This window comes from Etheostoma spectabile, unplaced genomic scaffold (genome assembly GCF_008692095.1).
Source record: "Etheostoma spectabile isolate EspeVRDwgs_2016 unplaced genomic scaffold, UIUC_Espe_1.0 scaffold00018782, whole genome shotgun sequence".
Taxonomy (NCBI): domain Eukaryota; kingdom Metazoa; phylum Chordata; class Actinopteri; order Perciformes; family Percidae; genus Etheostoma; species Etheostoma spectabile.
Window position 1 is genome coordinate 1 of NW_022604461.1, and position 62,404 is coordinate 62,404.

The window sequence follows — 62,404 nt, forward strand, 5'->3', positions numbered from 1 at the left end:
AATCAATATATATTTAAGTTCAGACACTTTTTATTATTTTCATTTTGATCTACTTCTTAAAATAAGTATTATCAACTTATTAAAAATGTATCGTAACAATTCAATTTTTTATGCTAAAAATGCTCAAATTTAAGCTTTACCTACTGATCCCATTAATTATTTTTTAGAGTGTAAGACTGTTATTCTACTGGCAGAATTCTAGAAATTTATTTGGAAAAACTCATTTAGAAATTATTTGTCCTGTATGATTTTTTTGTTCTGTTGAGTTGGGCAGATTTCATCAGGTATTGTCTGTATCTTATTTTCTTGTAAGAATTTTTCCATGATTCCCAAAGGTGCAATAGTAATTTGTAGTAGCACTATATTAATCATAGCACGTTAAGGTATACATTTTCAGGACGCAGAGCAGTCTTTTAGTTATGTCTTTATTTTTAGCTTTGCAGACTAAACTTTTAACTGTGGTTCAGCCGCAGGTAACCAGTGTCCTGAGGATATCGACATCCTCATAAACCACGAGGCTATGTTGCTTAAACATCTCATTTATGTAGGAAGGTGTTGTTAGAATCCAATTTTGGACTCTCTCACGCTTTCATTATTTCTATCTGTCTTTTATAATACAGAAGCAACAACAGTCCAAGATGCAACAGTGCAATGCAGAGGCAGCCGATAGTCTCAGCATTATAGGTACCTTAAGACATGTGTCCAGCCTGCAGGAGAAGCTTACTTTAAACTAGATGTGGAAGTTGAAAGGTTGTTTTCTTTCACTTATACTGTGGCTTAAAACACATTCCACCAGATTTTGAACTCAGATCACTGGATTCAGAGTCCAGAGTGCTAACCATCACACCATGGAACCTTTAAAAGTGTTGCAAGTGTTTTACTTGACATTTTCTTTTTTATAATAATATAATATTGATATGATATGATATTGAAGGCACCAACAATCACAATGAAGATGAAAAGAACACATTATTGCCCACTTAAGTCATTTAGTTAGCTAAGCGTTCAGAGGATGTGGGAAAAGGCAAGTCAAGACAGTTGTTTCCAAAAGTAGAATGGGAACCAGAGCGTTCCTCTCCTGTGGAACCAGGTTCCGTTTGGGTTCAGGAGGCAGACACCGTCTCCCACACATTTAAGAGTAGGCTTAAGACTTTCCTCTTTGATAAATCCTATAGGTAGGGCTGGCTTGGGTTAGTCCTGAACCATCCCTTAGTTGTGCTGCTATAGGCCTAGACTGCCGGGACTTCCCATGATGCACTAGGTACCCTCTCTCCCTCCTCCTTCTCTCCATCTGTATGCAACCTCATATGCCTTTGAGATACAAGAACTTCTTCACTTGCGTAAATGGCCTGTTTGTGCATACAAAAGGTGGATACAGATGATCTTGGTGTAGTGGGGGGTTTTGGTGATTTTTTACCCCTAAAGTGTCTGCCGTGCTTAGCTTATTACCCCACACATCAAACCCTCTGAGCTAAACGGCCTGCTTTTTAAGTGTTTGAAAAAGAAAGATTTCCGGAAACAAACCAGGCAAAATCAAGCAAAATTGGCCAGTTCTGGATGGGTTACCGGGTTTTGAATGGTTTGTAGGGACTGCATATGTTTTCGGCCTTGCAAAAAGACATGGAAAGCATAGCTATAGAGTCCAAACCAAGATGCTACATGCTCCCATTCTGTTTCTGGAGGTAGCCAGAGCTTCTATCCACCCGAAGGACTGAAACCCTCAATCTTCTATCCAAGAAAGTCAGACCTTGTCCATTAGGCACGTTTGCAAGAAAAGGTAATATTTCCAAATCCAATTGCCATGGTTTATCTGAAATTCAGGAGCGAGGTAACATTTTAAAAAAAGGCAGACTAATTAGGTGGCCAGTTTAACTTTTGTTGAAGGAAATAGATTGAATGCTAGGCACATCATTACCTGTGACTCATATTGCACTACTGATCAGACAACCTTACAACTGTTGTGGCCTTGCTACAAAAGACATGGAAGCAAGCTATAGAGATTGAGACTTGTTTTTGCGTTAATGGCCGATTTGTGCAAACAAAAGGTGGATACAGATTATTTTGTGGCGTAGTTTTGGCGATTTTAGTACCCCTAAAGTGTCTGCCGGTGCTTAGCATTTTAGCACCACACTCAAACAATCTGAGCTAACCGCCTGCTTTTTAAACTGTTAAAAAGAACAGATGTCCAGAAACAATTAAGGCCAAATTGAGCAAAATTGGCCGAGTTCTGGATGAGCTGGATGATTGTACACTTTGGCAATTCTGAACACTTTCAACACTGTTGTCTCATGTAAGTAACATGCACAAGTCTTCAAAAAGAAATGTGGTTGTTTTTTCAGCAGTTTGCATCATAACAATGCGGGTGCTATCTCTAAATGAACAATGGGCAACCTACATCCATCTTGTTAGCACCAAATCTCTGTGCTGATCTCCCTGCTTGGATGGCAAGTCATCTGGTGGATTTTCCCGGTCAAGAGGAAGCGGATCAAGAGGGAGTGTTGTTTTATTGTACCCACTAGCAATAAAGTTTATTTGTCTAGAGCCGTAAAATTGCATTAGGTTATCATCGTTTTAGAAAAAAAGAATACCACAGCTCAAGTCCCTGGTAAGGCAACAACTTGATTGTGTGATATGTATGAAGTGCTCGCTATCGTGATCTGTCATGCAGGTTTGCAGATGTTCACAGTCTGCTAGTGGCCAATGATTGTGACTTTGAGCTTTTTAACCGTTTTGGCCAATTTTGCCAATTTTCAACAACGTTTGTGCAATAACAATTGGTGTTCTCAGCATTGTGCAAATCGTGGTATACCCTCCTGCTGTCTAGAAGACAGTGATCATGGCAACAGTTTAATGGTCTTCATTTACTTAAACTTCAATCTGTAGTTCAGGAGATTTTTTTTTCCACAGCCAGTAGTTTTAGAAGCCTCGTAGCTCAGTCGGTAGAGCATCAGACTTTTAATCTGAGGGTCCAGGGTTCAAGTCCCTGTTCAGGGGTAGAGTTGAAGTTCTTGAACACTTCAGATACTGCCATGTTTTTGTGTTCCATCCATAAGTCTTTAAAAAGCATTGTGGCTGTTTTTCAAGCAGGTTTGCATCATAACAATGTTGCTGGTAAGTCTAATGTACAATAGGCAACCTATTCCATCTTGCTAGCACCCAAATCTCTGTACTCATCTCCCTGCTGTGATAGAAGGTCATCGGCTGCATTTTTCCTGTCACGAGGGCTAAGTGTTGTGGTCTGGTGCATTCCCCAACCTTGTTGTTGTGTCCTCCCTTTCTTCTGTGGTCTTGTCTGTCTTGCCGTGAGGGCGTTCCAGGGGATCTAAGTCGTGTGCTTTCCATCTACGTTCCGTCATCCACTCAGCTTTCCTCATCACTCATCACCCACTGCAATACATAAACCCGGGCTCTCCGCCTCTTCAACGCCAGATCATTACATGCACTATTGTGGTAACTGGGCTCCTAGTCATTTGCGCCTGTGTTGTTGTTTGGTGTTGTATTCTAGTACTAACTCTGCCCTCTCCTTGTAGATCCATCCGTTGTCCCTCCGAGCGCCTTCCTCCCCTCACGCCGACCAGCCACCTGTCTACACCAGTGTTTGAACCCCTCCGCGCTCATTAAACGTGACTTTTGTATCTCTATGGTTCTGGGTCTTACTAACCGTAACACTAAGAGTATAGAAGTGGAACAAGAGGGAAGTTGTTTTTTTGCACCCACCAGCAATAAAGTTTACTTGTCTGAAGCTGTGTTGTTTGAATTAGGTTATCAATGTTTTGAGTGAAAAGAATACCACAGCTCAAGTCCTCGGTAAGGCGACAGCTTTATTGTGAGATATGTATGAAGTGCTGATCGCCATGCTTGGATAGCAAGTCATCTGGTGGATTTTTCCTTCCATGGCAACAGTTAATCTTCTTCATTTACTTGAACCTCAATTTGTAGTTCAGGAGATTGTTTTTTCCACAGACCTCTGTTTTCAATGTTGGTGGTACGTCTAAATGAACAATGGGCAACCTACATCCATCTTGCTAGCACCCACATCTCTGTGCTGATCTCCCTGCTTGGATGGCAAGTCATCTGGTGGATTTTTCCCGTCAAGAGGAAGCTGATCAAGAGGGAGAGTTGTTTTATTGTACCCACTAGCAATAAAGTTTATTTGTCTAGAGCCGTAAAATTGCATTAGGTTATCAACGTTTTGAGCGAAAAAGAATACCACAGCTCAAGTCCCTGGTAAGGCAACAGCTTGATTGTGTGATATGTATGAAGTGCTCGCTATCGTGATCTGTCATGCGGTTTGCAGGATGTTCAGAGTCTGCTAGTGGCCATGATGAGTTGTGACTTTGAGCTTTTTAACCGTTTTGGCCAATTTTGCCAATTTTCAACAGTTTGTGCAATAACAATTGGTGTTCTCAGGCATTGTGCAAATCGTGGTCTACCCTCCTGCTGTCTAGAAGACAGTGATCATGGCAACAGTTTAATGGTCTTCATTTACTTTAATTTGTAGTTCAGCAGATTGTTTTTTCCACAGCCAATAGCTTTAGAAGCCTGGTAGTTCAGTTGGTAGAGCATCAGTCTTTTAATCTGAGGGTCCAGGGTTCAAGTCCCTGTTCATGTGTAGAGTTGCACATTCTGCTAGGTGAGTTGTCCATTTGACATGCCTGAACACTTCAGACACTGCCATATCATTTGTGTTCCATGCACAAGTCTTTAAACAGAATTGTCGCTGTTTTTCAAGCAGGTTTGTATCATAACAATGTTGCTGGTAAGTCTAAATGAACAATGGGCAACCTACATCCATCTTGCTTGCACCCAAATCTCTGTACTCATCTCCCTGCTTGGATAGTATGTCTAAGGACATAACACATATGTTCTATAACCCTTTTCATTGGTTTGCTACCACTCTTAAAAAATCCTTTTATTGTATCAATCTCAGAAATAACCAAAGACTGACAAATTCCATTCATGTTCTAGTACCAGTGTTCAACCACCTGAATGTCACTGTTTCCGCATGAGTTGTGTTTTCGTTTTTTAAACACCTGCCCCGTGTGAGGGTTGAACTCACGACCTTCAGATTATGAGACTGACGCGCTGCCTACTGTGCCAACGAGGCCTTTAAAGCTATTGCAATGGTTGGGAAAATTTCAGAAAAACTAACAATTTGGTCTTTAATCTCAATAAAAACAATGTTTCTGGAAACCTATGTACTCACACAAAGGCTAAAATTGACCCTAGATACTTTGTCATGACCCCATGAAAAGGCCAGGACAAAAGACCGTGTGCAAAGGTTGAAGGAAATGCGAGAATATGACCACAACAAAAGAAATGATAATTCAATGATGGTGGTAGTCAGTTTAGTCAGTGGTGAATGTATATGCATGGATGAGTGTGAGGTATGGTGTCAGTGATTTATGCTGGACAGTGTAAACTAACAAAGATGAGCGGGAGAGGTGCTGGACTGAGAGCACCTCTAGGGCAATCACAGATGCACAACCAATAATAAAACACTACTGAGTGAATGCGTTCAGAAAATGAAGACCATTGTTCAGAAAGCTTAATGAAGCTTCATTTGACCATAACTATTAACCACCTGAACCTGGTAAAAGGTATGAGGTACTCCTGCATAGCTGGCTAGTGATTTACCTTCTGAAGATGGTGGTCGGCGTGCCAATGAGGCTTGAAAATTTGCAGTTGGTGATTCAGAGGAGATGTAACAGTTTTAAGTGTAAAATAACTTAATTTTCTAAATTGTCTACCTACAGTGCCAACGAGAGCTCTACTTTAATATTACCGGTACGCAATAGCTATTCAATTTAGATGGTATTGTTGATCTCAGAAACAACGATAGACAGCACCATCTTATCACAATGCCCATGTATGTGTTTCTTCAAAGTTTGCAAAAACATTCACATGAACTCGCAAATCAATTGATGAGATTTTGGAGGTCAAAGGTTCAATGTCAAGGTGACTGTGTCCTCATGTCTGTCCATCCAATTCTTGTGAATGCAATATCCCTGAACGCCTAGAGGGAAGCACTTCGAAATCTAGAGGTCAAGGTTACTGTTTCATTATGTCTCCAGAACTGTATATGTATTTCTCCTGAACTGTTGAGATTAGGTGACGTAAAGCCCCAGTGGCCTAATGGATAAGGCACTGGCCTCCTAAGCCAGGGATTGTGGGTTCAAGTCCCATCTGGGGTGGTTTTAAGCAGAGTGGCGCAGCGGAAGAGTGCTGGGCCCACAACCTAGAGGTTGATGGTTCAAAACCATCCTCTGCTAGCTCTATTTTGCTGGTGACACAATGGTAGACACTCTGAAGGGAGATGAATCAAGAGATTATGATTTCCATGGTGAGATGAATCATGTTATAACTGCTGGAAAAGTTTTTGACAGCCCATGACAAGTAGCAAATCGCGTTCTGGCAGTTTCTGTCCATTTTAAAAATTGACATCCACTACCCTGTCAGGACCCTGTAGTAATGCTGTCTTTCCAGTGATGTGATTGGTAAGTGGTTGGGCTGTATACAGGTTTTAATCATATCCATCGGTTGCATGGACGGGACATCAATACCCTGGTTCTACCGCCTGATCGCTGTCTTGTCTTTGTCGTTCAACAACTATTTGGGCTCACACCTAAACGCACCCGAAGCATCTCAGCCGAAAATCACGCTGCACCTCAAAAGTGCTCTCAAGCACTCCCAGCTGTGCTTTTGCAGAGGAGTGCCTTGTTTTCTTTTAGCTTAGAAAAGGCTTTAGCTTGACAAGGTAAACAAATTGATCCATAGTGCTACTCATTAGTGTTACCACTTCAGTTATGTATTGAAGCACATCCTTAGAGCTGATGGCCCTCATTTATTAACCTAATGTAGAAATCCTCTTACGACAGGCTTTACGTGAGATTCATGAAACGTTGTATCACACCAATCAGAGCGTAAGAATGATCGTACATTGATAAATGCAGCAGCTGGAAACGATCATAATTAAAATTATCACACCCCATTATATTCTCGGTTTTGAGGCATCGCCGCTACTATTTACGACATGGACAGACGTAATCCGGCTAAGAAGAGGCATTTTTCAGAGGTGGAGATTGCAAACCCTGACATCTCAGGTGTTCTGGTGCAGCCGGCTACCACCAGGACCAGGAGCAGCCGGCTACCACCAGGCCCAGGAGAATATGCCACCTAAGAAAAATGCAATCCTACCCGATGAGGTTGAGGGCAGTTAAAGAAATCTCTGGACTTCTGGTCGGCGGAGATTTCTTTTGTTGCAGTGCAGTGCAACAGAAAAAAATCATAGATCTGATGAGTAAAATACAAACGCTAAACGGGCAAAACGTGGAGAAGATTGCTTTTCTGAAACTTGAGTTGCTGACCTCGAGCAATGCAATGTGATTATCAGCGGCCTGAGAACCAAACAACGGAACTATGCCAGGGTGGCCGCAGACGCTGGATACACCACTGCTAGGCTGAGGGAAGCTCTCGAGGAGGAGAAGGAGACGCTGGAACAACAGGTGATTTGCTTTTTGGACAGCAAAGGCATTTATGTTGATAGCAGGGACATTGAGGATTGTCATACTCTTCCGAGCAAAAACAAACGGCCACTCCATTGGTAATAATCCGGTTCACCAACAGAAAGAAAAAGTCCGCACTTCTCAGACAAGGAAGGAAATTAAAAGGCATCCAAGTTTACATCAACAAACACCTCACCAAGAAAAATGCTGATATTGCCAAGAAAGCACTCATACTCAGAAAACAAAACAAGATCCAGGCAACATGGGCAAGAAATTGTAAAATATACATCAAACTTCACGGGTTGACGCCTGAGGCAGCAAAAGAGATTGAAGTGATTCTCATCAGGGACATCACCGAGCTGGATAAGTTGAAGAAGGAATGAATCAAGAGCAACATAGGCCTACATAAGGTAACTGCATACAAACTGAATTGGACGTATCAAACACAATGATCATGGCAAACTTGGACAGAAACTTCTCTGTTACATATAATCAACTGAAGTTTCAAACTTTCAAATACACAGAACATAAACCACAAGACATTGAAAACAACATTGACCAAGATAATAATTTCTACAGTGGTTCTCACTGCCAGTGTGAATATTACACAGTTAAACCTGTAAGCTTACTGTAAACTAGATGTGGAAAGTTGAAAGGTTGATCTATTTTACCTGTGGTGTGGCTTAAAAACCAGGTTCCACTGAGATTTGAACTCAGATCGCTGGATTCAAAGTCCAGACTGGTACTCACTGCCCGTGCTCAAGTAGAAGAAGAGATAATTGTGTTAACAAATACTCTGGTAAAAGTAGAAGTACTGATTTAACTTCTTTACTCAAGTAAAAGTACCAAAGTACAGGCTTAGCAATATAATTAAAATATAAAAGTAAAAGTAGCCTTATGAATGACAAAGCTACCTGGACCAGACACATGTTACTAGAGAGCACACTGAGAAACTACAGTGGACATGGAGAAAAGACTCTTTATTCTTTATTCTTTATATGCCATTGCCTACATTTTAAATGGCCGTCTGCCAATAGGCCTAAAACATATATAAACATATAACCTATTTATATTAACAGAGACTGGGACTCCAGGTTAATAAGATTCTGACCGAGTAGCAAGATATGAATTCAAGTGTGATTTTGTGAGAAGTCTGTGTATGTTCCAATTTAATTAGATTAAATTTTGTAATGGTAACTCCAGGGAAATTATTTGAAATTTAGTGAGGACTAGATTAGAACTGTATTTAAAGCTGATTCTGGTTTCCAACTTCGACCCAGGTGTGTTAAAACACAGACGGAGACAACTCTCTGTTACTGCTTTATTACAATCAATCATCAGTATAAACATGGGGGGGGGGGCAGCACTGCTATGAATGTGTGTGTGGTAATAAAAGAAATAAATAACATTGTAAAGGCTATCATACACAATGCATAGGAAGATTACAGTGAGGAAAATAAGTATTTGAACACCCTGCTATTTTGCAAGTGCAGCTTAGGCATTATATGGTGTGTTGAGGTGCTACATGAACATTTCTGCAAACAGTCATAGCATGGCTTATCACATTGTTGTGGCCGAGTGGTTAAGGCGATGGACTAGAAATCCATTGGGGTCTCCCTTTGTAAGTACAAATCCTGCCGACAATGAGCAGTGTTTCTTAAGAGAGGTAGAAAACCAATGACACATCAGAGTATACCAAACCTCAGATGTGCTTTCATAAACAATATTGTGTTATCTCATAGGTACTGGAAGCAACCAGTCTCCACCAATGTATTTCTTATCAATCTGTGTTACAAGATTTGCAGTGAACGTTGTATTGTCCAGCAGAAAGGCAACAGGTGTGTTACTTTTCAACTATGATTTATATCGTAGCAGTGCAAGCATTTTGCCCAGGTTTGATTTCCAGCCACCGCAGTTGCATGTACAGGTTTTGAAGCCATATACAACAATAACATTACATGTTTTACCCAGGTTTCTTCTTTTCAGTGATATTTCAATTTCCTTGCGGGAGTCATCCCAAAAGGATTAATAAAGATAAGTCTAAGTCTATCTCAGAAAAAAGTTTTAAAAAATCTAAAAATCTTCAGGGGATGTAGCTCAGTGGTAGAGCTCATGCTTTACATGTATGAGGACCTGGCATCTCCAGCAGGTATTATGGTAGAGTCTTTAAAAGAGCTGCAACAGATATTACCTCCTGTGGTAATCTGACTGGTAGGGTTATAGAACGTAGTGGTAGACTAAGACCTCCTGTGACAAAAACTAAGCGGTATGCTCTCTCTTTTATACCTCAGACTATCAGACAGCACAACAAGCACTTTAAATGTAAATGTTTTACAGTCTCTATTTTACTGTAGTGTAGTATATTTATTGTAGTACACTCCAGTTTTTATGGGTGTTACGGCAGAAATGAGCACTGTAGTTTCCATTTTTATAGATTAAACAAACTTAACATGCCATTAAGTTTACTCTTCAGCAGGTGGAGACATTTCAGATCAGACACTTGCAACATCAGATGCTTTGTTAGACATCAACAGACTTGATGCTTATACAAAGTGTAGGGAATTAGCAGAGGGGGGTTATGGGCCCAGCACGCTTCCGCTGCGCCACTCTGCTCTGCTGTTCAGTTTGTGGGGCTGGAAAATCTTTAATATACATACATATTGAGGGGAGGTTTGGGAACCTGTGGTAACCAGGGTTCCAACAGCTTATAGGTTGTAAAGTTAAACATTTGGTAGACCTTGCAACTATCTTTTATGTGAGCTTCCTGAATACAGAGGAGATGTAACAGTTTAAAGTGTAAAGTAACTTAATTTTCTAAATTGTCCACCAAATTCATCACGATTTTACTATCACTTTTTACTGACAAAATCAAGTCTGTATTTTGGTAAAAAATTTTGTATCAAATGTTTTCTGTTGTCAAATGAGATCAGAAAGCTGAATCGGGCCGTGGAGCCATGAAAGCATCCCATGACAATCTACTAGACTTATGTAGCTTTTAAGTGGCTCGTTGGTCTAGTGGCATGATTCTCGCTTCGGGTGTGAGAGGTCCCGGGTTCAACTCCCGGACGAGCCCTGATGGCAGAATCTGTTACTGTTACTGGACGTAACAGCTGTTTAACACAGATAAGGATATGTTGGCAACTTTTCATATCCTGCTTCAACTGCACGCAATAGAAAAAACTGGGTAAAAATGTGAGGAACAAATGACAATGCCACGGGTCCTAGGGATCCAAAGGACAATGCCACAGGTCCTTGGGACCCGAAGGACAACGTCATGGGTCCCTGGGACCCAAAAAGGAACGTCAAGGGTCCCCAGGACCCAAACGACAACGTTGTGGGTCCCAGGGACCCAAAGGACCACGTCAAGGGTCCCCGGGACCCAAAGAACAATGCTACGGCTCCCTGGAACCCAAAGTACAACACCACGGGTCCTGGCGACCCGAAGGACAACACAAGGGTTAAGAGGTGCCTGGCTAGCTCAGTCGGTAGAGCATGAGACTCTTAATCTCAGGGTTGTGGGTTCGAGCCCCACGGTGGGCAGGGGTGTTTTAGAGAGTGGGAACCCCTGAGTTCTGCCCAGTATCCGATTAGCAGTTCCATCCCAGTGTAAAAACCAGACAAAAATGTGCCTGCATTCTACAATCATGCATTAATCAAAAAGAAAGTTGATGTGTATATGCATTAATCAAGAAGAAAGTTGATGTGTATATTCATTAGTAAGTAGACCTTGTGGCGCAACGACAGACTGTCAGTAGAAATAAACCTTGGTTGTAAGAAAACTTGTTTAATTTGTTATGAATCTTTTTTGTAATTTTACATATGTTTAAAAATATCTGAAAACATATCGTTATTGCAGTATTCATAATTAATATTGCAATATCACATTTTGTCAATATCGTGCAGCCCTAGTGTGTGTTTTCCACTCAAATGAAAGGAAAGTAAAGGAAAATAATGTGTTAATTGGCATTTACAACCCAAGATATAACACTTCACATGCTGCAGCGAGAGTTATGATCAGCAAAGAAGAATAGACTTTCCATAGAACTGGCACCTAGTGACAGAGGTATGGAGAGCCTATAGTGTGTGCACTGAGCTCTTGTCCTGACGTTAAATAATAGGCATAATGGCTCTTCAACATTAGTCAGAGCCCAGTGTTCAGTGGCAGCCATGTTCTAACCCCCGCCCCCTCCTTCTTGGACACAGGTGACTTGTCACCCAATAGAAGAGTCTAATGACAGAAGAGAACTGATGGACACGGATCCAACACCCAACTCTCTCTCCAACACCCCCCCTCAAAACCATCCCTCCTCCTCTCAATCCTTCCCACATTGATCTTGCTTTGATCATTTATTCAGTTAAGCGCCTGGTTTATTAGATCTCTCTATCGCCCCCCTGCATTATCAAGGTTTCATGTTATCTTTTACCTGCAGAGTTGCGTACGTTGTTCCACCTCATGCCGATGTTCTGGCTGAGACTCTGGCACAAAGTGATGGCCTACATTCCCATACTGGAACAAATACCCATTGGAAAACTTTATTTTGAGATGGGGACAACGTTAATATACAATGCTATAGTTAACTTGGGCTGCACCAAACATGATGTACTTAAAACCAGGATTAAAGTAATGATAATGATAAAATAAGGGCTACAGCCAGCAGCAAGTTTAGCTTAGCATAGAGACTGGAAGCAGGGCTCTGTCAAAACGGTGACAATAGCCTTAAAAGTTGTTAAGTCTGTACAAAAACAAAAGTGTAAAAACAGCATAAGTAAAGAAGTTAAATCAGTACTTCTACTTTTACCAGAGTATTTGTTAACACAATTATCTGTTCTTCTACTTGAGCACGGGCAGTGAGTACTTTTGCCATCTCTGACGGCCTCTGTATTGTTCTGTTTAGAGTATGTATATATTGTGTGTATAGACTAGTGTGTATATTTTTTTGTTTTGGTTGTTTTGTGTTTTGTGTGTAAGCACAGTGTGAGCAACAATGCTCCAAAGAAAAAATCCTCGTATGTGTCCTCATACCTGGCGAATAAAGCTGATTCTGATTCTGATTCTGATTCTGGTATGCAGGTCACTTGATGTAATCCAAGCAAATACATAAGGCCCCCCCCCAACAGTTTTGTGATACATGGCGTGTAACTGTATGTCAATGATCAAGCTTGTTACTGTGACCAAGAAACCACCAGCACAATGACTGATACATCATCAGTTCCCAAATTGTCTTGGATGCCAAAATATTTTAATTCAAAGTCAGAATCCAATTGACATGTAAGAACAAGACAATGCACGTCCAGCTTCTACATTTCCGCATGAGTCAGCTTCCTCAATTTCTGAGTAACAGGAAAATAGCCTGATAAGCATACATGTGCAGCGCAACCTCAAAAAGCTATAAAGCAAATGCTTGTGGCTTAAAGATCGAGCTCCCGCTCATAAAACATCAGACATATGCAGTCTCTGTGGCGCAATAGGTCAGCGCAGTCGGCTGTCCACCGAAAGGATGGTGGTTCAAGTCCACCCAGGGACCTTTGTTGCTTAAATAATCTGGAGAGAGCCAACTCTAGGGTTTATCATTCTGCAGGTGAATATAGAGCAGCCCAAAGATAACCCAAGTGGCCTTACCTTTATCTGAAGGTACAGTTCTGAAAACCATGTACTGTACATATTAATCTTTACGGTCATTGGTATGCAGGTCACTTGATGTAATACAAGCAAATACATAAGGCCAGACAGAGACAAAAAGTGAGAGAAAAGAAAAAGAGACTAGCTGTCTAAAGGATAACCAGTTGAGATTGTGTGCGTCTTTGAGAACTGTAAGTCATATAACTGATGCTGTCAGTTCATTTAAACTAATGAGGAAGAATTTGACAAATCAAAATCAAGTCCAGGAACTTATTCTTTCAAACATCACACCTGAGTCTCCCAAGTCTTGACCATTCCCTGACCGGGAATTGAACCCGGGCCGCGGCGGTGAGAGCACCGAATCCTAGCCACTAGACCATCAGGGAGTTACATCTTTCAAATTTATCTTTGTAGATGTGAGTTTTCTTTTCACTTACTGGAATGACTTATATTGTTTTAGGCGAGGAATGGCGCCTGGCTAGAGCTTCAGAAGGCAGGACATGACAGATTAGACATCTGTCACATAGTCAGTTTGTATTCTTAAATACCAAGTCTCTTGCTGTTCCTTGACTAGTTGGCCACCCCTGCTTTGCATCGCTCCAGGTATGTAGAAAAAAAATCTGTTATGCACCTTTGCATTGCGCTAAAATGTCAAAATTTGGACCTGAATCCAACAATAACATTACTTGACACTCACATACATTGGTTTTCAGTTAAAAATGTTGGTTAGGGGTTTAGTTACTGCTTGAAAAAATGAAAAGAATTGTTATTGAGATGGAGGCAGATGAAGTGTTTATGACCCATCAATGATGACAAAAGGATACATCCGCTGTCGGGGTCTGATTTAAAGGAAATGGTACTCTTTAAAACGTTAAACTAATGAGGAAGAATTTGACAAATCAACCAAAAACTTACTCTTTTAAATCTGTATCTGTCAAGTCCTGACCATTCCCTGACTGGGAATTGAACCCCGGCCGCAGCGGTGAGGGCGCCAAATCCTAGCCATTAGACCATCAGGGAGTTACATCTATCAAATTTAATTTAACATATTGTTGGTTATATTGTTTTAGGCAAGAAATGGCGCATGGCTAGAGATTTAGAAGGCAGTGGTGCAAAATGCAAAACTGTCTGTTTTGATTTAATTACATGGTAATAATACAAAAACAGAGGTGTAGTGATTACTTGGAAATGCTTCTGGTAGTTTCTGAAAATAAAAACCATGAATCAGTGGTAGAAAATGAAAAACTACCTGTTTCTATTTTATGACGTAGTAAGACAGAGGTGTAGTGATTACCTGGAAATGCTTCTGGTAGTTACTGTCAAACAACCATTAATCATTGGTGGAAAATGCAAAACTGCCTGTTTCAATTTATTACATGGTAATATTAGAATAACAGAGGTGCAGAGATTAGAGGTGCAGAGATCACCTGGAAATACTTACCATGAAATATGTCTTGTCCTTCACGTACGTAACGCTGTGCAATCTGACCAGCAGCTAAACACCTTCCACCATCAAGCACTGGTGACCGGGATCCTTGTAACACGTTTATTTGAGTAACAAAGGGTGAAACTGGGAGAAAACACAATGACCAGTTACTTAGATAGTAATGAGTCACAGATATTAAACAAAGATAATTGTAAAAACAATATAACTACACAACAGGCTAGCAAAAATGTAAGATGAAATAAAGAAACACGTAATGTATTGTTATACAGTGTACGTAGTATAACCTATGTTGGATATCTAAATAAACTAAGATATACTTACATGTGGCATTACCCAAGATAAAAGTGGTAAACTAGCTTACTGAAGCATACCGTCAGTTAGGGCTGAACAATATTGTGTTTTAGCATCGACATCGCGATGTGCGCATGCGCGAAAGTCACATTGCAGGACGTTACGATGTTGACGCTAATACTTTTTTGCTGCTTGATAGAAAAGTAACCTTTCACCGTTTCCCCTTTACATGATTATTACCATCCGACCGTTCCCCTTTAAGACAGGTAGCCATGTGGGCAACGTGCAGAGGTGGGTAGAGTAGCCAAAAATTGTACTCAAGTAAAAGTACTGTGACTTTAGAATAACATGACTCAAGTAAAAGTAAAAGTAGTCATCCAAATAATTACTTGAGTAAGAGTAAAAAAGAAAGAAAGAAAAACTTGATGAAAAAACTACTCAAGTAGTGAGTAACTGTTGAGTAACGTCTGATTTATTTCTTAACACAAGCATCAGTCAGACAGACAAAAATACAAAATAATCATATTTAGGCAAACTACTGTTCATCCAATCAATAAAATAAATTACAATTAATTTATTAATTACAAAATAGCTTCAGTGAGAGACTTGTCACATTAAATTTGGATGGATACTGCATGTGCAAAACATACTGTATGTAACCTAAAAGACAAAGATCCACCTCTCCACAGCAAAAACTAAAACTACCGCTACGTCTCCTCAGGTTAGAGGTTGAGTTGTTGAACGCTCACATGTCCGTTTGTTTTGGTCGACACAGAAGACGCCGCATAACGTAGCTGCTGTGTCGCACTTTTCCTAAAAGGTAACCATGCTTTCACTATGAGGCCGGGGGGTTCCTCCACGTCTGTGTTGCCTTGGCAACGGTCAATTCTTTGTTTTGCTACGACTGTAAGGTAACACGTCCCGCCCATAGATATATCCAGTATATGGTCCCGCCGCTGAGAACGAGTATGGTCACGTGACTGCACAACGCTGTTTGATTGGCGGAACACAGTCACGTGGTAGAGCCTTAAGCGGAAGACTCTCTCTCTGTCAAAATAAAACATTAAAAGGAGACGTACGCTGGGGTAAAAACAATGACGAGTAGAATACCAAAGAGGTAAAAGTACAGGTTCTTCTTCACTAATCTACTCAAGTTGTTGTGGGTTGGGGTTTTTGTTTGGGGTTATTTTCCCGTTTGGCCTTCCCTGTGTTTTCGTCCCGGTTTTCTCCCTAGTCTGGTGTCATGGATTCTGTCTTATGTTTCCCTGTGTGTGTTTGTTATGCTTTCTGCTTTATTTTGGTAGTCAGCTTCCTGTCTTGTCTTGTCTCGTTTAGTCTAGCTTTACTTTGTTTGTCTGATTGTCCTGCCCCGCCCTAATGTGATCCACCTGACGTCTCACCTGTTCCCCATTACCTCGTTACCTCTTGTATTTAACCCCTGTGTTTCCTTTGTCTCTTGTCGGATCATTCTGGTTGTTCCCCTGTCTTTACGTCACCTTGTTGCAGTGTTCCTGATTTCGTTCCTGATCCTGGTTATTGTTTGTTTTTGTATCTTTTGGGGTATTTTCCTTTTCCTCCTTGGATTTTGGATGTTCGTTCCATCGAGGCTTACGTTGTGTTTTGGACAATAAAAACTGTTTGTGTTCCTACTCCTGCCTGCCTCCTCTTCACTGCATTTGGGTCCGATCCTCATACCCCCCGTAACACAAGTACAAGTAAAAGTATAGTGATTTAAAACTACTCCTAGAAGTACATTTTTTTCAAAAACTTACTCAAGTAAATGTAACGGAGTAAATGTAACTCGTTACTACCCACCTCTGGTAATGATAATTACAATTGAATTACACAAAAAATTTTAATTAAAAAAATCAAAATAGCTTTTTTTTAAGCAGCACAAAAATTGCGTTTGTTAGTATCAGAACACTGACAATATCGATGATGTCACTGGCATGGTAGGACCTGCGAATGTATATAGACAACGGCTGCAGCACATAATATACACACAAAAAAAAGTTGTTTTAATGGCACGGGTTACGCATTTGAGCCTGTGAGGGACAGGCCTGTAGTGTCTGACTACCAACTCATGGAGGATGATCAGTTTCAGGATCCACCTTCAGTACAGGATCGTTTGGGGGGGAGTGACAGTGACCGGTGCGTGTGTGTATCTGTGTGTGTGTGTGGGCGCAGCTTACTGTCATGCACTCTCCTTTATTGTATCCAAGCACATTTTGCATTTTAGGAAATAGACTGCTTATGTATCGTGTTAATATTAATATTGGTACTTAACATGGTTAAGGTCCTGTTCTTTTACGAAAATAGAGGCTAAAAAATGGAAAATGTAACTGGACGCATTAATCCAATGGGATCGCTTGTTAGCTGAATGTAAGAGAGTTACCCCAGTTTGACCATAGATGCACGGAGGAGTCACGGGTTTTGCCGTTTACTTTAGGCTAGTGCAGAGTTGGCAGATTTTTACTATGAAACTAGCAGCTTGCAGATTCTGCATCAGCAATGTGCCCTGAGACGGTGAACATCAGCTAGCTTCAGGGTCAGTAGAGAGGGACGTTGGATTCTGTGGTTTAGTCAGCTGCTAGTAAACGCATTATTATCGATCTGTGATATCGTTTATTTATACAGTCTATGGTCGGAGTGCTAGCTTGTGGAGTTTGTCATAAGAGTGCTTCAGATGTATTTAGTTGCTAGTCCGTTCCCTTGGTTCGATCGTTTGGTATCTAGCTTGGTGTTGTGTCTCAATTTCAAGTAATGCCCAGTGTGTCAGTCTCCGTTTTGTTGAACAGCCTACACGTTGGGCTTTATTTTTGTAAGTGAATATGTTTCGTGTATGTGAACACAACATTACATCCTGCCCTTTGCCTAGTAGACTTGATAGTATGCTGGATAACAGGTAAACATAGCTGCTTCTCTGTCCTCTGCCTGCCGTGAGTGTTTCAGCGCCGTCTGCAGCAGGTAGCATCAGTGGTGTTACTTGCTGGTGGTCTATCGGTCTGCTCTGTACTGAAGCCTGAAGGCCTCAGGTTTCAGTCTGTTGGACTTAACCCTCCCTCTAAATAGTGTGTCGCTAAAAAATACATTTTTCTGTACCTTGCTAGTACTTTAACTACCTTCACCTTGGAATCAAGGAGTTGATTTGCTTTTTGCTCTTTTTTGCACTATAATTAACACTTCTGAATTTTCAAGAGTTCTTTGATTTGTTTTGTTCCACATTGATTCATTTATTTAGCCTGTTGGTACACTTATAAATGCTTTCATGTATTTCCAAGTTTCTATTTTTCATTACTGTAATTAATTCTCAATTTTCTTACCTCTGTCTTTACTTAGACTTGGGTGACTTGTCGTCTTCCAGAACATATTATTTATTTATGATGTGGTCAAACTGCAAGTATTTTGAACTCCTACTTGAATTGTTGAACACTGTGAGATTGTTTATTTTAATTCTAAATAAGAATGGTGCTTCAAAAAAAAAAAAAGATACGTCCTCTATACAGTTTCCTTGTCACCTCTGCGTCCAGCAAAGAAGTCAAAGCGCCTTATGCTAATGAAAAAGGTTACAGCACCAGGTATTCCCAGGCGGTCTCCCATCCAAGTACTAAGCCGGCCCAACCCTTCTTGGCTTCCGATATCAGACGAGAGCGGGCGCTTTCAGGGTGGTGTGGCCGGAAGCAAGTGCAGTGGGTGAAATCCAGCTATTTCTAGACGTGAAAACCTGAAGGTTTTCAAAACTGTTGAATAAACAGCTTGGGGTTGAGGAATACTGAACTACATGTAATCACACTAATAGTTCACGTACACATTTTTCCGTAGCTTGCTAGTAGTTAGGGAGTTAGGGTTAGGGGGTTAGGGTTAGGGTTAGGGTAGGGTTAGGGTTGGGGGGGTTAGGGTTAGGGGGTTAGGGGGTTAGGGTTAGGGTTGGGGTTGAGGAATACTGAACTACATTTAATCACACTAATAGTTCACGTACACATTTTTCCGTATGTGCTAGTAGTTCAACTACCTTCACCTTGGAATCAAGGATTTGACTTGCTTTTTGCTCTTTTTTGCTTGTTTATTTTAATTCTAAATAAGAATGGTGCCTCAAAAAAAAAAAAGTTACGTCCTCTATACAGTTTCCTTGTCAGCTCTGCGTCCAGCAAAGAAGTCACAGCGCCTTATGCTAATAAAAAAAAGCTTACAGCACACTTAAGTTTTATCTGAGGAACAGGAGATCAGCACAGGCCATGATCGAAGAATGCAGGCACATTTTAGTCTGGTAAATTTCAGGGATTTTTACACTGGTAAGGAACTACTAATCTTGCGATTGACGGACTATCAGCAACAATACAGCCACATTATACGGTGCAGAACTCAGGCATTCCCACTCTCTGAAACACCATCACCCAACGTGGGGCTAAAACCCATGACCCTGAGATTAAGAGTCTCATGCTCTACCGACTGAGCTAGCCAGGCACTTGTCAAGATTGGAGTTGCGGTCCAAAAATTTCACTTAAAACTTCTGAAATGTTACAGTTCTAGAATGTTACTTGGCAGTTCTAGAATGTTAGGTTGAAGTTCTAGAATGTTAAGCTGCCATTCTACAATGTTAGCTTTACATTCTAGAATGTTAAGCTACAGTTCTAGAATGTTAGGTTGAAGTTCTAGAATGTAAAGATGCAGTTCTAGAAAGTTAAGCTTTCATTCTAGAAATCTGAGTTGCAATTCAAGAACAATAGGTTGAAGTTTTACTTGGCAGTTCTAGAATGTTAGGTTGAAGTTCTAGAATGTTAAGCTGCCATTCTACAATGTTAGCTTTAAATTCTAGAATGTTAGGTTAAAGTTCTAGAATGTAAAGATGCAGTTCTAGAAAGTTAAGCTTTCATTTAGAAATCTAAGTTGCAATAGGTTGAAGTTTTAGAATTGTTATAAGTTGCGTTCCCAAAAGATTGCTCATAGTCCTAAAAGGTTACATTGTAGTTCTAGAATGGTAAGCTGCAGTTCTAGAATGTTAGGTTTAAGTTCAAGAATGTTAAGCTGCAGTTCTGGAATGTTAAGTTGCAGTTCTAGAACAATAAGATGTAGTTTTTGAATTGTAAGAGTTATGGTCCGAAAATCTTACTTACAGTTCTACAATGTTGTAGTTCTAGAATGTTAGGTTTGACTTCTAGAATGTTAATATTCCGTTCTAGAATGTTAGGTTTCAACTTCAAGAATGTTAACCTGCAGTTAACCAGACTTTAGTTTGATCAGAGGAACAGGAGGTCAGCACAGGCCAAGATTGTAGAATGCAGACACGTTTTAGTCTGGTAAATTTCAGGGATTTTTACACTGGGATGGAATTGCTAATCTTGCGATTGACAGATGATCAACACAGACCCAACACAGCCACAGTATACAGTGCAGAACCTAGGCATTCCAACTGTCTAAAACACCACCGCCCAACATGGGGCTCGAACCCACGACCCTGAGACTAAGAGTCTCATGCTCTACCGACTGAGCTAGCCAGGCACTTCTTACGATATGAGTTGCGGTCCAAAAATTTCACTTAAAACTTCTGAAATGTTACAGTTCTAGAATGTTACTTGGCAGTTCTAGAATGTTAGGTTGAAGTTCTAGAATGTTAAGCTGCCATTCTACAATGTTAGCTTTAAATTCTAGAATGTTAAGCTACAGTTCTAGAATGTTAAGTTGAAGTTCTAGAATGTAAAGATGCAGTTCTAGAAAGTTAAGCTTTCATTCTAGAAATCTGAGTTGCAATTCAAGAACAATAGGTTGAAGTTCTAGAATGTTAAGCTGCCATTCTACAATGTTAGCTTTAAATTCTAGAATGTTAAGCTACAGTTCTAGAATGTTAGGTTAAAGTTCTAGAATGTAAAGATGCAGTTCTAGAAAGTTAAGCTTTCATCTAGAAATCTGAGTTGCAATAGGTTGAAGTTTTAGAATTGTTATAAGTTGCGTTCCCAAAAGGTTGCTCATAGTCCTAAAAGGTTACATTGTAGTTCTAGAATGGTAAGCTGCAGTTCTAGAATGTTAGGTTTAAGTTCAAGAATGTTAAGCTGCAGTTCTGGAATGTTAAGTTGCAGTTCTAGAACAATAAGATGTAGTTTTTGAATTTTAAGAGTTATGGTCCGAAAATCTTACTTACAGTTCTACAATGCTATGTTGTAGTTCTAGAATGTTAGGTTTGAGTTCTAGAATGTTAATATTCAGTTCTAGAATGTTAGGTTTAACTTCGAGAATGTTAACCTGCAGTTCTGGAATGTTAAGTTGCAGTTCTGGAAAATTTGGTTGAAGTTGTAGAATTTTAAGAGTTGCGGTCCTAAACTGTTAATTACAGTTCTAAAATGTTACATGGTAGTTCTAGAATGTTGAGTTGCAGTTCTAGAACAATAGGTTGAAGTTTTAGAATTTGAACATGCATTGTCACCAGACTTTAGTTTGATCAGAGGAACAGGAGGTCAGCACAGGCCAAGATTGTAGAATGCAGGCACGTTTTAGTCTGGTACATTTCTGGGATTTTTGCACTGGGATGGAATTGCTAATCTTGCGATTGACAGATGATCTGCCCCAACACAGCCACAGTATACAGTGCAGAACCTAGGCATTCCAACTGTCTAAAACCCCACCGCCCAACGTGGGGCTCGAACCCACGAACTTGAGACTAAGAGTCTCATGCTCTACCGACTGCGCTAGCCAGGCACTTCTCACGACATGAGTTGCGGTCCAAAAATTTCACTTAAAACTTCTGAAACGTTACAGTTCTAGAATGTTACTTGGCAGTTCTAGAATGTTAGGTTGAAGTTCTAGAATGTTAAGCTGCCATTCTACAATGTTAGCTTTAAATTCTAGAATGTTAAGCTACAGTTCTAGAATGTGAAGTTGAAGTTCTAGAATGTAAAGATGCAGTTCTAGAAAGTTAAGCTTTCATTCTAGAAATCTGAGTTGCAATTCAAGAACAATAGGTTGAAGTTTTACTTGGCAGTTCTAGAATGTTAGGTTGAAGTTCTAGAATGTTAAGCTGCCATTCTACAATGTTAGCTTTAAATTCTAGAATGTTAGGTTAAAGTTCTAGAATGTAAAGATGCAGTTCTAGAAAGTTAAGCTTTCATTTAGAAATCTAAGTTGCAATAGGTTGAAGTTTTAGAATTGTTATAAGTTGCGTTCCCAAAAGATTGCTCATAGTCCTAAAAGGTTACATTGTAGTTCTAGAATGGTAAGCTGCAGTTCTAGAATGTTAGGTTTAAGTTCAAGAATGTTAAGCTGCAGTTCTGGAATGTTAAGTTGCAGTTCTAGAACAATAAGATGTAGTTTTTGAATTGTAAGAGTTATGGTCCGAAAATCTTACTTACAGTTCTACAATGTTGTAGTTCTAGAATGTTAGGTTTGACTTCTAGAATGTTAATATTCCGTTCTAGAATGTTAGGTTTCAACTTCAAGAATGTTAACCTGCAGTTAACCAGACTTTAGTTTGATCAGAGGAACAGGAGGTCAGCACAGGCCAAGATTGTAGAATGCAGGCACGTTTTAGTCTGGTTAATTTCAGGGATTTTTACACTGGGATGGAATTGCTAATCTTGCGATTGACAGATGATCTGACCCAACAGACCTTAGAGCAGCCCAAAGATAACCCAAGTGGCCTTATGTCTATCAGAAGGTACAGTTTTCCAAACCATGGACATATTACTCTTTACGGTCATCAGAGATAGGAATTAACGAAGTACAAATACTTCATTACTGTACTCAAGTTCATTTTTCAGATATTTTTTACTTTACTATTTATTTTTGTGGCAACTTTTTACTTTTACTCCGTACATTTTAACATAAACATAGGTACTTTCTTCTCCTTAAATTTTACAAAACTGGCTTGTTACTTTAGTTTTGTACTAAAGGTTGTATATCAGGAGTGATTGTGAGAAGAATAGCGCTGACACGCGCCTCACACCACGAGCGGGCGCATATGCCACACAAAGATAAAAGTGAGAGAATAAAAAAAGAGACAAGCTGTCCGGAGGATAATTAGCTGAGATCGTGTGCGTCCTTCAGAACTGTAAGTTGTATAACTGATGTTGTCAGTTCATGTAAGCCTGTTGTTGTATTGAGTTTTGTGAGTTTGGAGAGAGGATGTGTGATGAAAGTGAGGGCTCTGACACAGAAAGGGATATTACAGAGGGTGAGGAGGATGACGAAGAAGATTAGGAGGATGACAAAGCGGGTGAAGAGCATGAAGAAGAGATTGAGGAAGAAGAAAACATAAATGGGACAGAGAGAGGAACAGCCAGAGGGACAGCAAGTGGATCCATGTGGATCAAGTACTGCACCGTCAGGTTTGTGATGAAGAAGGTTCTTACTATTTTCAAAGCAGTGCAATTACAATTTCATTGAAGATCTACTGTGTGTCCTTAAAATGGGGCTTTCTGCTGACAAATTCTTTTTTTGTGTCAATACGGCTCTGTTTCTTTTTTTAAGTACATACTTGGCCTACATTTTGAAATGCATGCAGGTATACATGCGTACAGTGGTATGCATGCGTTTAGGAACCCATGCTGATGTTGACTAAAAAGAGGAATTTAAAAAGTCATCTTTTATAAATTGATCTTAATTGCATAATTTAACAAAAGAGAAAAATCCAACTTTTCAGGACACCACCTTTATTGCCTAGCCGAATTAGCTGTTAGCTAAACTAACCTTGTTAGCTTTCCGGTGGAGGCTAACAGCAGACCGCCACTGTGGAACAGATCGTGCAGTGCCGTACATCCCTGGTAAGTCCTCGTACATCATGATCATCATCTGCGCGTGCACAAACAAATTGCACATGCGCAGAACGGATCATGGAGGCAGGACGGATCGTGTACCGACATACGTATTTCTACTGAACTGGTGAACTTGGGTAATGTAAAGCCCCAGTGGCCTAATGGATAAGGCACTGGCCTCCTAAGCCAGGGATTGTGGATTCAAGTCCCACCTGGTGTGATTTTCCACAGAGTGGCGCAGCTGAAGAATGCCGGTCCCATAACCCAGAGGTTGATGGATCGAAACCATCCTCTGCTTTTCTCTTTTGCTGGTGACACAATTGTAGACACTCTGAAAGTGAGATGCATCAAGAGATTATGACTATACTGTTCTCCTTATGTGACATGCACTTCCAGTACGTTGACACAGTTTAACAGAAAGCCAAACTCAAATTCACGAGCCAGGACAACGAGCGTCTTGCTCCTTTTATTATCTTCAGGCAGGTGAAATTGACGAGTAAGAACTAAACAGAAAGAAAAAGACGGAAGCTTCGTCTCTTCTACTGCAAATAGCTATAGCATACTAAGCTATCTTTAACTATACAACACATGAACAATGTGCTAACTACCCATTAACACACATAGCGCTAGCAGAAACATCAGAGTAAAGCTAATAGCGTCACGTACATTCACACACATAGCGCTAGCATGAACATCAAGATAGCATTGCTAGCAGAGAAACGCAAAAAACAATGTGAATTCAATGATTAATGAATGAAAGGTTTACTAACTTTTCAGCTACAAGAACAATGCAAGTAGTACCGACAGAAATAAATAGTAAACTTACAGCCAATGTTGTCGTGGGAAAATCAATAAAGAGTCCAACTCGGATACCACGATTCCTCCGGCATAGTTCTTCTTCTACTATGTAAAACATGTAGCTTGTCATGCGTTTCAAAATAAAGGTCCCTGCTAACTATTCCTGCGTATACTTTACTACATATAGTACGACAATTCTAATTGACTTACATAGAACATTTTAAAATTAAAATAATTCTTAATAAATCTGAGGACAAAACACTACACAATGATATGATGTTAACACGTAACTTCATCCATCTTTGCTGTTGCATTGCAATAACAAATAGCTACATTTGTGTAAAGTAATCGACAGGCTTTATGTCCGTGTTGAGTAGGGAGGGAAATGTAGACGAGTAGAAAGTAGAAAGAAGTAAAAAGTTGCCCAAAAAATAAATAGTAAAGTAAAAATACCTGAAAATTCAACTGGAGTACAGTAATGAAGTATTTGTGTTTTGTTACTTCCCATCTCTGATGACCGTAAAGATTAACATTCACATGGTTTGCAGAACTGTATCTTCTAATAGAGGTAAGGCCACTTGGGTTATCTTTGGGCTGCTCTATAGTCTCCTGCAGAAGGATAAGTCCCAGAGTTGGCTCAGTACAGATTTTTTGAGCAACAAACATCCCTGGGTGGACTTGAACCACCATGCTTTCAGTTAACAGCTGACTGCGCTGACCTATTGCGCCACAGAGACTGCGCCAGTCTGATGTTTTATGAATGGGAGTTCGATCTTTAAGCCACAAGCATTTGCTTTATGGCTTTTTGAGGTTGAGCTGCACATGTATGCTTATCAGGGTATTTTCCTGTTACTCAGAAATTGGGGAAGCTGACTCATGCGGAAATGTAGAAGCTGGACGTGCATTGTATTGTTCTTACATGTCAATTGGATTCTGACTTTGAATTCAAATATTTGGCATCCAAGGAAATTCTGGAACTGATGCTGTATCAGTCATTTTGCTGGTGGTTTCTTGGTCACAGCAACAAGCTTGATCATTGACATACAGTTGCACGCCACCTATCACTAAACTGTGGGGTGGGGCCTTATGTATTTGCTTGTATTACATAAAGTGACCTGCATACCAATGACTGCAAAGATTAATATGTACATGGTTTGCAGAACTGTACCTTCTAATTTAAGGCCATTTGGGTTATCTTTGAGCTCATAGATCCTAGAGTTGGCTAACTCCAGGTTATTTAAGCAACAATCGTCTCTGGGTGGACTTGAACCACCATCCTTTCAGTTAACAGCCGACTGCGCTGACCTATTGCGCCACAGAGACTGCGCCTAGCTGATGTTTTATGAGCGCCAGCTTGATCTTTAAGCCACAAGCATTTAATTTATGGCTTTTTGAGGTTGAGCGGCACATGTATGCTTATCAGGCTATTTTCCTGTTACTCAGAAATTGGGGAAGCTGCCTCTATGGTCTTCTGCAGAAGGATAAATTCCAGAGTTGGCTCACTCCAGGGAGCTCGATCTTTAAGCCACAAGCATTTGCTTTATGTGAGCTTTGCTAACTGTGAGAAACTGTCACAAACGCAGATGCGAGGTGATGCAGCGGCGTCTAGAAGCTGAGGAGACAGGCTTAATTGCGGGTGGTGGAACATGTCTATGTCTGTGGATCCTCATGGAGGCAGCTTGATTGATTGTTATGTTCCCTTATTTGTGCGATATAACAGAGATCTAATGTTTTATCAAACCGGGTTGGGAGAGTAACCTTTCTGGTTACTTCTTGACAAATAAAGCAAGTAACGTCACTCAAAGAAAGTTACTGGCTGGGAACCAAAGCCATATCAACTGCAACACATCTGGGCATTGAGAATGAAAGTAAATGCTCAGAGATGCATCAGTGGCTTCCAGTAACTATTTGATATTATAGTATTGTCCATGAAGGCACATCTGCCATTTGTTATAATGAGATGTGTGACCACAATTAAAGAACGCCTCTCGTTGTTGGCAGGATTCGAACCTGCGAGGGGAGACCCCAATGAATTTCAAGTCCATCGCCTTAACCACTCGGCCACAACAACCTGAAAAACAGCGTAATACTGATTTGCACTAATATATACACTGACTCACGAAAAAAACACGAGAAAAATTAAAAAACACTGCATAAACTTTGCTACCGTGTGTTTATTTAAATATGGGTAAACTTTACATGTAGGTGTATACTTTACTGCAAATTAAACTGAGATGTCAGGGTTTCAATCTCCACCTCTGAAAAGTGCCGCTTCTTAGCCGGATTACGTCTGGCCATGTTGTAAATAGTAGGGGCGAGGACTCAAAACCGAGAATATATTGGGGCGTGATATTTTAATCGTTGTGATTGTTGTGTGCCTTTAATATCACACATGTGGATATAATGAAAGAAACTGCCTAGCAAACTCTTTTGAAGCTTCCATGGTGTAATGGTTAGCACTCTGGACTCTGAATCCAGGGATCTGAGTTCAAATCTTGGTGGAACCTGGTTTTAAGCCACAGCACAGGCGAAAACATTCAACCTTTCAACTTTCCACATCTAGTTTAACCCGTTTGTGCCGGATGCTTCGCGTCGACACATCTACCGCCGCTTACTGCGTTGCACAACTCTGAACCTCCCGCCGGCTGCTGCGTGGCGCAGCATTTTGTATTCGTCGGTCTTGTCCAGCAGAGAACGCCTTGTCATTGGTTCAAAATACACATGAGGCGGGTCTTGTTGGCTATTTAAAGCCATGTGACCACCAAAATGTACCGTAGTTTGCTGAAAATCATGTCAATCAACCAGACAAACATGTGCGTTTGTTTATGAAGTTTTGAGAGACGAGCAAGAAAACTGCTCCGACAGAGGAAGTGGTAGATTATGATGAAGACCTCCTCCCTCCCAAACTCCTCACTATCTTCCACCTCAACGTCACTGCGCTCGCTGTCTAACTCCTCCTCTGATTGCCTCGGAGCCGTTTTCTCCCTCGTCTCTCAAACATTCATAAACAAACGCACATGTACGTCTGGTTGATTGACGCGATTTTCAGCAAACTACGGTACATTTTGGTGGTACATTTTGGTGGTCAACAATTTGAACTTATTTTATTGAAGGCAAACAACAATCAGAAAGAAGATTTGATGAAAATGCAGCGATTGGTGGCTAACTTAATTCATTTAGTGAGCTAAGCGTTCACACAGGATGTGGAAAAATGCAAGTCAAGAAAAGGTTTTAAAGGACTTGCCACAAACAATGAATACAGCAGTAGATAGGTCTACTGTGTACACATGGAAAGTTTACGTGGGTTGATAATGCAGATGGTCACAAAAGGTGTGGCTGTACTTGCAATTCAGTATCTTGCGCAAATTCATGTCCACTAAAATTTAAAGAACTGCTAAGTTCTTTTTTCCATATATCATTCCTGAGACATTAGCTCCAGATGGAAAAACTTAATGTCGGAAGTGGAATTCAAACCTACACCTCCAGTGGAGACTGCGATCTGAACGCAGCACCTTGGACCGCTTAGCCATCCTGACTGAATGATCCAACATTTAGTAGGATCTCTCACAGAAATAGTACGCAGGTGCTGCAACAACAAGGTGCTGCTGGGATTTGAACCCAGGATCTCGTGTTTACTAGACAGGCACTTTAACCAACTAAGCCACAGCCCCTCTATTAGCAAGTGTAATGTTAATTCTCAATTTCTCTTTTACCTTGAATAAGCTAAACATGCAGTGTACTGATTGGCAGTATTGGGAGTAACGCGTTACAAAAGTACCGCAAATAAAGTAATGTATTCCTTTTTGCTTTAACACAGTAATATAACTCATTACTAATTACATTTCAGTAATATTACACTTGTTAAAACAACAAGAAACACAAACATTAAAGTGGAGCCAGTGAAGCTCGGTCCACCAGGTGGACCAGTCACCATTTGAACCAGACTGGGGAGGACTCTTCATGGCCCAGCACGAATCGTGGAGCAACAGCTACGGCCGCAACAGTGCCTTCTGACCTGGCCTGGGAACGCCTAAGGATCCCCCAGTTGCCCAGAAAAGGGAAGTTCGGGGTCCCCTGCTGGAGTTGCTTGACAAAGATGGATGGATGGTTGGAACCCTGGTCACTAACTCATTGTAATCTTGCATGACACACAAACCGGTAGGAGGCACTGTAGGTTAGTGGTTAAAGCACCTGTCTTGTAAACAAGAGATCCTCAGTCAATAATCAGAGATTATCAGTCAATATTTATGTTATCAGCACTAGAAAGAGTGTGTATATATATATATATATATATATATATATGTTGCTATAGTGCCTAACAAGCATTATTTAATTTTGCCCAGTTGTGGCCAGTCGAGGGGCAATAAAGTGAAATGGATTGGACCCATTTTTTAATGCTTGTGTTGTTGGGGCTGAACGTGGCCCAGGTGTACACCAGGACCCTGTGACATCACTGTCGGGTGGGGTTTTAGGTGCATGTGATGCTGACTGAGGTCAGACGTGAAATAAACACGAACTTTACCGGCCAAGGCACTTGGGGCACTGACTGCCTGATTTCAGTATACAACACTGAATTCTTATTTATTCTGTAATTGGAAATCGCTGTGAGCAGGGTTTGAACCTGCGCATTGGATTTCAAGTCCAACGCCTTAACCACTCGGCCATCACAGCTGTAAAATACATTCTGTTTTTACAGCAGAGGGGTTCTCTGCTGAGGCCTGACAGACTCCATTACAGTTGGTACCATCAATCAGACAAAAAAGAGCCTATTTCACAAGTACCTTGGGCAGTTTTGAATGACTGATGGGGATTCCTAAGCATTTCAGTCCCATGTGTACAGACAAGATTAGCAGCAACATCGCCACGTCAGAAAAGTTTCTGGTTGCAAAGACCAAGAAAATGCCACGCTCACGCCACACAGGAGGCCTTACCCCTGACTTCCACCAGCTGCAGATCCACTCCGCTTCGTGTCTGCTCCGTGATCCGCAGTCCATCAACACCCACCAGGTCCGGATTTGTTAAAGGCCATGACGGACCACTAAAGTCACAAGGACCCACAGGATTTTGCAAATTAATGTAGGATCACGCGATATAACAGGATGTAGTTTCTATAAACAGAACCACAAAACCAGATGAATGAACTAGCATTGTTCTGAATTTAAAGTGTTTTAATGTATCTTCTTAAGCCTGTATTAATGTAGTGTTTCTGTGTAAATGCAACATGCCTTTCTCATTTGCTACCAGGGCTTAATGAGTGGCATGGGAAAGACATGATGATGGGATGCAAACAGAGGTAATCGCTGCAACAACAATGTGCTGCTGGGATTTGAACCCATGATCACCTGTTTACCAAACAGGCAGTTTAACCAACTAAGCCACAGCACCCCCTTGAGTACTACTCACGAACAAACAACAAACTTACCAAATTGCAGCTCAAATTTCTAGAATGAAAGCTTAACTTTCTAGAACTGCATCATTACATTCTAGAACTTCAACCTAACATTCTAGAACTGCCAAGTAACATTCTAGAACTGTAACATTTCAGAAGTTTTAAGTAAAAGTTTTGGACCGCAACTTAAAACTTGTGAAGTGCCTGGCTAGCTCAGTCGGTAGAGCATGAGACTCTTAATCTCAGGGTCGTGGGTTCGAGCCCCACGTTGGGCGGTGGTGGAGAATGGGAATGCCTGACTTCTGCACCGTATGATGTGGCTGTATTGGGGTCGACCGTCTGTCAATCGCAAGATTAGCAGGTCCATCCCAGTGTAAAAATCCCTGAAATTTACCAGACTGCATTCTACGATCATGGCCTGTGCTGACCTCCTGTTCCTCAGATCAAACTAAAGTCTGGTGACAATGCATGTTTAAATTCTAAAACTTCAACGTTTTGTTCTAGAACTGCAACTTAACATTCCAGAACTGCAGCTTAAAAGAAAGTTGATGTGTATTTGCATTAATCCAAAATAAAGTTGATGTGTATAGGCATTAATCAAAAAGAAAGTTGATGAGTATATGCATTAGTAAGTAGACCTTGTGGCGCAACGGCAGACTGTCAGTAGAAATAAACCTTTTGTTGTAAGAAAACTTGTTTAATTTGTTATGAATCTTTTTTGTAATTTTACATATGTTTAAAAATATCAGAAAACATATCAATATTGCAGTATTCATAATCAATATTGCAATATCACATTTTGTCAATATCGTGCAGCCCTAGTGTGTGTGTGCGTGTGTGTGTCTGTGTGTTAAGTTGCAGTTCTAGACATATTACTAGACCGATTGGAAAACTGGGTAGGACTTTCTGGCTTAGTACTAAACTGGTTTAAATCCTACCTAAAGAATAGGGATTACTTTGTGTCAATAGGTAATTATACATCTGAGCGTACAAATATGACGTGCGGCGTTCCGCAAGGCTCCATTCTGGGGCCTCTTCTGTTTAACATCTACATGCTTCCACTGGCTCAGATTATGGAGAAAAACAAAATAAGTTACCATAGTTATGCGGATGACACACAAATTTACATAACCTTATCGCCAGGGGACTATAGTCAAATACAAAAACTGACTAACTGCATCAAACAAATTAACGACTGGATGTGCCAGAACTTTCTGAAATTAAATGAAGGAAAAACTGAGGTAGTTGTTTTTGGAAAAAAAGAAGAACGATTAAAAGTCTGCGCTCAGCTTCAAACAACAATGTTAAAAACAACAGACAAAGCCAGAAATCTTGGTGTAGTCATGGACTCAGACCTGAACTTTAACAGCCACATTAAGACAATAACAAAGTCAGCCTACTATCACCTAAAGAACATATCAAGGGTTAAAGGACTTATGTGTAAACAGGACTTGGAAAAACTGGTCCATGCCTTCATTTTCAGTAGACTTGACTACTGTAACGGGGTCTTTACAGGTCTCCCTAAAAAATCAATCAGACAGCTGCAGCTGATTCAGAACGCTGCTGCTCGAGTCCTCACTAAGACCAAGAGACTGGATCACATCACTCCAGTTCTGAAGTCTTTACACTGGCTTCCTGTGTCTCAAAGAATTGATTTCAAAGTACTCTTGCTAGTTTATAAATCCCTTAACGGTTTAGGTCCAAAATACATTTCTGATCTGCTACTACACTATGACCCCCCCAGACCTCTCAGGTCATCTGGGACAGGTCTACTTTCTGTCCCCAGAGTCAGAACTAAACAGGGTGAAGCAGCTTTCAGTTTCTATGCTCCTCATATCTGGAATAAACTCCCAGAAACCTGTAGATCCGCTGCTACTCTCAGTTCTTTTAAATCAAGGCTGAAGACCTTTCTTTTTGATGCTGCCTTTCTTTAAATTAATGCTCATTTCTTTCTTATGCTGCACTGTAACTTTTATTCTTGTGTTTTATGTGTCCTAATGTTTCTATTTTGTTTTTAACTGTCTATTCATGTGTCTTATTGATTTTTAATGCTTATGACTTTTAACTGTTTGTACTTGTGTTTTATCTGTTTAACTGATTTTGTGTAAAGCACTTTGAATTGCCCTGTTGCTGAAATGTGCTCTACAAATAAAGCTGCCTTGCCTTGTGTGTGTTGGGAGTGGGGCTGCTAAATGTCAAGAGCTGGGAGGAGATGGATGCAGAACAACGTGGTAGTACAGTGTGTGTGTGTGTGTGTGTGTGTGTGTGGGTGTGTGAGTGAGAGAGAGAGAGAGAGAGAGACAATATAAAAAACTTCAAGTAGACTCTAATAATATAATCATATTGTTTCTTCTACTTATTAAATTATCTGACTTTACTGCCACTATCTGTTTCTGCTTCTCTACCATATTTATAGTGTGTGATTTGCATAATACCAATCATAGCCTACATCACATAAAAAACTACCTCTGTCCCTGTTCTGTTTTTAAAGACACAACATTAGGTTTTTCAATCAGATTGATAGTCAAACTGGAAATGTCCCCGTGTTTCTCCGTTTTCAGGGATTATGTTCCCAGTTTTGATCTCAGACGTCTAGTGACTTTATATCATATCAGAATATTCTATTACTGTTAAGCCCACTATGAATATTAAAATACGCCTAACCATGTTTCCTGTATCATAGTTACATGTATGACCTTTGCAGCAAAAGAACTTGTGAAAATCAGTTCGGTATTCAGTTGATTGGTTGTTTAGAGGCTAAAAACAGGTTTAAAACTGTCCCTGTTTAAGTTTGTTGGGTGCTAACTCTAGCAGGAGGAAAACACTGACACCGTCACCGTCACCGTCATTCTCCTTTAACAAGCCACAAACACACACACACACACACACACACACAAAGAGGTAAGTCCCACTTTACAGCAGAGCTAAAACTACTTTTACTGAACTGTTTCTGTTTAGTAGAGCTGGATTGTGATGGGGAAGGAGTACATTCACTTCTCTCACATTGTTCTGTCAAATGAATAACTTTTTTATCAGTTATGTTCCAAATATCAGTAAAGTAAGATGTGCTGTGTTCAGGAGATGCATACACACTTTTTCTTTAGGCGCTCTACCAAATTTGGTGAAGATTGGCCCTTAGGGGGCGCTATAATCCACATTTATTGTTTTTTTGTAAAAACTCAATGCATTTCAATGGGAAAAATGCAATATGTCTGCCACAGTAAATGCTATAAACATGAAACCTGTGATAATTGTTTGTCATGTCTCTCTGAGGCAGTTATGACCATAGACATATAAAGAGCAGATGCCGCATCGACCGCTACTGCCTGCTGGCGCTGACGAGCAGAGGTAGTTTTTTATGTGATGTAGGCTATGATTGGTATTATGCAAATCACACACTATAAACATGGTAGAGAAGCAGAAACAGATAGTGGCAATAAAGTCAGATAATTTAATAAGTGGAAGAAACAATATGATTATATTATTAGAGTCTACTTGAAGCTTTTTATATTTGTCTCTCTCTCACTCACTCACACACACACACACACAAACACACACTGTACTACCACGTTGTTCTGCATCCATCTCCTCCCAGCCTTTGACATTTAGCAGCCCCACTCCCAACACACACATACACACACACACACACACACACACACACACTAGGGCAGCAAGATATTGACAAAATGTGATATTGCAATATTGATTATGAATACTGCAATATCAATATGTTTTCTGATATTTTTGCCGTTGCGCCACAAGGTCTACTTACTAATGCATATACACATCAACTTTCTTTTAGATTAATGCATATACACATCAACTTTCTTTTAGATTAATGCATATACACATCAACTTTCTTTTAGATTAATGCATATACACATCAACTTTCTTTTGGATTAATGCAAATACACATCAACTTTCTTTTAAGATGCAGTTCTGGAATGTTAAGTTGCAGTTCTAGAACGATAGGTTGAAGTTTTAGAACTTGAACATGCATTGTCACCAGACTTTAGTTTGATCTGAGGAACAGGAGGTCAGCACAGGCCATGATCGTAGAATGCAGGCACATTTTAGTCTGGTAGATTTCATGGATTTTTTGACTGGAATGGAACTGCTAATCTTGCAATTGACAGATGATCTGCCCCAATACAGCCAGATTATATGGTGCAGAACTCAGGCATTCCCACTCTCTAAAACACCACCGCCCAACGTGGGGCTCGAACCCACGACCCTGAGATTAAGAGTCTCATGCTCTACCGACTGAGCTAGCCAGGCACTTCTCAAGTTTAGAGTTGCAGTCCAAAAATTTTACTTAAAGGTTCTGAAATGTTACAGTTCTAGAATTTTACTTGGCAGGTCTAGAATGTTAGGTTGAAGTTCTAGAATGTAAAGATGCAGTTCTAGAATGTTAGGTTGAAGTTCTAGAATGTAAAGATGCAGTTCTAGAAAGTTAAGCTTTCATTCTAGAAATTTGAGTTGCAATTCAAGAACAATAGGTTGAAGTTTTAGAATTTTTATAAGTTGCGTTCCCAAAAGGTTGCTCATAGTCCTAAAAGGTTATATTGTAGTTCTAGATTGGTAAGCTGCAGTTCTAGAATGTTATGTTGAAATTCTACAATGTTTAAATGCAGTTCTGGAATGTTAAGTTGCAGTTCTAGAACAATAAGACGTAGTTTTTGAATATTAAGAGTTATGGTCCTAAAATGTTACTTCCAGTTTTACAATGCTATGTTGTAGTTCTAGAATGTTAGGTTTGAGTTCTAGAATGGTAAGCTGCAGTTTTAGAATGTTAGGTTTAAATTCAAGAATGTTAAGCTGCAGTTCTGGAATGTTAAGTTGCAGTTCTAGAACAATAGGTTGTAGTTTTAGAATTTTAAGAGTCATGGTCCTACAATGTTACTTACAGTTCAACAATGTTATGTTGTAGTTCTAGAATGTTAAGCTGCCATTATAAAATGTAAAGTTGCAATTCAAGAACAATAGGTTGAAGTTTTAGAATATTTGTAAGTTGCGGTCCCAAAATGTTACTTACAGTTCTAAAAGGTTACATCTTAGTTCTAGAATGGTAAGTTGCAGTTCTAGAATGTTAGGTTTGAGTTCTAGAATGTTAATATTCAGTTCTAGAATGTTAGGTTTAAGTTCTAGAACAATAGGTTGTAGTTTTAGAATTTTAAGAGTTATGCTCCTAAAATGTTACTTACAGTTCTACAATGTTGTGTTGTAGTTTTAGAATGTTAGGTTTAATTTCTAGAATGTTAAGCTGTCAATCTAGAATGTTAGTTCAAAGTTCAAGAATGTAAACCTGCAGTTCTGGAGTGTTAAGTTGCAGTTCTGGAACAATAGGCGGAAGTTGTAGGATTTTAAGAGTTGCGGTCCTAAAATGTTAATTGCAGTTCTAAAATGTTACATTGCAGTTCTAGAATGTTAAGCTGCAGTTCTGGAATGTTAAGTTGCAGTTCTAGAACAAAAGGTTGAAGTTTTAGAATTTGAACATGCATTGTCACCAGACTTTAGTTTGATCTGAGGAACAGGAGGTCAGCACAAGCCATGATCTTAGAACGCAAGCACATTTTAGTCTGGTAAATTACAGGGATTTTTACACTGGGATGGAACTGCTAATCTTGCGATTGACTGCCGATCCACCACAATACAGCCACATTATACTGTGCAGAACTCAGGCATTCCCACTCTCTAAAACACAACCGCCCAACGTGGGGCTTGAAACCCACGACCCTGAGATTAAGAGTCTCATGCTCTACCAACTCAGCTAGCCAGGCACTTCTTAACCCTTCTGTTGTGCTTCGGGTCCTGGGGACCCATGCAGTTTTACCCATAGTGTTGTCCTTCGGGTCCCCGGGGACCCGTGGCGTTGTACTTTGGGTTCCAGGGAGCCGTAGCATTGTCCTTTGAGTCCCTGGGACCCACAACGTTGTCGTTTGGGTCCTGGGGACCGTTGACGTTCCTTTTCGGGTCCTAGGAACCCTTGACATTGTCCTACGGGTCCCGGGGACCCATGACGTTGTCATTTGGGTCCCGGGGACCCATGAAGTTGTCCTTTGGGTCCCAAGGACCTGTGTCATTGTCCTTTGGGTCCTGGGGACCCTTGACATTGTCCTTCGGGTTCCAGGGACCTGTGGCATTGGCCTTATGGGTCCTTGGGACCCGTGGCATTGTCCTTCAGGTCACAGGGACCCTTGACATTGTCCTTTGGGTCCCAGGGACCCGTGGTACACTCAATCGGTCGTATTAGTTCTGCTACCCTCGTATCGTCCTGCCTTTGAGTCCCTGGGGACCCTAGATGTTGTCCTTCGGGTTCCAGGGACCCGTGGCAATTGCCTTATGGGTCCTTGGGACCCGTGGCATTGTCCTTTCGGGTCACGTGGACCCGTGACATTGTCCTTCGGGTCCCAGGGACCCGTGGCATTGTCATTCAGGTCACAGGGACCTTTGACATTGGTGGTACACTCAATCGGTCGTATTAGTTCTGCTACCCTCGTATCGTCCTGCCTTTGAGTCCCTGGGGACCCTTGATGTTGTCCTTTGGGTTCCAGGGACCCGTGGCAATTGCCTTATGGGTCCTTGGGACCCGTGGCATTGTCCTTTCGGGTCACGTGGACCCGTGGCCTTGTCCTTCGGGTCCCTAGGACCCGCGACATTGTCCTTCGGGTCCCAGGGACCCGTGGCATTGTCCTTCAGGTCACAGGGACCCTTGGCATTGGTGGTACACTCAATCGGTCGTATTAGTTCTGCTACCCTCGCATCGTCCTGCCTTTGAGTCCCTGGGATTCTGGCCAGTGGCTTGTAGTTGTAGTAAAAACAGGAAAGGCAAAGGCGAGTGGAAAGGGAGGTTAAAAAAGAAAACTAAAGGCTTGACATCAGTCTACTAATTATTTTTATTACACACACACACACACACACACACACAAAATACTTCTTGTTGTCATTTTTTTTCACGTCATCTTGTTTCGGACCTGTGCACTTGTTACACGTGGCTCGGCACAGCCGGGGGAGCAGCTGCACCATGGCCCGTCGTTTGACTCTGGAGTTGAAGCTGCACCGGATTCTCGTGAGTGGCGGTGCCGCTCGCAATGTCTCCGCTGAAGCCAAGGTACAAAAAGGGGAAAACCCACAAGAGGCCCGCGACGAACACAACGACGACAACCACCACCGTAACTGTGATGGCGGCGGGTGTGCGTCACAAGAGGACCAACACACACACAACCACAGCAGAGAAAAAGACTACTGACAAACATGTTTGAACTCTGAAAAGTGTCAGGGGATGTAGCTCAGTGGTAGAGCGCATGCTTCGCATGTATGAGGCCCTGGGTTCAATTCCCGGCATCTCCAACAAGTGATACTGTCTCATTGAGATGGATTTGAACAAGTTTGAATAGCATGATGTTGTGGGTTGTAGTAACCTCCTTGCGTTTCTGGCAGTTAATGGAGAAATCAGTCTCAATGACCAGATGATTTGCAGTGCATTTCCCAGTGATGGTGGTGAGTGTAGCTACCTTCCATGCAGTTGACTGGGGTTTGACTCCCAGCCATCGCAGTTGCTTTCTTTCAGTGATGTTACTGTTTATCTATGATTTATACAATAGCACTACAAGCATTTTGCCATGGTCTGATTTCCAGCCACCACCAGGTTTTGAAGCCATAAACAACATTAACATTACATATTCCACCCAGGTTTCTTCTCTTCTCTTATTTAGTGATCTCACAAAAAAGTTAAAAAAAAATCTGAAAATCTTTAGGGGCTGCAACTCAGTGATAGAGCGCATTTTGAGTCTCAATCCCCAGATGTGTTACAAGATGTTCAGTGAAAATTGTGTTGTCCCAAAACATTATGTAACCCACATATAAAATGGGCAATAAATAGAATAAATAAGTCCTATAAATATGTAATAAATATAATATATACAAGTGATTATACAATACATGTGATAACTATATATAAGTATAAATAAATGCTTTATATTGACATGATCAATTGTTAACATAGATATAATCCAATACAAAGGCATATTGCTATTGTGGCATTAGCCTATAAAGTTTGAGTGTTACTACACCCTAGCCAATAGAGTGTTTAGGCCCGCTTCTCAGCCGTTCGCGCTACTGACTGAGACCGGAAGTGACTCCAGAAAAACTGAATCATCGTAGCAGCATATACTTATACATTTTAAGGCTAATGTTAAGTTGTGTGAATGTTGACGTAAAGTAAATATTGTGAAACACTGGAGAGAGACTGAGGAAGGCAGGTTCAAGCTCATGAGCTGTCTTTTTGAACTGGTCAGGTTTTTTGCTCAATTCAAAGTTGAGGGATCGCAGTCTGGTGGAGTCTAGACCGGCGGTGGAGAACAACAGAGAAACCCAGCAGAGCGTAGAGAAACTGGATGGCGAGCCAAGCCCACTTGATGTAGAGCCGGTTGTAGCCTGGAGGTTGCAACATAGAGTCTTTACAGCGGAGAAACTTGATCTATTACCCCTTTGGTCAAGGGGTCAGGTAGAACTGTGTGCACACTTCATTTCCTTGAAGGAGGACAAATATTTCTTTTTGCGCCTAAGGAAGTAAGAACAGTGTTTTAGCAGACCCGGGTCTAATTTATTTTGATTAAACTGGACTGAACATTTATTATTTTGATACTTTGTATTTTCTTTCTACTTTTTTTTATATGGGATCCCACTTTTTCACTTTTCACCTTACTTCAATTGATGTATATAATTGTTAATGTATTTTTGCTACTTACCCTGTTAGTTATTGCAATTAATACATACAGTTAAACTTCTCCTGTGATGTGTGTGTGTGTTATTTCACTGTGGTAATTCAATCCTTTGGCTTCAGCGAGCAAACATATAATCTTCTGATCTGGCCCAATTCCGAACATCTGGATAGCTGAAATATCTCTTATTGTCAGGTAAATTTATTGGTTATTCTTATAATAGTGATCAGCCTTTGAGTAGCTGGTTACAATTAGATCTCTGTTATGGCACAAATAAGGGAGCATATCAATCAATCAAGCTGCCTCCACGAGGATCTACAGACACAGGCAGTGCACTATGATTTTCCCTTTGCCAGTTTCTGGGAACTCCTAGTAACCAATTGAAAAGTTTATGTACATTTGTGCAAACAGGAATAGCTCTGCTTTACAGGTTGTTGTGGCCGAGCGGTTACGGCGATGGACTAGAAATTCATTGGGGTCTCCCTGCGCAGGTTCAAATCTGGTTGACAACGAGAGGCATTCTTTACGAGTGGTAGCAAACTAATGACACATCACAGTATACAAACTCGCAGATGTGCCTTCATAAACAATATTGTGTATAGGTACTGGAAGCAACCAGTCTCCACCAATATATTTCTTATCAATCTGTGTTACAAGATTTGCAGTGAACGTTGTATTGTCCAGCAGAAAGACAACAGGTGTGTTACTTTTCGACTATGATTTATACCATAGCATTGCAAGCATTTTGCCCAGGTTTGATTTCAAGCCACCGCATATTTCAATTTCCTTGCGAGAGTAATCCCAAAAGGATTAATAAAGATAAGTCTGAGTCTATCTCAGAAAAAAGTCAAAAGAATTTCAAAATCTTCAGGGGATGTAGCTCAGTGGTAGAGCGCATGCTTTACATGTATGAGGACCTGGCATCTCCAGCAGGTATTATGGTAGAGTCTTTAAAAGAGCTGCAAAAGATATTACCTCCTGTGGTAATCTGGCTGGTAGACAGCACAACAAGCACTTTAAACATATATGTTTTACAGTTTCTTTTTACAGTATTTATTACCTGTAGTGTAGTATATGTACTGTATTATATTACACTGACAGGAGGTAGGAGCACTGTAGTTTCTTCTTTTATGGATGAAATAAACTTGATATGCCATTAAGCTTACTTTTCAGCAGGTGGAGACATTTCACTTTAGACACTTGCAGCAACAGATGCTTTGATATACTTGATGCTTGTACAAAGTATAGGAAGTAGCAGAGGATGGCTTCGATCCATCGACCTCTGGGTTATGGGCCCAGCATGCTTCCGCTGTGCCAACCCCTTCTCTGGTGTTCGAATGCAGGGGCTGGAAAATCTGTGATTGACATTTTGAGGGAAGGTTGAGGGAACAGTTTACGGGTTGTAAAGTTAAACATTTGGTAGACCTTGCAACTATCGTTTATGTGAGCTTCCTGATTTCTCACGCATTATTATTTACATTTAACACTTATGATTGGTTGGTGTTTTAAAAACAGGTTATTGTGAGTACAGATACAAACATCAGTAAGGAGTCTACCAAGTTGCCTCTTATCATTTTAGTTTGGACACCCAGTGAGGCTTACCACGATGGTTTGGACTGGGTCCACTAGGGTTTTCTGCTGCTCTCGAGCAGATGGCTGTACTCACTCTGGTTTCTCTTTCTAACGCACAAGACTTCCGCCTTTTACTAAAGACTTCCTTGGAAGGGAACGCCGATGAGTTGAAACTATTTTTGGTGGGCTTCGCTGTTTGGCCGAGCCTTTTGTATTTGCTTTTGCTTACCTTTGCTTTTACTCATCAGCTCTGTTTTTATCCCACCCAGAAAAGAGATTTTAGACCCGGAACGAGCCATCTTTTATTTCCCGTGGAGGTCCAAGTGGGAACGAGTGCAAAGAAGAGTGATGAAGAACCCAAAGGATAAAGGAGGGTGAGGAGTTTGCTTTTAATCATAAATAGGGTGGACACACATTTCTTTGTTCTTGTCGTCTTTGCACAATCAATCTTCAGAGTTCAGAGTTGAACTCTCAATAACCTTCACGGAAAAATCTCCTTGTCGTGAAATCGTGGCCCCGAAGTTTCTATAGTGCACTAGTCATCACGTCAAATACATGAATCCTGTCTAAAAATCAAATCATGCACAAAAACTAGTCCATGCATTTGTTACTTTTAAGATGGATTACTGCAATTCTACTAACCAATTGAAAAGTTTATGAAAATTTGTCCAAACAGGTCTAGTGCAGCTTTTCCGGTTGTCGTGGCCGAGCGGTTAAGGCAATGGATTAGAAATCCATTGGGGTCTCCCTGCGCAGGTTCGAATCCTGCTGACAACGAAAGGCATTCTTCAAGAGTGATAGTAAACTAATGACACATCACAGTAAACAAACTCGCAGATGTGCCTTTGAGAACAATATTGTGTAGTCTCATAAGTACTAGGGCCTGTTGCATGAAACCAGGATAAGAGATTAAGCTGGGATATTCAAGTTATCCTGGATGAATTTAGCTTTGACTCGGTTGCACATAACCAGATTGAATTAAACCCAGCCAAGTAACCATGGAGATTTATTCTTTGCGGCTAGCCTGGTCCAGATTTTATTAACATGCATTAGCCTACTTGTCATTATTGTTGTCGCAAGTTTATTTAAACCCTACTACAGTTTTTTAGATGGTTAGAAATGGTTGCACTGGAACCCTGATGCGGAGTGGGACTTTTCCCGGTGGGACGGTAGTGTGTCGAGGCTGCCTGGCGTGCGGCCGCTGCCTGGTGGCAGACCTGCGAGTTGTGTCAGTGTCCACTCTCTCTGTAAAAGTAGAGATGAGCAGCGCAGCGTCCGTGGTCTCAGCTTCAGGTTTATACAGGACGCGCTCCGAAGATTAAGTGTGACGATATTAATGTAGTGATATTCTCAGATGATATTAATGGCCGACTGGTCATATACAGTGTAGTTTACATTCATCACACCGGGAACACCACAACGCTTCTTAATCTTTTTATTTTGGTGCGGTCACTTGTCAGAAGAATAAAAAAACATGAATATTGTTTTACATATATGGTCACAGCGTGTATTGAAGTCACTTACTACTTTTTCTTGTTGTTGTCTCTTTCTGATTGTTCTGTATGAACATTAATTGTACAAATAATTAGATATAGCTTATAGAGATTTGTGCATATCGTTGTAAAACATGTTCTCACGTTGTGGATAAGGGTTTGAAATTAAGCCTAATTCCTCATGGTCCATTTCCCGAGGAACATTAATTCCCTCTGCTCACTTTTGAGGCGAAGGCTATATTTTTACACCCCACACATTCAGTCGGTCCACTATGTTGGGCTTTTTCTCTCCGTTTGATAAGAGCCGTATTTCCCTTTTTGCATATTCTTCCCCTACTCGTTACTTTCCATGAGAAGCTGCTGCTCATTGGGTGAAACATATGACGCATGCGTCTTCTCCATCTCTGCATCAGTAAATCTGTGATCGATAACGTGGTCTATTTGAGAAAGCCGTGAACGTGCACTTATCCCAGCTATCTCCACCTGGCTTGACATAGCTCCACCTGTTCATCCTGGCTCGGCAAACGTGCAACCGATTAAGCCGCGATGAGCAGATCACACTAAGTCAAGCTGCGCTTTTTCATTTATCCTGGATATCTTTATTCTACTTTCGTGCAACAGGCCCCTGGTTGCTCACACGTTGACTATTCACATTGGAGTTTTAAAAAAGGCAGTGATTTTAGCTTTGATTTACTCATCAGCTCTTTTTTTAAGTGATTTTAGACCTGGAACAAGCCATCTTTTATTTCCTGTGGAGGTCCAAGTGGGAACGAGTGGGAGCAGATTTACAGCTATACACTTTGCCGCCATCAAAGATGCCATTTGGACCTCCAGAAACCTGCTGGCACAAGCAGATCCCCCCGTGGCTGTGACCAGGATGGCTGCAATATCTAAGTAGTATGTGTTTCATGATTGTACTTTTCTTTTTGAATGGTACATAAACATATTTTAAAGAGTGGTTTTATATCTGTGCTGCAAATTTTGACAAACCTTTTGATCACTTGAGGTATTTCAGTGTAGTCTTTGGTCTTGGACAGTTACCTTCCAATCTAAAACTGTATATCCTATTGTCTCTGGAACAATAGTTGGCAGTTGGAGGAGTAATGGCTCTTTACAGTGAATATGCAAAAGAAGATGTTCACAAGTTCAGCCCAGGTAAATACTCAGCCCATTTTCACACAGACCTAAACCTACTCACTTAATGCTGGTTACAATATTCTAATAATCATCAATGACAGAGAAAAATGACAAAGTGTGATAAAATTTTTTAATAAAGTATTAGCAGTTTTTAATAAAGTATTGGCTTTTTCCTTGAGAAGGTTTTTTTTCCAATGACATTAACAAGCATACCGTTAGTTACGTTCCCTGTGTTTCTCACGATGTGGGGAAGTGGTATTTGCAGGTAGTGTGGCCGAGCGGTCTAAGGCGCTGGATTAAGGTTCCAGTCTCTCAGGAGGCGTGGGTTCAAATCCCACCACTGCCATTTGCATGTATAACATAGCTGGAAGCCAACCAGTGTGATGTCTTAGAGCTGTGTCATTTGGGCTTAACTTGGTGAAGTTACTAGAATCATCCATCAATCACCTTGCTGAGATTGTTCCATATTGACCTGAGGTTCAACGATTGGTGAAACCTTCCTTTCCAGCACTTTGGAGTAGAAAATAAATAATCATGATCTCCATATTTGTCAAAATTAACATGATTAGAATCTTGGCCTTAATCGTGCAGCCCAAAGAGATCTTCTGTTTTATAAAACCAGGTTGGGCAAGTAACCTTTCTGCTGACTTTGCTTAAAAAAAGCAAGTAACATCACTCAAAGAAAGCTACTGTGATGGCTGCGAATCGAACCCAGGTCAACTGCTTGGAAGGCAGCTATGCTCACCACTATACCACCATCGCTGGACAACACAATGTTCACTTCAAATCTTGTAATACATCTGGGCATTGAGACTGAAAGTGCACTCTATCACTGAGCTACAGCCCCTGATGATTCAGAAATTCCCTCCAGGGGGTCCTGTGTTATCACATTCACAAGAATGGGAAGTGTGTGTGTATGTGTTAGCTCCCTTCAATAGCTCAGTTGGTAGAGCAGAGGACTGTAAAGGCACAACGTGGAAATTCTTAGGTTGCTGGCTCAAAGGAGCAGTCTTTTCCAGAGTTTCCCTTCAGGGATCATTAAAGACTTTCTGATTCTGATGTAGAGATGGACGGACGATCCAAAACCATAATACTTCTTGCCGAGACATAACAAGAAACCAAAAAAGGAGTTGGGGGAAATAGAGTTAAAGAACCTTTTTTCAGGACACCCACATTTTGTCGCTCAACATGGCAGGACTTCTATGCATCCAGGGCCAAATGTTTTACCATTTCATCCGCTACGGGCCCCTAAGGAAACGTGCGACTGTGAACTCTTGTTACCCATAGCAACGACAGGTAACAACGAGTGGAAGTACTTCTCTCTTTTTGTATAATCGCCACTATACGGCCAAGTTTAATCTCGGTAAACTTTGCGGAAATCCTGCAAACAGCTACGATGACTGTTTATCTGTGTGGATTTTAAAATCTATCTGTCAACCCCGACTGGCCTGTATTGGATGGAATGACGTCAATTTGCGCTTTTTATCTGTTACACATAACAACCTGGATGCAACAAAGAACCCTTTTCTCCTGTTTTGTACACAACCCAAAGTTTTACAAAACAAAAGATAACTTTCACCAAAACCCTTCAGTTAAATCACAGTCAGTAACTTTACATGTGTTGACAATAAAGATGCTCACAAAACACTGTACTGTTTCTCGTGCACTTTCATGTCCTCTTCAATACAAAGAACTGCTAAGTTCTTTATTCCAAATATCAACTCTCAGACATTACTTCCAAATGAAAATAATTGTTGTCAGAAGTGGGATTTGAACTCACACCTCCAGTGGAGACTGCAACCTGAACACAGCACCTTGGACCACTTGGCCATCCTGCCTGATACAGCCAACTTTGAGTAGGACCTGTTTAAAAAATTATAATTATAATGTCTCAAAACTTATGAAATGGTTAATTAAACGTCATGATACAGTAGGTTCTCAGTCATCCATGTCATAGTTAACAAGGGAAGGTTTCTCACCTGTCAGCCCAAATATATGGAGACATGGAGACATGGAAGGAAGTCACCAGGGTGGCAATGTGCTTGACAATGGCAAATTCCTAAACGCATGCACACCACTGTATGCATGTATACCTGCATGCATTTCAAAATGTAGGCCAAGAAAAAAAAAGAAACAGAGCCATATTCACACAAAAAAAAGAATTTTACAGCAGAAAGCCCCATTTTAAGGACACACAACAGACCTACAACGAAATTGTAATTGCACTGCTTTGAAAATAGTAAGAACCTTCTTCATCACAAACCTGACGGTGCAGTACTTGATCCACATGGATCCACTTGCTGTCCCTCTGGCTGTTCCTCTCTCTGTCCCATTTATGTTTTCTTCCTCCTCACTCTCTTCTTCATCCTCCTCACCCTCTTCTTCATCTTCCTCACCCTCTGGAATATCCCTCTCTGTGTCAGAGCCCTCACTTTCATCACACGCCCTCTCTCCAAACTCCCAGAACTCCTCTGGCTCTCCCTCTTCCTGCTCTCCAGCCCCTTGATTTGTTTCTCTCACTGCTGTTTTTCTCACTTTTTGTTTACTAGGGCGCTATATCGCTTCCTCGTTTCATGATAAATATTAGAAGAAGATAAAACGTAGGGGTATGCATTACATTTCCCTTCCTACTCAACCTGGACATAAAGCCTGTTGATTACTTTACACAAACATAGTTATTTGTTATCGCAGTGCAACAGCAAAGACGGATGAAGTTACGTGTTCAAAGTACTCACTTCCCGTACTCAAGTAGAAGTAGACTTAATTGTGTTAACAAATACTCTGGTAAAAGTAGAAGTACTGATATAACTTCTTTACTCAAATACAAGTAACAAAGTACATGCTTGGAAATTTACTTAAAGTATGAAAGTAAAAGTAGCCTTGCTGATGTTACTAGAGAGCACGCTGAGAAACTACAGCGGACATGGAGAAAAGACTCTTTATTCTTTATTCTTTATTTGCCATTGCCTACATTTTAAATGTCTGTCTGCCAATAGGCCTAAAACATATCTAAAACATATAGCTTATTTCTTGTGACAGAGACAGGGACTCCAGGTTAATAAGATTCTGACCGAGTAGCAAGATATGAATTTAGTTATTTTGTGAGAAGTCTGTGTATGTTCCCATCCAATTAGATTCAATTTGGTATTGATGATCAAAAATAATAAATAACTCCTGTGAAATTATTTGAAACTTAATGAGGACTAGATTAGGATTTAAAAAGATTTAAAGCTGAATCTGGTTTTCAATTTGGCCCAGGTGTGTCTGTTAAAACACCAACGGAGACAACTTCTCTCTGTTGATGCTTTATTACAATCAAGCATCAGGATAAAGATGGGAGGGGGGGGCAGCTTTGCTATGGCTGTGTGTGTGGTAGTAAAAGAAATAAATAACAATGTAAAGGCTACCGTACATAATGATGTTGATACAAATCTCAGCTGATTATCCTTCGGACAGCTAGTCTCTTTTTCTTTTCTCTCATTTTTTTTCCATGGGGTGTGCGCGCCCGCTCGCAGTGTGAGGCGCGTGTCGGCGCTATTCTCCGCTATTCACAATCACTCCTGATATACGACCTTTAGTACAAAACTAAAGTAATGAGCCAACTTTGTAAAATGTAAGCAGTAGAAAATACAGATATTTGTTTTAAAATTCAAGGAGTACGTAAGTAAGTAAAAAGTCGCCAAAAAATAAATAGTAAAAAATCAACTTGAGTACAGTAATGAAGTGTTTGCACTTCGTTATCGAAATATTTGTACTTCGTTACTTCCCATCTCCGATGACAGTAAAGATTAATATGTACATGGTTTGTACAAGCGCTATATAAATACAGTACATTTACATGGTTTGCAGAACTGTATCTTCTGATAGACATAAGGCCACTTGGGTTATCTTTGGGCTGCTCTATAGTCTCCTGAAGAAGGATAAATCCCAGAGTTGGCTCTCTCCAGATTATTTAAGCAACAAACATCCCTGGGTGGACTTGAACCACCATCCTTTCAGTTAACAGCCGACTGCGCTGACCTATTGCGCCACAGAGACTGCTCCTGTTTGATTTTAATAAGCAGGAGCTCGATCTTTAAGCCATAAGCATTTGCTTTATGGCTTTTTGAGGTTGAGCTGCACATGTCTGCTTATCAGGCTATTTTCCTGTTACTCAGAAATTGGGGAAGCTGACTCATGCGGAAATGTAGAAGCTGGACGTGCATTGTATTTTTCTTAAATATCAATTGAATTCTGACTTTGAATTCAAATATTCAGCATCCAAAAACATTCACATGAACTCGCAGATCAATTGATGAGATTTTGGAGGTCATAGGTTCAATGTCAAGGTGACTGTGTCCTCATGTCTGTCCATCCGATTCTTGTGAATGCAATATCTCTGAACGCCTAGAGGGAAGCACTTTAAATTTGGCATACATCACCACTAGGAGTCGCCAATAAACTGATTTCGACCTTGGAGGTCAAAGGTCAAGGTTACTGTTTCATTACATCTCCAGAACTGTATATGTATTTCTCCTGAACTGGTGAACTTGGGTGATGTAAAGCCCCAGTGGCCTAATGGATAAGGCACTGGCCTCCTAAGCCAGGGATTGTAGGTTTGAGTCCCTTCTGGGGTGATTTTCAGCAGAGTGGTGAAGAGGGATGGTCCATAACCCAGAGGTTGATGGCTTGAAACTATCCTCTGATAATCCTATTTTGCTGGTGACACAATGGTAGACACTCTGAAAGGGTGATGAATCAAGAGATGATGACCCTCAACATGATTTCCATGGTGAGATGAGTCATGATATAACTGCTGGAAAAGTTGTTGACAGCCCATGAAAAGTGGCAAGTCATGTTCGCCACAAAAATAAATAGTAAAGTAAAGTAAAAATATCTAAAAAAAACTACTTAAGTTCAGTAACAAAGTATTTGTACTTCGTTACTTCCCATGATCAGTATTGCAAATTAGACTTCATTTTAAGAGTAGGTCCCACATTATGAGTTGAAAATATTGAAATTTTTGAGTGAATTACTCCCTAATTATAAGTTGAGGAATATCAATATTTATAAGGCAACTGTAAATCTAATTTTTATTTTACGTATACTTAAAAAATTTAACAACATCACTTAAATATGTTTGTGTAATCTGTTACAAAATAATTTTGGAGTTCTGTGAACTTATTAGGGTTTACAGTGCAGAACATGTGGGTGTGGGACGACCGGGTAGCTCAGTTGGTGCATGTCATTCCCCTCTCTCTTCCCTTACATGTCTTCAGCTGTTCTATATAAATAAAGACCCAAAATGGACAAAAAAATAATCTTTAAAAAAAAAAGAATGTATAGGTATGGTCCCCTACCAGGCCACAGTTTCTCCAGCAAATGTTGGGAGCATTGCAACATTGATTAATGGTTAATATATTTGAAAGTTTTTCGTTTCATTATATTCAATCTAGTACTCTTCTTATTAAAGCAACCTTCTTTATAGCAACTGTGCCTCTTAGACATCTCATGATATTCAATACATTCATCTTCAGTGTTACTGATATGAATTATAACCCCGGGCATTTTATCAAACCAAGATCCCCAAAATGTAAAAGTTGTCTCCCCTTGTAATCTTTTATTACACAACTTCAGACAAACATCATTGACTTTCTTTCTTGTAAAAAACACAACTAAAAAACACAACTTTTTTAAGATTCTTTACAATAAATACCAGCCTGATGTCTAGAGAGCAGCCCATCAACGTGACATTGGTTCCCTTCATCAACCTGACATCTGGGGAGCAGCCTGCAAACCTGACGTCCGTTCCCTTTGCCAACCTGACGTTGGGCAATCCGCCAGCCAACCAGACGTCCCTTAAATCATTGATTAGAGGCTGGTAGAAAATCTCCCTGTTGGGAAATGGAACCCTGTGTGTCCTTAAAAATGTTTTTTTTTGTGTCAACAGGGCTCTGTATCTTTTAAGTACATACGTGGTCTACATTTTCAAATGCATGCAGGTATACATGCACACAGTGGTATGCATGCGTTTAGGAACCTATGCTGAAGTTGACTAAAAAGAGGAAAAAAATCACCTGTTGGAAATTTATCTTAATGCCTTAATTTAATATAAAGGAAAAATCTCGACCTTTCAGGACACCAACTTTGTTGCCCAGCGATGGTGGTATAGTGGTGAGCATAGCTGCCTTCCAAGCAGTTGACCTGGGTTAGATTCACAGCCATCGCAGTGGTTTTCGTTGTGTGGTTACTTGCTTTATTTGTCAAGAAGTAACCAGAAAGGTTACATTCCCAACCTGATTTAATAAAATATTAATCTCTTTAATGGTACAACTAAGTAAGCATATCAATCAAGCTGCCTCTATGAGGATCCACAGACACAGGCAGCGCACTACGGTTTGCACTTTGCCTGGTAACTACTTCTAACCAATTAAAATGTATGAACATTTTTGCAAACAGGTATAGCACTGCTTTTCAGGTTGTCATGGCCGAGTGGTTAAGGCGAGGGACTAGAAATCCATTTGGGGTCTCCCTGCGCAGGTTAGAATCCTGCCAACAACGTGAGGCATTAAGATTGGTAGTAAACCAAATCGCAGATGTTTCTTCATGAACAATAGTTCTCTCATAGGTGGAAGCCACCAATGTATTTCTCAGCATTTCTTTTGTCTGTGTTACAAGATTTGCAGTGAACGTTGTATTGTCTAGCAGAAAGGCAACAAATGTTACTTTTCGACTATGATTTATACCATAGCAGTGCAAGCATTTTGCCCAGGTTAGATTTCCAGCCACCACAGTTGCATTTACAGGTTTTGAAGCCATACACAACATTAAACACAGAAACGGCAGGAAGGATAAATCAACCAAATTAGGTCACAAATAATCAGCACAAGGCCTTGTTTAATTTCTTTTATTTTGTATTTAATTGTTCCACATTGCAAAACGTTTGAAACAATTCAATCGATGTTATTTTACAAGTCAGATGAATAAATCAGCTGTTTGCTTTCTATTTTCTGATTTTGTATGACATCATCAGGGTCTTTACTTTATGTCTGAACAGACCTCAACAGATTTAAAACCACATTCAGTCACAGAAAATATGAAATGTCAGACGAAACCCAGTGCTAGTACGGCACCGGTGCCTTAACACCCGGTATCTATCAGACCGAATAGTAACGGGGATTTCGGTGCTACTGAAACACCAGCGCTGCCTCTTTCCACCTAGTGGTTGTTTTTGTTGTTTAGCAGCAATTTACTGGCAAAATATGTTATTACATATATTTTTTACATTTAATTTGGACCATATAGCAATAAACAAGCTGTTTTTTTGCTGACTGTCTTTTTGTGCTCATTTCTTTTTTTTAACATATACATTTAAAAAATATATTTGTAAAAGGATAGGTTCAGGCACAGATTCTGGTACCTAAATGGTAAAGGGTTCTGAGGAAAGGCAGAAAACAGTCCAGCTGATCCACAATAACATACATGTTGGTCAGAAGATAAAGTTACTGCTGGTCAGCCTTCAACATGGAGAGAAGATCAGAACAATACAGCTATCAGGGCATGAGGAGGAGGAAACAGCTTGGCTCTGAAACATGTTCACAACGAGGCAGAGTGAATGAGCTGGTGTCTTTTAAGGTGACTACTATGAGTAAACATTTTCCCACATTGTTCACACCAGTACGGCTTCTCTCCAGTGTGAATGCGCTGGTGTTTTTAAGGTAACTACTACGAGAAAAGGTTTTCCCACATTGTTCACAGCTATACGGCTTCTCTCCAGTGTGAATGCGCTGGTGAGCTTTAAGGTTACCACTATGAGAAAAGGTTTCCCCACATTGCTCACAGCTGTAAGGCTTCTCTCCAGTGTGAATGCGATGGTGTTTTTTAAGGTAGCTACTACGAGAAAAGGTTTCCCCACATTGTTCACAGCTGTACGGCTTCTCTACAGTGTGAATTGTTGATGTTTTTTTAGGGAACCCTGTACTGTGAAAGCTGCCCCACATTGTTCACAGCTGTAAGGTTTCTCTCCAGTGTGAATGCGTTGATGTGTTTTTAGGGAACCCTGTGCTGTGAAAGCCACCCCACATTGATCACAGCTGTACGGTTTCTCTCCAGTGTGAGCTCTCAGATGAATCTTTAAATATCCTGATGGGAAGGATTTGTCACAGTGCTGACAGCGGTGACGTCTGACTCCTCTTCCTCTCCGTTTCTACCAACAGAGAAAAACCAAGAGAGTGAGTTAGTGAGATGCCATGCTGTAGAGCTCTATCTTAAACTAGAAACAACATTTAGAGCATGTCTATGGAACATTGTTTGACAGATGCATTACCTTTAATTATTTGCCAACATCACTATTATGGAGTTGCAGTATGGGAAATGTAACATCCAGTGTTTATTAGTTTGTGGTAAATAAACTACTTTTGATCAATTTATGTGTGGCCTCCATTTTGTTGCCAGCCTTTAGCCAGCCGGTAACACATGGGGGATAATCCGGGATTTTTAGTGCTGGGAAAGTTGTAAATGTAACATTTTCCCACCGATTTTTTACCTTTCACTGGTATCTGTCAGTTATGGCCCATATTTAATCTATATACTGTATACATACATATTTAACCTCTTTAGAAACACTTTTCTCACCTACATTTTTACCCCCCAAAAAGTGATGCACTTCCCACATTCTTCTGCCCTCTGGGATGACCCTGAGGTTATTGGAAAATTAACACTCAATTTGTTGTTTCTAGTGGCATTGTGACACTAGGCCGTACTGACACAGAGCTAAAGAGATTAGAATAGAGAATTTCTATTTACGTCCAAGTAAATCATCTGTAAAATTAATAAAAAGCACTACTGTAAGCATATTACATGGGCTATATCCAAAAATAGTACCGTAGCCATATGTCTAAACTTAGAACAGAAAAAATCCAGAAAAATTTTACTCATTAAATGGATTTTATATAAATTTATTTATACAGATATGTCTGTGCGTTTTTCCTATTTCCAAAAAAGCCAAAAAAGTGCAAAATACAAAACTTCTCAAACACAAAAACACATCCACATCACTCACACACATACCTGAAATAACTACATACATACATTTATAGGATTAAGTAATTATAAATTGATGAAATGGTGAAAGAAGGCCATATTTTTGCTTTGACACAGCTGGAGCCATCACAGGGTTAATATTTTCTGGTCATGTTTGGTATCGTCAACTCGTCTGCTTATTGGCTACACAGGGAGCCCGGTTTCATAACCTCTACTTCTAACTGGAAGGAAAAACTGTCAATCCTTCCCACGTGGGCCCAATGGGGACTGTGGAACTTGATAGGCTTGTCTCAGGGACAGCTCGGGTTAGACTGAAGCGATTGGCTGGGAACAAAGTAAAATCTGCAGAAGCCAGAGAGTCTGGTGGTGTACGGAGTGACTTCGTAGCGCGCCGAGGGAATAAGCTACAAGCTGTCAAAACCCAGAAATGATGATCTATCTAGATTTCTCCACGTCGAAACTTGGCTAGAAACTACAAGATTGTGAGGGGACCAGCTCATTTTGGATTACAAAGCTTGGATATTCTAATACCTTGGAGAGTTGGCGATGAAGGGAAAAAAAGTTTTTGGCGATCTTTCACCGCCTTGATTAAAGACACAAGAAGACAGGTTGGAAAACACTCAACTTAGACTCAAATCTTTCTCTGTTTCCTTACTTCATAACATGATTATAACCGCTGTGAGTCACCTTATTGCTTCTGTGTGGGCTTGATGGAATCATGAGACTTTAAGCTTTCAAATGATGTGCTGCTTGTGCATGTTTATAAAGATTTAATGCTTGCAACAACGTGGGAAACAACCAAAGGACACATTGACTGGCCAACGGAGAAATGGAGCAACATTCTGGGGACTGATGAGAGGGAAACTGTTCTTTTTGGGTCTAGGAGCCACAGACAGTTTGTCCTCCGACCCCCCTGCACTGAAATCAAGCCCCAGTCCACTGTGAAGACAGTAAAGCATGGTGGTTATGGGATGTTTCTCATACTGTGGTGTTGGGCCTGTTTATCACATACCAGGGATCATGGATCAGTTTCAATACATCAGAATACTTGAAGAGGTCATGTTGCCTTATGCTGAAGAGGAAATGCCTTTGAAACGGGTCTTTCAACAAGACAAGGACCCAAACACACCAGGAAGGAGCAAAGTCTTGGTTCCAGATGAACCAGATGGATGTTATGGAGCAGCCAGCCCAACCCCCGGACCTCAATCCCAGAGAACACTTGTAGGGTGACATCATAAATGCTGTTACTGAGGCCAAACCCAGTAATGCAGAGGAATTATGGGATGTAGTTCAATGGTCCTGGGCTGGAATACCTGTTCACAGGTGACTCCGTGCAACACAGATATGAAGCGGTTCTCAGAAATAATGGTTATGCAACTAAATATTAGTGCAGGGATTCAAACCCTGACACATTTTTCAGTTTAAATAGTACACATTTGAGTTTGTAAAGAAAAATGCAAATACTGCTAATATTCCTCTCTTTTTTTAACACAAACTTGATCCATGTTGGTCATGTTTTGATTTGGAAATCAACGGCCAGTGTTCCCAATGCATTGGTATTATGGAATTAAAAGCTATTCTAAGGATTTTGAGCATTATTCACTTCTTTAAAAACACGGCTGTTATTATGAACACAACTGTATGTAAAGGTTTTACATACAAAGATGTAATGATTGGTCGAAAGGAAGGTGGCCTCATACAGCCCCCCCCAAAATTACATGCATCTCCATTGATCTGCATTTGTATATCAACAGACAGAGTGAGTGAGTTAGTAAGGCGCCATGGTGGAGCGAGCTAAGTAAAACCAGAAGCATCGTTCACTGCATGTCTGTGTCTAAGTTCCCCTGCTGCATTACCATGGTTACGCTCTCTGTGTGTTAATAAAGTTTGGATTGATATATCCAGGTTCCAGTTTGGGTTCAGGAGGCAGACACCGTCTACACATTTAAGAGTAGGCTTAAGACTTTCCTCTTTGATAAAGCTTATAGTTAGGGCTGGCTCAGGAGAGTCCTGAACCATCCCTTAGTTACGCTGCTATAGGCCTAGACTTTTGGGGGACTTCCCATGATGCATTGAGCTAGGGCTGCACGATTATGGCCAAAATGATAATCGCGATTATTTTGATCAAAATTTTGATCGCGATTATTCTCACGATTATTTGTTGATTTTAACCAAAACAAATTTTATTGTCACATAGGCTATTTATAACTGCGAGAGGGAGTGTGATGGACGCTACTCACAGAGAGATGGCTGACTCATTATGAACAGGTCCAGCACGGGTCGAACGGCGGATACACACGTCGTGTGTATTAAACGTCTGTATCTTCACTGCGCTGCATTTTTATGAACTATGATATTCTGGCCATGGGTCACATCTCTGGTCCTGGTCCAGGCTTCGGTACAGCAGCTCCGTCTCCCACGCTGTGACTCTACCAACTGAAGTTAGCTGCATTCAAAAACTTCTTCTGTGTTCTTCGCCGTAGCGGCCGCGATAACAGTTACCCGCGGAAACACTGGTACAAATACAGGTTTGCCCCCTCATACTTAACAATATACAGCTGTGTTAATGAAAAATTAAAACTGTAGACATACATCAGAAGTGTGGACCGGCGGCCGCTGTGTGGCGGGCCGCGGAGAGTAAGAGGAGAGAGAGTAGGACGAGAGAGCGTAGAAAGATCCAACACAGGCACGGCTTTACAGACGAAATGGGTCATGTAACGCAAAATTAAACCATATCCATATAAACAGCATTGCAGCGGATGCGAGGACATTAGCACCGGTGCGTCCTAGAAGAGCTAACAGCTAACAGACGCTAACTAGCACTGGTCACTGTTGTTGTCTGAAAAACAACAAATGGGACAAAGTGTTGCGTTTACTGGTAAACTGGTAAACCTTGAGACTGACGTATTACCGACTGCTATCTGTTGAGTTTTCCTCACGCTACTCTGTCCTCTGTGACTGTCTACATCTAGAAACTTAGCTGCACGGGGTGCAGTGAACTACTCTGACTGGCTCATGAGCAGACGGCTTTATGGAGCGGGAGATTGGCTTTGCAAAAAACCCGGAGCGTTCAATGAAATGACGCTTTATAAAAAATAATCGCTTGATCACGCAAATTTGATCGTGGGAAGTCCAAATCGTGATCGCGATTAACATTCGATTAATTGTGCAGCCCTACATTGAGCACCTCTCTCCTCCTCCTTCTCTCCATCTGTATGCAACCTCATCCCATTAATGCATGTTACTAACTCTGTAACAACTCTTTCCTGGAGTCTTGTGTTTTCTCGCCCCTCTCATCTCTCCTCCTCTCTCTTCCTGCAGGTGTTTCTGGCTCTGGATCTGTGGTTGGAGTCACCTGCTGCCTCCATGTTCCTGCTCTACACCCTCTGCTAAAATTCTTCATGTCTGTCTGTCTGTCTGTTTCTCCCAACCGGTCGAGGCAGATGCCCCCCACCCTGAGCCATGGTTCTGCTCGAGGTTTCTGCCTCTTAAAGGAAGTGTATCCTTGCCTCTGTCACCTAGTGCTTGCTCTTGGTGGGAATTGTTGGGTTTCTGTAAATAACATCCCAGAGTCCGGTCTAGACCGGGGCCTGTTGCACAAAAGTAGAATAAAGATATCCAGGATAAGAAAAAGAGCAGCTTGACTTAGTGTGATCTGCTAATCGCGGCTTAATCGGTTGCACGTTTGCCGAGCCAGGATGAACAGGTGGAGCTATGTCCAGCCAGGTGTAGATAGCCAGGATAAGTGCACGTTCACGGCTTTTCTTAAATAGACCACGATATCGATCACAGATTTACTGATGCAGAGATGGAGAAGACGCATGCGCCATATGTTTCACCCAATGAGCAGCAGCTTCTAATAGAAAGTAACGAGGAGGGAAGAATATAATATGCAGGAAGGGAAATACGGCTCTTATCAAACGGAGAGAAAAAGCCCAACATAGCGGACCCGACTGAATGTGTGAGGATGTAAAATGATCTACTTAGCCTATAGTCACTCCACATTTTTCCAAAGTTGTGGGCTACACTGTGTTTTAATTACTTTAAATATGCTAGTTTCATGTTTCTGTTTTTATGTGATAAATGTGCTGGTTTTACTGTAAAGTGTCTTTGAGTAGCTTACCATGTAAAGCACTATATAAATACAATGTATTATTATTTGGCCTTTGCCTTAAAAGTCAGCAGAGAGAATTATGTTCCTGGGGAAATGGACCCTAAGGACTCTAGGCTTAGGCTGTATCTCATTTCTGTCTTACCCCTTCCCCTTGTTTTTGCGCGTTCACGCGGGACATAGTGGTGTCCCAATACGTTTTGTGATCGAGGGCTAAGGGGTGCATGGCCCTAGAAACCATAGACAGTGAAAGAAAAAATCTAGGGAGAACGCGAGCATACTTGAAACCGAGGGGTAGGATAGACATGGTGCAACAGGCAATAATGGCTGCCGCATCGACCAGAGAGACGCATAAATGTAAGTATTTTTGGCTTAAATCATTGATTTAAAAATTACGACAGTCTTGTTTTATTGTCTATACAGTCCTGTACATATATACTTGCAACCATGATCCTAACTGAAACTTTTTTTAAATCGCTAGCTTGCAATGCTAACGTTACGTTGATTAGCACAACAATCCCACATTTCTTTGCAGCTGATCCACTTTGGGGCTGAAAAACGAGCAGACGTTTCTTAAATCATATGTTCATGTTGTACCCATTCATTATTGCATTGGTTCTGTTTTATTGTAATCATTTGTAATTACTTCCTGTTCATGCAGTTGTATATTGTTGTTGGTTTTGATATGGGACACTGATGAAATATGAGGGGGGGGGGGGGGGGGGGGTGCACTTATATTAGACATATGAGTGCCTTTTTGTGTGTGACATGTTAGTTATGGTTCTAAGAGTTGATAATGGTTCTGTAACATAATTTTATGTAGGCCTAATGATTTTGCCTGTTATGTTTAATTTATTGGCAATAAAGATAGATTTTTGGTGACAAAATGTTTTTCTAAATATCAATGACATTCAAAACGGTGATAACTGGTTATAACGTTTATTTCGGATCAGACGGCAGCTGATTTGACACGTGAGACTCCAGGATTAATTTTAGCCTGCCTGTTAGCCTGCTCTGGACCAGGCTAGCCGCAAAGAATAAATCTCAATCCAACACAGGCACGGCTTTACAGAAGAAATGGGTCATGTAACGTTAAATTAAACCATGTCCGTATAACAACATTGCAGCGGATGCGAGGACATTAGCACCGGTGCGTCCTAGAGGAGCTAACAGCTAACAGACGCTAACTAGCACCGACTAGCACTGGGCACTGCTGTTGTCTGAAAAACAACAGATGGGACAAAGTGTTGCGTTTACTGGTAAACTGGTCAACCTTGAGACCGATGTATAACCAATTGTTATATGTTGAGTTTTCCTCCCGTTACTCTGTCCTCTGTGAATGTCTACATCTAGAAACTAAGCTTCCCGGTGCAGGGAACAACTGATCATATAGTAGCGGTAGATGGGCTTTGCAAAAAATCCCGGAGCGTTGTATGAAATTACGCTTTGAAAAAAAATTGCTCGATCATGTAAATTTGATCGTGGGAAGTCAAAATCGCGATTGCGATTAAAATTTGATTAATTGTGCAGCCCTACCGTCTTTCCTTCACTCACCTCCTCCTCCCTGACATCTTTCCTCTTGCCCTCCTTCTTCTTCTTCTCCTCCGTCTCCTTGTGTCTCTGCATGTACTCGGTGATAAGGTCTAGGTCCAGGTTGTCTTGTGGCTCCCATGTGTTATCCTCACTGGAAAGGTGAGTGCAGACAGAAGAACATCTCCTCACACTTTGTTTTTAGACAATCCATTCTCACTCTAATTATCATTCCTGTTATTCCTTTTTTCTATTTCTAAGGTTATCTATTTTTCTATTGCCATCTTGTAAGGTTATTTGTGGGTCTGCAACGTAGTGTCAAAATACCAAACCTTCAACTTTGAGGCATGATACCATGCTGACACTTATTTGCAATATGTAAGTATATTATATATCTCAGGACCAAGAACACCAAGCATTAATATTCTAGACTCATACTTACTCTGAGAACCCCTTCATTTCAGCAGAAACTCTACTCTTCCCTTCACCACTCTGCGGTCCAAAACCTTCTCCACCACATACTCCTCCTCTTCCTCCTTCACTGCTGCTGCAGGCTGCTCCTCCTCCTCTTCCTCCTTCATGCTGCAGGCTGCTCCTCCTCCTCTTCCTCCTTCACTGCTGCAGGCTGCTCCTCCTCTTCCTCCTTCACTGCTGCAGGCTCCTCCTCCTCTTCCTCCTTCTTCCTGCTCCGGTCGCCAGCTTGACGTCTGTCCCAAGGCGGTGGTTTCAAATCGAGTAACCGGGTAACAAATTATTTTCTTGATTGGGGTTCACTACTTAACTCTCAGAGGAGAAACCCTGGAAAGTAGAATCACGGAGTCAGTGAGTGAGAGAACGAACCGCCGTCCTCGTCTCAAAATCTCTGTTTATTACAAATTCTCCAAAACACAAAAGCATAAAACAGTCCTCAACAACACATTCCCCTCGTGGAAACATGTTTCACTTCAATTTAAGAACCGTAACACCATTTTCTTTACTCCCCATTTTTCAGTGGGCAAAATCTTCCACACTCAAATTCCCAGAAATAGTCTCGTCCTTACCAAAATAAATATCACCTTTACTGTACCGTTTCAATAGTAATATCTATCTCTTCTTTCTACCTCCAAAACTCCTCCATTTTACTAATGTCATCATGGAAATCATAAACCCTCTTGGCTGTAAATAAATATTCAAACGACTTCAGAGTCAAAACATGAACCATCATACACTTGGGGATAATAGTTCAACTTATAATACATTCCTTTTCTAATACTCTGTAGAACTTTTAGGAGGAACTCCCCTTTAAGAGCTAAACAACATTTTAACATCAACATCCTGTCAGGATACGTTAAAAACCACAAAATAACTCATTACCAGGGAATGGAAGCACCAGCACCCAGAATCACACACACAACCCTATGTTAGTAGCAGTAATAGCCTGTGCCTATGTTAATGTTAACTAGCATGTTAGTTAGCAGTAATTAGCCTGTGTCTAGTTAATGTTAACTAGCATGTTAGTTAGCAGTAATTAGACTGTGTCTATTTTAATGTTAACTAGCATGTTAGTTAGCAGTAATTAGCCTGTGTCTATGTTAATGTAACTAGCATGTTAGTTAGCAGTAATTAGCCTGTGTCTATGTTATCTCTAACATATATCTCTCGCCGTCTCTGCTGATTGGGAATGATTGAGATTGTCTTGCACAGCTACCAGAAGACTTACAGCTTTCAGAAAGGTTACTCAAGTCACATCTACGTCTCAAGCTCAGTTGGAGGCTGCGCAGTAACGCTCAGCATCACCGGGAAAGAGCTTCTAATAGACTTACTGGTCTCCATGGCACAACGGGACCTGTTGGTCCATTCCTTTAACTGTCTATGATCCCACCCCGATACACACCTGTTAGCTAGCCGCTAGCTCTATTGATTACGAACCTCGTTTCCGGTTACAAACGCGGCTCTGTAGCTCGCGTTACACATCATAACCTCCATAACTAACCCACCACAGCTTCAGTACACCTACACACGTCAGAAGGAAACCGACTTTTGTCATTTTACCGAGTACCAACCTGGAAAGCAGAATTACGGCATCAGTGAGTGTGAAAACAAACCGCCATCCTCGTCTCCAAAGAGTGTCCGTCACCTGGGCACCGTGGTGTACCGATCCCCGCACATTGGTTCCGCTTTCTTTGTTTCCCCGCTACGTTAATATTGTCACCAATAAAATTTGAAATTCGTACTAAACGCTACGCTGGTTATTATGTTATCCCTTAAGGGTGTATCACACATTCAAGCTGAAATAAATGTGGCGATATGCTGCTCTATACACGCTAAAAGTAGTGATTATTTACATGGAGTCTGGTGGAGATATGCTCCTCTGTACATGCTAAAAGTAGTGATTATTTACATGGAGTCTGGTGGAGATATGCTGCTCTATACACGCTAAAAGTGGTGATTATTTACATGAGACTGGTGGAGATATGCTGCTCTATACACGCTAAAAGTGGTGATTATTTAATGGAATCTGGTGGAGATATGCTGCTCTATACACACTAAAAGTAGTGATTATTTACATAGAGTCTGGTGGAGATATGCTGCTCTATACACACTAAAAGTTGTGATTATTTACATGAAGTCTGGTGGAGATATGCTGCTCTATACACGCTGAAAGTAGTGATTATTTACATGGAGTCTGGTGGAGATATGCTGCTCTATACACGCTAAAAGTAGTGATTATTTACATGGAGTCTGGTGGGTTTGGTGATGGGATTTCGGGGCTGTTTCATGTTAAACTAAAAGATCTTACTCTTAACTAAAGGTCTATCTCTGTAGGGATCCATCCCATAATATTATTAGAATAATAATCTGAGTCTGTCAGAGACAACTGAACCTTTAGTGGACGCAAACTTTACCTTTTAATTAGGAGTTGAAAATAAGAACAACCTTGGGTTTCAACATGGGGGGGGGGGACACTTCATTTTCTGCAACAATTTGTGTCTTTTCTGCATTAATTTATGGTGCAAATGTCTTTATGTATGTAAATGAAATATAATAGTTATTTTGAATAGGCTGCACTGAGGTACATAGTTTTTTATATGGGGGGTGTATCAATCCCAGTAAAGAAAGACAACTGATGATGAAATCATGATATGATCAAATGAACAAATGGTGAAACATATAGATTTTATTAAAAGCATTTAGAAACATAGACTATATGATGATTGTTTATAGAAACATTGTTTACCACATTTTAAATATTTTACAATATGATTGAAAGTATAAAGGACATAATAGTGACCAATACAAGTTGATTAATTTTTAGATGTGACATATCATGAAGTGTTTTAGTCAAACAGTTCAAATGTTGATAACCAGAGATGAAATCAGATGAATGTTTTTGTGTTTGAGTCTCAGATCTGCTTCACAGTGCAGAGTGTGTGTGATGGTGAACAGACTGAACTTTGATTTCAGCAGCTTGTCTTCAGTCAGTGTTTCTGTCCACAGGAGAGACTCTCAGTCCTGCAGAGGACACAGAGACACTGAGGAACCAGAGCAGACCCAAAAACTCAGGATAGAGAGGCTGAGTGACTGTGGTGTTGAAGGTGTGGAGGTGGATCAGTGAGTCAGAGGAGACTGTGTAGAAGGACAGAGAGCCAGCAGGAACGTCCACATACACTGCTACTCTGTTAGAGACAGAACAGGAAGTGAGGGCTGTTCTTCTCTTATTGTGCCAGACAGAGTAACCACCATCAGACCAGTTCAGAGTCCAGAATGATCATTAAATCCAAACACACAGTCTTCACTGCCTCCTTTCCTTCTGATTCCTCTGTAACTCACTGATATATCAACCCTTCCTCTCCTCTCGACCTCCCAGTAACAGCGACCAGTCAGACCATCTCTACACAGAAGCTGAGGCAAGATGTCAAATCTGTCTGGATGATCAGGATATGACTGATCCTCCTTCACATTTGTCACCTTCCTGTTGTTGTCAGACAGTTTGAGGTCTCTGTGTACTGAGTTTCATCAGATGATGGACCTCTACTATCTGTCCACTAGATGGAGCTAACTGACCATCTAATGAGCTAAAGATCAGCACTTGTACAGCAGCAGGTATCTCTCCAAGTGGCCTCCGTGTGACACATTACTTTTGTTACTTAAAGTACATTTAGCTGTTATATTTACTACCTTAGTATTTTTTTTTTCACTGCTTGACATTTACCTTTACATTCTCCGCTCCCTCCCTCTTGGGTGAGGAGAATATCTCCAAATTAAAACAATAAAAGCATCTTTCTCCTGACTGCAGCAGAAAAAAATTTAATATACTACAACATTTGTCGACGGGTCTCTGGAGCACAGGCAGCGTCCCACCTGTGTGACCTCATGTGGCAGGATTGTGGGATACGCTTCATGCTGGAAGCTGTACTTTATATTCTAGCTGAAAGAAATAAAGGGGATGCATGGATTACCCATAGACTGTATAGATATTGATTATATTTTAATATTAACGGTCTATGGGATTACCCCTTTTCTGGTTTACATGTCCCTGACTCTGGATTACTTTAGGCCCGGTGCCCGGTGTATTATAATCCACAATAGAAGTATTTTAACTCTGCTGGCCGGCTCCATTGCACGTGTAACGTAAGAGGAGCTGATGTTCACACACTACGCTTCACCAGAATCACCAAACTGGCGACAGCGGCCAGAGAGCAGCGGGGGGTGCGTATAGAGGGTTGGCGCTCCTATCCCATCCGGGCTTCAGTGTTGCCGGGTAGACCTGACGCGCTCCAGACCAACCAAGAGATCTAATATTGGGGTTTGCAGCTGAGTTAACCACACAGGCCTATTACAGCCAGAACTAACTATCTGCTTACAAGCGGACAAACACTATAGTCTGTATGTTTTTTACGAGGTGTGTGCAGCCCTTTCACACAGAAAGGATCATAAGTGTGCTCGTATGTCTTTTACATTAAACTACCGAATATACAGGAAGACGACTTCATGACTGTCAGTGAGCGGATCTGCAGTTTTGGTTTGAGAGTTTTATTTCTTGTTT

The 62,404-nt window shown here is 40.8% G+C and overlaps 1 protein-coding gene, 14 non-coding genes and 1 pseudogene across 15 annotated transcripts; 9 read left to right on the top strand and 7 right to left on the bottom strand.

Annotated features, from left to right (window-relative positions):
• Positions 1-6,121: 6,121 nt before the first annotated feature.
• trnar-ccu (transfer RNA arginine (anticodon CCU)) lies at positions 6,122-6,194 on the top strand. Its single transcript has one exon. It is a non-coding gene; the product is annotated as a tRNA-Arg (tRNA).
• A 6-nt stretch (positions 6,195-6,200) lies between these two features.
• trnav-cac (transfer RNA valine (anticodon CAC)) lies at positions 6,201-6,272 on the top strand. Its single transcript has one exon. It is a non-coding gene; the product is annotated as a tRNA-Val (tRNA).
• A 4,234-nt stretch (positions 6,273-10,506) lies between these two features.
• trnap-cgg (transfer RNA proline (anticodon CGG)) lies at positions 10,507-10,578 on the top strand. Its single transcript has one exon. It is a non-coding gene; the product is annotated as a tRNA-Pro (tRNA).
• A 394-nt stretch (positions 10,579-10,972) lies between these two features.
• On the top strand, positions 10,973-11,045 carry trnak-cuu (transfer RNA lysine (anticodon CUU)). The gene has a single exon. It is a non-coding gene; the product is annotated as a tRNA-Lys (tRNA).
• A 2,394-nt stretch (positions 11,046-13,439) lies between these two features.
• On the bottom strand, positions 13,440-13,511 carry trnae-cuc (transfer RNA glutamic acid (anticodon CUC)). The gene has a single exon. It is a non-coding gene; the product is annotated as a tRNA-Glu (tRNA).
• Positions 13,512-18,426: 4,915 nt separating this feature from the next.
• Positions 18,427-18,545, bottom strand: LOC116682009 (uncharacterized; annotated as a pseudogene).
• Positions 18,546-23,751: 5,206 nt separating this feature from the next.
• On the top strand, positions 23,752-23,824 carry trnar-ccu (transfer RNA arginine (anticodon CCU)). The gene has a single exon. It is a non-coding gene; the product is annotated as a tRNA-Arg (tRNA).
• A 2,567-nt stretch (positions 23,825-26,391) lies between these two features.
• Positions 26,392-26,473, bottom strand: trnas-uga (transfer RNA serine (anticodon UGA)). Its single transcript has one exon. It is a non-coding gene; the product is annotated as a tRNA-Ser (tRNA).
• Positions 26,474-29,002: 2,529 nt separating this feature from the next.
• On the bottom strand, positions 29,003-29,073 carry trnas-uga (transfer RNA serine (anticodon UGA)). The gene has a single exon. It is a non-coding gene; the product is annotated as a tRNA-Ser (tRNA).
• A 640-nt stretch (positions 29,074-29,713) lies between these two features.
• On the bottom strand, positions 29,714-29,787 carry trnat-ggu (transfer RNA threonine (anticodon GGU)). The gene has a single exon. It is a non-coding gene; the product is annotated as a tRNA-Thr (tRNA).
• A 206-nt stretch (positions 29,788-29,993) lies between these two features.
• trnak-cuu (transfer RNA lysine (anticodon CUU)) lies at positions 29,994-30,066 on the top strand. Its single transcript has one exon. It is a non-coding gene; the product is annotated as a tRNA-Lys (tRNA).
• Positions 30,067-33,996: 3,930 nt separating this feature from the next.
• Positions 33,997-34,069, bottom strand: trnak-cuu (transfer RNA lysine (anticodon CUU)). The gene has a single exon. It is a non-coding gene; the product is annotated as a tRNA-Lys (tRNA).
• Positions 34,070-37,069: 3,000 nt separating this feature from the next.
• On the top strand, positions 37,070-37,141 carry trnaa-cgc (transfer RNA alanine (anticodon CGC)). Its single transcript has one exon. It is a non-coding gene; the product is annotated as a tRNA-Ala (tRNA).
• Positions 37,142-40,176: 3,035 nt separating this feature from the next.
• On the top strand, positions 40,177-40,293 carry LOC116682010 (U5 spliceosomal RNA). The gene has a single exon (XR_004330172.1). It is a non-coding gene; the product is annotated as a U5 spliceosomal RNA (small nuclear RNA).
• Positions 40,294-42,980: 2,687 nt separating this feature from the next.
• Positions 42,981-43,062, top strand: trnal-aag (transfer RNA leucine (anticodon AAG)). Its single transcript has one exon. It is a non-coding gene; the product is annotated as a tRNA-Leu (tRNA).
• Positions 43,063-50,634: 7,572 nt separating this feature from the next.
• On the bottom strand, positions 50,635-57,506 carry LOC116682007 (zinc finger and SCAN domain-containing protein 31-like). The gene is made up of 2 exons (XM_032509698.1): positions 57,403-57,506; positions 50,635-50,901 (listed from the first exon to the last, which is right to left on the bottom strand). Exons 1-2 carry the CDS (start codon positions 57,472-57,474, stop codon positions 50,635-50,637), a joined length of 339 nt encoding a protein of 112 aa, XP_032365589.1. The 5' UTR covers positions 57,475-57,506.
• Positions 57,507-62,404: the final 4,898 nt, after the last annotated feature.

Excerpts from the sequence above, each read along its gene's own strand:
- LOC116682007 (XM_032509698.1), bottom strand. The coding sequence starts at position 57,474 with ATGCAGAGACACAAGGAGACGGAGGAGAAGAAGAAGAAGGAGGGCAAG. Across the intron at positions 50,902-57,402 it reads AAGATGTCAGGGAGGAGGAG|AAACGGAGAGGAAGAGGAGT; the intron begins GTGAGTGAAGGA and ends CTCTGTTGGTAG.